At 49.7% G+C, this 72,089-nt stretch overlaps 3 protein-coding genes across 3 annotated transcripts in view; all 3 read right to left on the reverse strand.

Annotated features, from left to right (window-relative positions):
- The window catches only part of FBLIM1 (filamin binding LIM protein 1), a 22,477-nt gene extending 21,075 nt beyond the window's left edge, over positions 1-1,402 (reverse strand). The window contains 1 exon segment of the mRNA XM_073601491.1: positions 1,027-1,402. Coding sequence (XP_073457592.1) covers positions 1,027-1,080 — 54 coding nt within the window. The 5' untranslated portion in view covers positions 1,081-1,402.
- A 32,576-nt stretch (positions 1,403-33,978) lies between these two features.
- Positions 33,979-52,582, reverse strand: TMEM82 (transmembrane protein 82). The gene is made up of 6 exons (XM_073601492.1): positions 52,452-52,582; positions 46,978-47,050; positions 43,091-43,265; positions 38,090-38,498; positions 36,902-37,089; positions 33,979-35,095 (listed from the first exon to the last, which is right to left on the reverse strand). Exons 1-6 carry the CDS (start codon positions 52,522-52,524, stop codon positions 34,997-34,999), a joined length of 1,017 nt encoding a protein of 338 aa, XP_073457593.1. The 5' UTR covers positions 52,525-52,582; the 3' UTR covers positions 33,979-34,996.
- Positions 52,583-68,003: 15,421 nt separating this feature from the next.
- SLC25A34 (solute carrier family 25 member 34) overlaps positions 68,004-72,089 on the reverse strand; it is a 15,026-nt gene continuing 10,940 nt past the window's right edge. The window contains exons 3-5 of the mRNA XM_073601493.1: positions 72,074-72,089; positions 69,547-69,681; positions 68,004-68,762 (exon numbers count right to left, since the gene is read on the reverse strand). The exon at positions 72,074-72,089 is cut by the window's right edge and continues 137 nt beyond it. Coding sequence (XP_073457594.1) covers positions 68,586-68,762; positions 69,547-69,681; positions 72,074-72,089 — 328 coding nt within the window. The 3' untranslated portion in view covers positions 68,004-68,585. The remainder of the gene's footprint in view (positions 68,763-69,546; positions 69,682-72,073) is intronic.

Raw genomic sequence — 72,089 nt, forward strand, 5'->3', positions numbered from 1 at the left:
CTAGGCCATCTTTATGTAGAGCAACAATTCTTTTTTTCAGATCCTCAGAGAGTTCTTTGCCATGAGGTGCCATGTTGTACTTCCAGTGACCAGTATGAGAGAGTGAGAGCGATAACACCAAATTTAACACACCTGCTCCCCATTCACACCTGAGACCTTGTAACACTAACGAGTCACATGACACCGGGGAGGGAAAATGGCTGATTGGGCCCAATTTGGAGATTTTCACTTAGGGGTGTACTGACTTTTGTTGCCAGCGGTTTAGACATTAATGGCTGTGTGTTGAGTTATTTTGAGGGGACAGTAAATTTACACTGTTATACAAGCTGTACACTCACTACTTTACATTGTAGACAAGTGTCATTTCTTCAGTGTTGTCACATGAAAAGATAGAAGAAAAGATTTACACAACTGTCACTGAGGGGTGTACTTACTTTTGTCAGATGATATAACAATTGTTACAAATATCGATACATTTTATTCATACAAATAAAAAAACACGTCATTCCTTCACACATGAATGTAACGCCAGCCCTATGATAGATCGTGTAATCATTACAATGATGGGTGGAACATGGGAGGAGTCACCATCCAATCAGGTTGGGGGAGATTGTACAATCAGATTGTATAGTGTATGGTCAGTTATATGGTAACAATATAATATGTAAATCTCCTTCTGGATTTGTCATTGTGTGGAGGGGGGTTGTGTGCCATTTGGGGCTCCTCGGGGTGGTGGTGGGGAAATGTCACATGGTGGGGGGGGGGGGGAGGGCATACAATGTAGAACAGTAAAGTGCAGTCACTATACTCTCCTCAGTGACCTCATTGTCGAGGGTGTCGGGACAAGTTCCTGCAGGACCCCAAAAGTCCAAATTGCACCCCCTTCCCCCATAAGCTGGGAGCTACCTCTGCAGTATAGATCGCAGGTCCCGCCCTTTCTCCAAGTGCCCAAGGCAGCCGCCTGTGCTGCCAACCCCTGAGTGCCGCCCTGGTGGTGAGTAACCCCCACCCCCGCCATGATTCTACCTGTGTCTGCCCTCGGACGGAAGCCTCCTCGGTGACCTCACTCCTGATCTCCATCTCCCTTCAGCTCGCTGTTACCGGTGTCTCCAGGACCGGCTGCGGGGCACTGGGTGTGCCGGGGCGTGTGCGTGTTTGCTGTAGGTGTGCGCCGTCTCTGCCTGTCACCATGTGTGTACTTTACCTGGACACACAATACCTAGGACCCCAGGGGGGGGGGCTCTGTGCTGGGAGAAGGGGCAAAAAGGCCAAAGTGCCCCCTCCCCCCCTGAATAGGTTTCAGGTCCTGCACTTCCCCCCACCCCCTGATGCTGAAGTGCCCAAGGCAGATGCCTCTGCTGCCTCCCCCCAGTCCTGTAATGATCATGAAAGGGGAAGTGTCTCCTTTAAGAAGAAGGGAAGTTCCTTGTGGCTGATTTAGAGTCCAAAGTGCCTTCTCTATTATATTCCCTTTAATGTTAACCCTCAGAGTGCCGGGTCCAATGAGGAGCGCCCCCTATCAGTACAATCCCTCAGAGTGCCGAGTCCAATGAGGAGCGCCCCCTATCAGTACAACCCCTCAGAGTGCCGGGTCCAATGAGGAGCGCCCCCTATCAGTACAACCCCTCAGAGTGCCGAGTCCAATGAGGAGCGCCCCCTATCAGTACAATCCCTCAGAGTGCCGAGTCCAATGAGGAGCGCCCCCTATCAGTACAATCCCTCAGAGTGCCGGGTCCAATGAGGAGCGCCCCCTATCAGTACAACCCCTCAGAGTGCCGGGTCCAATGAGGAGCGCCCCCTATCAGTACAACCCCTCAGAGTGCCGGGTCCAATGACAGAGGAGCGCCCCCTATCAGTACAACCCCTCAGAGTGCCGGGTCCAATGACAGAGGAGCGCCCCCTATCAGTACAATCCCTGAGAGTGCCGAGTCCAATGACAGAGGAGCGCCCCCTATCAGTACAATCCCTCAGAGTGCCGGGTCCAATGACAGAGGAGCGCCCCCTATCAGTACAATCCCTCAGAGTGCCGAGTCCAATGACAGAGGAGCGCCCCCTATCAGTACAATCCCTCAGAGTGCCGAGTCCAATGAGGAGCGCCCCCTATCAGTACAACCCCTCAGAGTGCCGAGTCCAATGACAGAGGAGCGCCCCCTATCAGTACAACCCCTCAGAGTGCCGGGTCCAATGACAGAGGAGCGCCCCTATCAGTACAATCCCTCAGAGTGCCGAGTCCAATGACAGAGGAGCGCCCCCTATCAGTACAATCCCTCAGAGTGCCGGGTCCAATGACAGAGGAGCGCCCCCTATCGGTACAACCTGCTCTACAATCCCTCAGAGTGCCAAGTCCAATGACAGAGGAGCGCCCCCTATCAGTACAATCCCTCAGAGTGCCGAGTCCAATGACAGAGGAGCGCCCCCTATCAGTACAATCCCTCAGAGTGCCGGGTCCAATGACAGAGGAGCGCCCCCTATCAGTACAACCCCTCAGAGTGCCGGGTCCAATGACAGAGGAGCGCCCCCTATCAGTACAATCCCTCAGAGTGCCGGGTCCAATGACAGAGGAGCGCCCCCTATCAGTACAATCCCTCAGAGTGCCGGGTCCAATGACAGAGGAGCGCCCCCTATCAGTACAATCCCTCAGAGTGCCGGGTCCAATGACAGAGGAGCGCCCCCTATCAGTACAATCCCTCAGAGTGCCGGGTCCAATGACAGAGGAGCGCCCCCTATCGGTACAACCTGCTCTACAATCCCTCAGAGTGCCGAGTCCAATGAGGAGCGCCCCCTATCGGTACAATCTGCTCTATATCTACCTTTGTGACCCATCATCCGGCTTATCGCCCATCGTCCCGGCTTATCACCCATCATCCGGCTTATCACCCATCATCCGGCTTATCGCCCATCGTCCCGGCTTATCGCCCATCGTCCCGGCTTATCGCCCATCATCCGGCTTATCGCCCATCGTCCCGGCTTATCGCCCATCGTCCCGGCTTATCGCCCATCATCCGGCTTATCGCCCATCGTCCCGGCTTATCGCCCATCGTCCCGGCTTATCGCCCATCATCCGGCTTATCGCCCATCGTCCCGGCTTATCGCCCATCGTCCCGGCTTATCGCCCATCGTCCCGGCTTATCGCCCATCGTCCCGGCTTATTGCCCATCGTCCCGGCTTATCGCCCATCGTCCCGGCTTATCGCCCATCATCCGGCTTATCGCCCATCGTCCCGGCTTATCGCCCATCGTCCCGGCTTATCACCCATCGTCCCGGCTTATCGCCCATCGTCCCGGCTTATCACCCATCATCCGGCTTATCGCCCATCGTCCCGGCTTATCACCCATCATCCGGCTTATCACCCATCGTCCCGGCTTATCGCCCATCGTCCCGGCTTATCACCCATCGTCCCGGCTTATCGCCCATCATCCCGGCTTATGGCCCATCGTCCCAGCTTGTCGCCCATCGTCCCGGCTCATTGGCCATTGTTGGCTATGGGAGTCCCAACCCCCAGCTGTCTGCATTGATCCTCAATGCGATGACTGGATGGGAAGTCGTTGTGCGCCGGGAAACAGCTTCCCTCCAGCAACACAACTTTATGTCAGATATCTTCCATTCTGAGCTGAAACATCAGAACATCTTTATACTTCTATACTCACAATGATGGGGTCAGTAAAGGGTGGGCAGGAGGGGCGTCTGTCCTGGGTACTGTGGTGTCATGTGAGGTGGGGGGGTGCTGTGTTGAGATTGGGGGGGGAAATTTGGTGGTTGTCGAGGGGTAAAAATTGTTCTAAGAGGTGAAATTTGGGGGTATGCGCTAGGAGTGGTGATCGCAGGTGGCAACCGACTACCCCAGATGGGTCTCCCGACCAATAAGCATTGTTCCTGCAGCCCTGTGGCACTCTCAGGGTATAAACCCGTATGCCTGGCTGATGGAATTCTGCTGCTCAGATCTTCTCTGACATCTCTGCTCCACCCACAGCAAGGCGCCGCACATTTCTGCAAACGCGTTGCGGCCAACACTGTCTGCTTCCTCAGGGTGTTCTCCTTGTATCCTATGAAGTGATACATTGTATACTTTTTATTTCCTCCAGTCTGTCCTGCTGTGTGGTGTGTGGAGGAGGGGAGCAGCTCAGAGGTCGCCATCCAATGGAGTGCGAGATAATAATATCCCCACATAAAATACAGAACGCTCCACCGGCCTTGAAGATAGGGCAGAGGGCAATATTAAGACCCTTGATGCCTACATGTGGCCCCTTGGTACTGGTTATATGGCCCTGGACCCCCAACAGTCAGCAGTGAGAGCAATGACTAGTAAAGAGGCCACTGACACTAATCATGGGCATTATTCCTCCCACTGACACCAATGATGGGACACTATTCCTCCCACTGACACCAATGATGGGACACTATTCCTCCCACTGACACCAATGATGGGGCACTATTCCTCCCACTGACACCAATGATGGGGCACTATTCCTCCCACTGACACCAATGATGGGGCACTATTCCTCCCACTGACACCAATGATGGGGCACTATTCCTCCCACTGACACCAATGATGGGACACTATTCCTCCCACTGACACCAATCATGAGGCACAATTCCTCCCACTGACACCAAGGATGGGGCATTATTCCTCCCACTGACACCAATGATGGGGCGTTATTCCTCCCACTGACACCAATGATGGGACACTATTCCTCCCACTGATACCAATGATGGGGCACTATTCCTCCCACTGACACCAATGATGGGGCATTATTCCTCCCACTGACACCAATGATGGGACACTATTCCTCCCACTGACACCAATGATGGAGCACTATTCCTCCCACCGACACCAATGATGGGGCGCTATTCCTCCCACTGACACCAATGATGGGGCACTATTCCTCCCACTGATACCAATGATGGGACACTATTCCTCCCACTGATACCAATGATGGGACACTATTCCTCCCACTGATACCAATGATGGGACACTATTCCTCCCACTGACACCAATGATGGGGCACTATTCCTCCCACTGACACCAATGACGGGGCACTATTCCTCCCACTGATACCAATGATGGGGCACTATTCCTCCCACTGACACCAATGATGGGACACTATTCCTCCCACTGACACCAATGATGGGGCACTATTCCTCCCACTGATACCAATGATGGGGCACTATTCCTCCCACTGACACCAATGATGGGACACTATTCCTCCCACTGACACCAATGATGGGACACTATTCCTCCCACTGACACCAATGATGGGGCACTATTCCTCCCACTGATACCAATGATGGGACACTATTCCTCCCACTGATACCAATGATGGGACACTATTCCTCCCACTGACACCAATGATGGGGCACTATTCCTCCCACTGATACCAATGATGGGGCACTATTCCTCCCACTGACACCAATGATGGGACACTATTCCCCCCACTGACACCAATGATGGGGCACTATTCCTCCCACTGACACCAATGATGGGACACTATTCCCCCCACTGACACCAATGATGGGACACTATTCCTCCCACTGACACCAATGATGGGGCACTATTCCTCCCTCTGACACCAATGATGGGGCACTATTCCTCCCTCTGACACCAATGATGGGGCACTATTCCTCCCACTGACACCAATGATGGGGCACTATTCCTCCCACTGACACCAATGATGGGACACTATTCCTCCCACTGACACCAATGATGGGGCACTATTCCTCCCTCTGACACCAATGATGGGGCACTATTCCTCCCTCTGACACCAATGATGGGGCACTATTCCTCCCACTGACACCAATGATGGGGCACTATTCCTCCCTCTGACACCAATGATGGGACACTATTCCTCCCACTGACATCAATGATGGGACACTATTCCTCCCACTGACACCAATGATGGGGCACTATTCCTCCCTCTGACACCAATGATGGGGCACTATTCCTCCCTCTGACACCAATGATGGGGCACTATTCCTCCCACTGATACCAATGATGGGGCACTATTCCTCCCTCTGACATCAATGATGGGGCACTATTCCTCCCACTGACACCAATGATGGGGCACCATTCCTCCCACTGACACCAATGATGGGACACTATTCCTCCCACTGATACCAATGATGGGACACTATTCCTCCCACTGACACCAATGATGGGACACTATTCCTCCCACTGATACCAATGATGGGACACTATTCCTCCCACTGACACCAATGATGGGGCACTATTCCTCCCACTGATACCAATGATGGGACACTATTCCTCCCACTGATACCAATGATGGGACACTATTCCTTCCACTATTACCAATGATGGGGCACTATTCCCCCCACTGACACCAATGATGGGGCTGGTTATTCTCTAGCAGTCGCATGTATTGGGTGCCCCGTCTCTGACCCTCCCCTGTGACATGTTTCCTCCCCCGTCACACTCCTCCTGTTATGTGCATGTGGCCCCTTACAGAAGTTACATGTACTGAATATTATGTGTGGCCCCTCGGTGACATCAGGGGCCCCCATACCCTGTACTGGGACAAGTTCATCGAACCCCCAGGGTAAGGATGGGGAACTGTGCCCCCTCCCCCACTGTTAATGGGTTTACTGTCCTGTGTCCATTATCTGCCCCCTCTTCTCCTGCTGCGCCCGGGGCCGCTGTTCCTCCTGCCCACTCTTTGTCCCGGCCCTGCCCACTCCTCCACCCGGCCCTGCCCACTCCTCCACCCAGCCCTGCCCACGTTTCACTTATTGAGACTGAAGGAGTAGTAGATACATGAAGCCACCTTTCAGCAGATGGCAGAACTCTGAACAGATACAAAAGACACAAATAGATGCGGCTCAGTAATTATAAATACATCAATAAATGTGTAAGTCCCTGAATGGGACCAATCCCTGTACAGCAGAGCTCCGACCCAAAGAGGGACCAGCAACACAAGGAGCTAGTCATGTGAGCTGCATGTGCTAACAAGGAGCATCCTGATAGGAGGAGAGAGCAGAGTGACAGAGGAAGGAGCTGCTTGTCCAATCACAGGCTGGGGGGGGGGACAAGACCCGTAAGTGTCGGTCTCATGTCCTGCCATGCGGGTCTGTGCTGTGCGGCGGAGCTGTGTTAATTTCGGGACTGGATGGACAGGAATACAAATCCTTTGGCAGGATCGGATTTATTGACTTCACAATTATATATTGAAGTTTAATAAACATGAAAAGCTCAAAAGTCAATCAGATCTCAAAGTGGACCTGTCACCGTCCTGCCGCCATAGGCTGCTCAATTCCATTGGTCCCCCCCCCAGACCAGGGGAGGCGGTCACCCCCCCCCCTCCATCATCGATCGGCTTCATATAAACAGCCATTAACCCGTCAGGAAGGAAACTCGTTAGTGAGCCGCTTCCTCCCACCCAAAGACGTGTAATTATCACAATCAGCGTCCCCGCCCCCCCCGGATACCGGGGGGACTACAAGTCCCAGCAGGTTGTGGCTCTTCAGTCATTGGCTCGGAGCTTGGAGGTCGAACCTGTTGGACATTCGTCCTTTTTACCTTATTAATCCCCCTCCCCCCCTTTCAGGTGTAGCGGCTCCTCCCCCTGGACTGAAATGTCTTCCTCTGATTTCACCGCACACTGTGAGCTTCTCACCATGTGCAATAGAAGCTGCAGCAAGTCAGATACAGCCCCGCCCCCCTTTCCCCAGCCTGACCGTCCCTGGCCCCCGCCCCATTTCAGTCACTGGAGTTCATGTCTTTCAATCATGGAGGCTCAGCGTCACATGTGGGCGTTATCTATGCAAATACAGCCCGCCTAGGAACGCCCCCTCCTCCAAGAGTGACACCCACCCTTCAAGGTATTTTGAGATTTGCATAACTCCTCCCACTGCTTGGATCAGGACTGGGGCTGTTGAGAGGTTGTACTGAGGCCGGGGGCTGGGATATTTTCAGGAAGCCCCTCCCACCAACCATGATCTGCCTCCATTGCATAGAGAAGCACAGAGACCCGGTGATGATGTCACTGGGTTTGCAATGAGGTGTGTAAAGAAAACAGGTTTTATCTAATGATGTCATTATAATGTTGATGAGGGGGGAGGGCAATATATAAGCAGATTACACTTCGATGTTTATCTAAAGCCATTTGGGCCTCATTCACACCCCCCCACCCTGCCGGAGCGCCCCCCGGTGTCAGACACTGATAGGTGCTAACAAGTCATTTCACCACCATGGGTGGTCAGGTCAGCTGGGTCCATCCTGGCTGTAGTGGAGGGTTGGTGTCCCATCTGCCATCAGGAGTGTCGCATGAAACCAGCATGTGATGTACATGGAGAGCTGTGTACTGGGATTGGACTGGAATTATACTGGGATTGTACTGGAATTGTACTGGGATTATACTGGGATTGTACTGGAATTGTACTGGAATTGTACTGGGATTGTACTGGAATTATACTGGGAATATACTGGGATTGTACTGGAATTGTACTGGGATTATACTGGATTGTACTGGAATTATACTGGGATTGTACTGGAATTGTACTGGGATTGTACTGGAATTATACTGGGATTGTACTGGGATTATACTGGATTGTACTGGAATTGTACTGGGATTATACTGGGATTGTACTGGGATTGTACTGGGATTGTACTGGGATTGTACTGGGATTGTACTGGAATTGTACTGGAATTATACTGGGATTGTACTGGGATTGTACTGGGATTGTACTGGAATTGTACTGGAATTGTACTGGAATTATACTGGGAATATACTGGGATTGTACTGGAATTGTACTGGGATTATACTGGGATTGTACTGGAATTATACTGGGATTGTACTGGGATTATACTGGGATTGTACTGGAATTATACTGGGATTGTACTGGGATTATACTGGGATTGTACTGGAATTGTACTGGGATTGTACTGGGATTATACTGGGATTGTACTGGGATTGTACTGGGATTGTACTGGAATTATACTGGGATTGTACTGGAATTATACTGGGATTGTACTGGGATTATACTGGGATTGTACTGGAATTGTACTGGAATTATACTGGGATTGTACTGGGATTGTACTGGGATTGTACTGGAATTATACTGGGATTGTACTGGGATTGTACTGGGATTGTACTGGAATTGTACTGGAATTGTACTGGGATTGTACTGGGATTATACTGGGATTGTACTGGGATTGTACTGGAATTATACTGGAATTGTACTGGGAATATACTGGGATTGTACTGGAATTGTACTGGAATTATACTGGGATTGTACTGGGATTATACTGGGATTGTACTGGGATTGTACTGGAATTATACTGGAATTGTACTGGGAATATACTGGGATTGTACTGGAATTGTACTGGGATTGTACTGGAATTGTACTGGAATTATACTGGGATTGTACTGGGATTATACTGGGATTGTACTGGGATTGTACTGGAATTATACTGGAATTGTACTGGGAATATACTGGGATTGTACTGGAATTGTACTGGGATTGTACTGGAATTGTACTGGAATTATACTGGGATTGTACTGGGATTATACTGGGATTGTACTGGGATTGTACTGGAATTATACTGGAATTGTACTGGGAATATACTGGGATTGTACTGGAATTGTACTGGAATTATACTGGGATTGTACTGGGATTGTACTGGGATTATACTGGGATTGTACTGGGATTGTACTGGAATTATACTGGGAATATACTGGGATTGTACTGGAATTGTACTGGGATTGTACTGGAATTGTACTGGAATTATACTGGGATTGTACTGGGATTATACTGGGATTGTACTGGAATTATACTGGAATTGTACTGGGATTGTACTGGAATTGTACTGGAATTATACTGGGATTGTACTGGGATTATACTGGGATTGTACAGGGATTGTACTGGAATTATACTGGAATTGTACTGGGAATATACTGGAATTGTACTGGGATTGTACTGGAATTGTACTGGAATTATACTGGGATTGTACTGGGATTATACTGGGATTGTACTGGGATTGTACTGGAATTATACTGGAATTGTACTGGGAATATACTGGGATTGTACTGGAATTGTACTGGAATTGTACTGGAATTATACTGGGATTGTACTGGGATTATACTGGGATTGTACTGGAATTATACTGGGAATATACTGGATTGTACTGGAATTGTACTGGGATTGTACTGGAATTGTACTGGAATTATACTGGGATTGTACTGGAATTATACTGGAATTGTACTGGGAATATACTGGGATTGTACTGGGATTGTACTGGAATTATACTGGGATTGTACTGGGATTGTACTGGAATTATACTGGAATTGTACTGGGAATATACTGGGATTGTACTGGAATTGTACTGGGATTGTACTGGAATTGTACTGGAATTATACTGGGATTGTACTGGGATTATACTGGGATTGTACTGGGATTGTACTGGAATTATACTGGAATTGTACTGGGAATATACTGGGATTGTACTGGAATTGTACTGGGATTGTACTGGAATTGTACTGGAATTATACTGGGATTGTACTGGGATTATACTGGGATTGTACTGGAATTATACTGGAATTGTACTGGGAATATACTGGGATTGTACTGGGATTGTACTGGGATTATACTGGGATTGTACTGGGATTGTACTGGAATTATACTGGGAATATACTGGGATTGTACTGGAATTGTACTGGGATTGTACTGGAATTGTACTGGAATTATACTGGGATTGTACTGGGATTGTACTGGAATTATACTGGAATTGTACTGGGATTGTACTGGAATTGTACTGGAATTATACTGGGATTGTACTGGGATTATACTGGGATTGTACTGGGATTGTACTGGAATTATACTGGAATTGTACTGGGAATATACTGGAATTGTACTGGGATTGTACTGGAATTGTACTGGAATTATACTGGGATTGTACTGGGATTATACTGGGATTGTACTGGGATTGTACTGGAATTATACTGGAATTGTACTGGGAATATACTGGGATTGTACTGGAATTGTACTGGAATTGTACTGGAATTATACTGGGATTGTACTGGGATTATACTGGGATTGTACTGGAATTATACTGGGAATATACTGGGATTGTACTGGAATTGTACTGGGATTGTACTGGAATTGTACTGGAATTATACTGGGATTGTACTGGAATTATACTGGAATTGTACTGGGAATATACTGGGATTGTACTGGGATTGTACTGGAATTATACTGGGATTGTACTGGGATTGTACTGGAATTATACTGGAATTGTACTGGGAATATACTGGGATTGTACTGGAATTGTACTGGAATTATACTGGGATTGTACTGGGATTATACTGGGATTGTACTGGGATTGTACTGGAATTATACTGGGAATATACTGGGATTGTACTGGAATTGTACTGGAATTATACTGGGATTGTACTGGAATTATACTGGAATTGTACTGGGAATATACTGGGATTGTACTGGGATTGTACTGGAATTATACTGGGATTGTACTGGGATTATACTGGAATTGTACTGGGAATATACTGGGATTGTACTGGAATTGTACTGGAATTGTACTGGGATTATACTGGGATTGTACTGGGATTGTACTGGAATTATACTGGGAATATACTGGGATTGTACTGGAATTGTACTGGGATTGTACTGGAATTTTACTGGAATTATACTGGGATTGTACTGGAATTATACTGGGATTGTACTGGAATTGTACTGGGAATATACTGGGATTGTACTGGGATTGTACTGGAATTATACTGGGATTGTACTGGGATTGTACTGGAATTGTACTGGGAATATACTGGGATTGTACTGGAATTGTACTGGGATTGTACTGGAATTGTACTGGAATTATACTGGGATTGTACTGGGATTATACTGGGATTGTACTGGGATTGTACTGGAATTATACTGGGATTGTACTGGGATTATACTGGAATTGTACTGGGAATATACTGGGATTGTACTGGAATTGTACTGGAATTGTACTGGGATTATACTGGGATTGTACTGGGATTGTACTGGAATTATACTGGGAATATACTGGGATTGTACTGGAATTGTACTGGGATTGTACTGGAATTGTACTGGAATTATACTGGGATTGTACTGGAATTATACTGGGATTGTACTGGAATTGTACTGGGAATATACTGGGATTGTACTGGGATTGTACTGGGAATATACTGGGATTGTACTGGAATTGTACTGGGATTGTACTGGAATTGTACTGGAATTATACTGGGATTGTACTGGGATTATACTGGGATTGTACTGGGATTGTACTGGAATTATACTGGAATTGTACTGGGAATATACTGGGATTGTACTGGAATTGTACTGGGATTGTACTGGAATTGTACTGGAATTATACTGGGATTGTACTGGGATTATACTGGGATTGTACCGGAATTTATTTATTTTATTATTTATTTCAGGTACTTATATAGCGCCATCAATTTACGCAGCGCTTTTACATATACATTGTACATTCACATCAGTCCCTACCCTCAAGGAGCTTACAATCTAAGGTCTCTAACTCACATTTATATACTGGGGACAATTTAGACAGGATCCGATTAACCTACCAGCATGTCTTTGTAGTGTGGGAGGAAACCGGAGTACCTGGAGGAAACCCAACACAGGGAGAACATGCAAACTCCAGGCAGGTAGTGTCGTGGTCGGGATTTGAACCAGTGACCCTTCTTACTGCTAGGCGAGAGTGCTACCCACTACACCACTGTGCCCCCCACTACACCACTGTGCCGCCCAATTGTACTGGGATTATACTGGGATTGTACCAAGATTGTACTGGGATTATACTGTGATTGTACCGGAATTGTACTGGGATTGTACAGGAGTGTACTGGGATTATACTGGTATTGCTACGGAATTGTACTGCGATTATACTGGGTTTGTACCAGGATTGTACTGGGAGTGTACCAGGATTATACTGGGATTTTACCGGGACTGTACCAGGAGCGTACCTGGATTGTACTGGGATTTTACCAGGATTGTGCTGGGATTGTAGTGGGATTGTACCGGAATTGTACTGAGATTATACTGGGATTATACTGAGATTATACTGGGATTGTACTGGGATTGTACCGGAATTGTACTGAGATTATACTGGGATTATACTGGGATTGTGCTGGGATTATACTGGGATTGTACTGGGATTGTAGTGGGATTGTACAGGAATTGTACTGAGATTATACTGGGATTATACTGAGATTATACTGGGATTGTACTGGGATTGTAGTGGGATTGTACAGGAATTGTACTGAGATTATACTGGGATTATACTGAGATTATACTGGGATTGTACTGGGATTGTACCGGAATTGTATTGAGATTATACTGGGATTGTACCGGAATTGTACTGAGATTATACTGGGATTGTGCAGGGATTGTACCGGAATTGTACTGGGATTATACTGGGATTGTACTGGAATTGTACTGGGATTGTACCAGAATTGTACTGGGATTATACTGGGTTTGTACCAGGATTGTACTGGGAGTGTACCAGGATTGTACTGGGATTATACTGTGATTGTACCGGAATTGTATTGCGATTATACTGGGTTTGTACCAGGATTGTACTGGGAGTGTACCAGGATTTTACTGGGAGTATACTGGGATTGTACCGGGATTGTACTGGGAGTGTACTGGGATTGTACCAGGATTATACTGGGATTTTACTGGGACTGTACCAGGAGCGTACCTGGATTGTACTGGGATTGTACCAGGAGCGTACCTGGATTGTACTGGGATTGTACCAGGATTGTACCGGGGAGTATACTGGGATTATACTGGCATTGTACCGGGATTAAACTAGTATTTTACCGGGATTGCACCAGGAATATACCGGGATTGTACTAGGATTATACTGGGATTTTACCATGATTGTACCAGGAGTGTATCAAGATTGTACCAGGATTGTACTGGGACTATACTGGGACCTTGGTGCTGTGCTGCTTGTAGGTTAAACATTACAGGAGCCGTCATGCCTGATTATCCATGTTATTCCTCACCTGATAGGAAAGTGGAGAAGTGATTTGTCTATTGGAGGAGAAGATCAAAGTTCAGGTCATTCCACTAACTGTCACCCCTCCTTGTTTGACTGTATGGCACAGTCACCCCCCCCTCATTTTATTGGTTGTATGGCACAGTCACCCCCCCCCCTCATTTTATTGGTTGTATGGCATAGTCACCCCCCCCCCTCATTTTATTGGTTGTATGGCACAGTCACCCTCCCCCCTCATTTTATTGGTTGTATGGCATAGTCACCCTCCCCCCTCATTTTATTGGTTGTATGGCACAGTCACCACCCCCCCTTTCTTGGTTGTATGGCACAGTCATTATTTGTTGTATGGCATAGTCACCCTCCCCCCTCATTTTATTGGTTGTATGGCACAGTCACCACCCCCCCTTTCTTGGTTGTATGGCACAGTCACCCCCCCCCCCCCTTTATTAGTATGGCCAGTAATCCCCCCTCCTTTTATTGGTTGTATGGCACAGTCACCCACCCTCCTTTTATTGGTTGTATGGCGCACAATCACCCCCCCCTTTTTATTGGTTGTATGGCACAGTCACCCCCCCCTTTTTATTGGTTGTATGGCACAGTCACCCCCCTCCTTTTATTGGTTGCATGGCACAGTCACCCCCCCCCTCCTTTTATTGGTTGTACGGCACAGTCACCCCCCCTTTATTGGTTGTATGGAACAGTCCCCCCCTTTCTTGGTTGTATGGCACAGTCACCACCCCCTCCCATTCTTGGTTGTATGGCACAATCACCCCCCCCCTTTATTGGTTGTATGGCACAGTCACCCCCTCCTTTTATTGGTTGTATGGCACAATCCCCCCCTTTTATTGGTCGTATGGCACAGTCACCCCCTTTATTGGTTGTATGGCACAGTCACCCCCCCTCATTTTATTGGTTGTATGGCACAGTCACCCCCTCCACTTTTATAGGTTGTATGGAACAGTCACCTCCCCTTCCTTTTATTGGTTGTATGGCACAGTCATCTCCCCTCTTCATTGGTTGTATGGCACAGTCACCCCCCTCCCTTTCTTGGTTGTATGGCACAGTCACCACCACCCCCTTTCTTGGTTGTATGGCACAATCACCCCCCCCTTTTATTGGTTGTATGGCACATTCACCCCCCTCCTTTTATTGGTTGTATGGCACAATCACCCCCCCTTTTATTGGTTGTATGGCACAGTAACCCCCCACTTTCTTGGTTGTATGGCACAGTCACCACCACCCCCTTTCTTGGTTGTATGGCACAATCACCCCCCCCCCTTTTATTGGTTGTATGGCACAATCACCCCCCTCCTTTTATTGGTTGTATGGCACAATCACCTCCCTTTTATTGGTTGTATGGCACAGTAACCCCCTCTCCCCATTTATTGGTTGTATGGCACAGTCACCCCCCCCCCACACTTTCTTGGTTGTATGGCACAGTCACCACCACCCCCTTTCTTGGTTGTATGGCACAATCACCCCCCCACCTTTTATTGGTTGTATGGAACAGTCACCCCCTCCTTTTATTGGTTGTATGGCACAATCACCCCCCTTTTATTGGTTGTATGGCACAGTAACACCCCCCCCTCCCCCTTTATTGGTTGTATGGCAGTCACCCCCCTTTATTGGTTGTATGGCACAGTCACCACCACCCCCCTTTCTTGGTTGTATGGCACAGCCACCCCCCCTTTATTGTTTGTATGGCACAGTTACCCCTCCCCCTTCTTGGTTGTATGGCACAGTCACCACCACTCTCCTTTATTTGATGTATTGCACAGTCACCCCCCCTTTCTTGGTTGTATGGCACAATCACCACCCCCCTTTCTTGGTTGTATGGCACAATCACCCCCCCCCCCTTCATTGGTTGTATGACACAGTCACCACCCCCCTTTCTTGGTTGTATGGCACACTCACCCCCTCCTTTTATTGGTTGTATGGCACAATCCCCCCCTTTTATTGGTCGTATGGCACAGTCCCCCCCCCTTTTATTGGTCGTATGGCACAGTCACCCCCCCTTTATTGGATGTATGGCACAGTTGTACGGCAGAGTCCAGAGTCACACCCCTTCATTGGTTGTATGGCAAGTCACCCTCCCCCTTCATTGGTTGTATGGCACAGTCACCCCCCCCCCCTTTTTGGTTGCATGGCACAGTCACCCCCGTGTATTGGGATGGGTGGGCAGTGTAGGTTTCTCCTGCTATATTGAATAGATAGAGCATACTGACACTCATTCATACACACATAGCACATGCACAGCTGCCCTAAAGAGCTGACACTCTATATCCCATTTACTTCCCCAAGGTCACAGTACAGAGCCCCGGATGAGCAGTGAGGTACCTGGTGGTGTATGGCACAGTCACCCCCCCCCCTTATATTGGTTGTATGGCACAGTCACCCCCACCTCCCTTTATTGGTTGTATGGAACAGTCACCTCCCCTTCCTTTTATTGGTTGTATGGCACAGTCATCCCCCCTCTTTATTGGTTGTATGGAGCAGTCACCCCCCCCCCCCCTCTTTATTGGTTGTATGGAGCAGTCACCCCCCCCCCCTTTCTTGGTTGTATGGCACAGTCACCCCCCTCTTTTTATTGGTTGTATGGCACAGTCATCCCCCCTCTTTATTGGTTGTATGGAGCAGTCACCCCCCCCCCTTTCTTGGTTATATGGCACAATCACCCCCCCCCCCCCCCAATTTTATTGGTTGTATGGCACAGTCACCCCCCTCCTTTTATTGGTTGTATGGCACAGTCACCACCACCCCCTTTCTTGGTTATATGGCACAATCACCCCCCCCCCCACTTTTATTGGTTGTATGGCACAGTCACCCCCCTCCTTTTATTGGTTGTATGACACAATCACCCCCCCCCCCCTTTATTGGTTGTATGGCACAGTCACCCCCTTCTTTTATTGGTTGTATGGCACAATCCCCCCTTTTTATTGGTCGTATGGCACAGTCACCCCCCCCTTTATTGGTCGTATGGCACAGTCACCCCCCCTTTATTGGTTGTATGGCACAGTCACCCCCCCCCCACCCCCTTCATTGGTTGTACGGCAGAGTCCAGAGTCACACCCCTTCACTGGATGTATGGCACAGTCACCCCCCCCTTCTTTGGTTGTGTGGCACAGTCACCCCCCCTTCTTTGGTTGTATGGCACAGTCACCCCCTTGTATTGGGATGGGTGGGCAGTGTAGGTTTCTCCTGCTATATTGAATAGATAGAGCATACTGACACTCATTCATACACACATAGCACATGCACAGCTGCCCTAAAGAGCTGACACTCTATATCCCATTTACTTCCCCAAGGTCACAGTACAGAGCCCCGGATGAGCAGTGAGGTACCTGGTGGTGCGGCTCCTGTTATCCCCGGTGTGTATGGGACTGTTTGGGTGGGAGTTCCAGTCTGTCCCCCTCTCCTCTCTCTTTCTTCTCAGAACAATAGGCGGCCTGTCTCTGCTTTCACTCTTTGATTCAGTCCTGCTGTGCATTCTACAGGGGTCAGTGAGTGAGGCTGAGCTTCATTCCTGACACCACTCCCAATCCCTGCCTCCTGCCCTGCCCTATTCCTGCCCCATTCCTGCCTCCTGCCCTGCCCTATTCCTGCCCCATCCCTGCCTCCTGCCCTGCCCCATCCCTGCCTCCTGCCCTGTCCCATTTCTGCCTCCTGCCCTTCCCTACTCCTGCCCCCTGCCTCCTGCCTCCTGCCCTGCCCTGTTTCTGCCTCCTGCCCTGCCCCATTCCCTATTGCTGCCCCAATCACTATTCCTGCCCTGCCCTATTCCTGCCCCATTCCTGCCCCCTGCTTCCTGCCCTGCCCCATTCCCAACCTCCCTCCTGCCCCTTTCCTTCCTTACCTTCCTCCTGCCCTTTCCCCTTTTCTGCCTTCCTCCTGCCCTTTCCCTGCCCCCTCATGCCCCGTCCCTCTCTCACCTTGCTCCCAGTTCTGCCCTCAGTCATCCTCTTATCACAGATTGTCTCAGTTCTAGTATTGTGATAGGAAGTCATTTATCAGCCGGGATCCGATCTTCAGTCATATAGAGATATACCTGATCAGTTATACGCCAATTACACTGATATCAATTATTAATCAAGTATTACTCTCCTCTATATAACTCTCATCTCCTCTGTATTACTCTCCAGTATTACTCTCCTCTATATTATACTCCAGTATTACTCTCCTCTGTATTATACTCCAGTATTACTCTGATATGTATTACACGCCAGTATTACTCTCCTCATTATTACACTCCAGTATTACTCTCCTCTGTATTATACTCCAGTATTACTCTCCTCTGTATTACACTCCAGTATTACTCTCCTCTGTATTATACTCCAGTATTACTCTCCTCTGTATTATACTCCAGTATTACTCTCCTCTGTATTATACTCCAGTATTACTCTCCTCTGTATTATACTCCAGTATTACTATCCTCTGTATTACACTCTAGTATTACTCTCCTCTGTATTACACTCCAGTATTACTCTCCTCTGTATTACACTCCAGTATTACTATCCTCTGTATTACACTCTAGTATTACTCTCCTCTGTATTACACTCCAGTATTACTCTCCTCTGTATTACACTCCAGTATTACTATCCTCTGTATTACACTCTAGTATTACTCTCCTCTGTATTATACTCCAGTATTACTCTCATATGTATTACACTCCAGTATTACTCTCCTCATTATTACACTCAGATTACTCTCCTCTGTATTACTCTCCAGTATTACTCTCCTCTGTATTACACTCCAGTGTTACTCTCCTCTGTATTACACTCCATTGTTACTCTCCAGTATTACTCTCCTCTGTATTACACTCCAGTGTTACTCTCCTCTGTATTACACTCCAGTATTACACTCCAGTATTACTCTCCTCTTCATTACACTCCAGTATTACTCTCCTCTTCATTACACTCCAGTATTGCTCTCCAGTATTACTCTCCTCTGTATTACACTCCAGTATTACTCTCCTCTGTATTACACTCCAGTATTACTCTCCTCTGTATTACACTCCAGTATTACTCTCCTCTGTATTACACTCCAGTGTTACTCTCCTCTGTATTACACTCCAGTGTTACTCTCCTCTGTATTACACTCCAGTATTACTTTCCTCTGTATTACACTCCAGTATTACTCTCCTCTGTATTACACTCCAGTGTTACTCTCCTCTGTATTACACTCCAGTATTACTCTCCTCTGTATTACACTCCAGTGTTACTCTCCTCTGTATTACTCTCCAGTATTACTCTCCTCTTTATTACATTCCAGTGTTACTCTCCTCTGTATTACACTCCAGTATTACTCTCATATGTATTACACTCCAGTGTTACTCTCCTCTGTATTACACTCCAGTATTACTCTCCTCTGTATTACACTCCAGTATTACTCTCCAGTATTACTCTCCTCTGTATTACTCTCCAGTATTACTCTCCTCTGTATTACTCTCCAGTATTACTCTCCTCTGTATTACACTCCAGTGTTACTCTCCTCTGTATTACACTCCAGTGTTACTCTCCTCTGTATTACACTCCAGTGTTACTCTCCTCTTTATTACACTCCAGTATTACTCTCCTCATTATTACACTCCAGTATTACTCTCCTCTGTATTACACTCCAGTGTTACTCTCCTCTGTATTACACTCCAGTACTCTCCTCTGTATTACACTCCAGTATTGCTCTCCAGTATTACTCTCCTCTGTATTACACTCCAGTATTACTCTCCTCTGTATTACACTCCAGTATTACTCTCCTCTGTATTACACTCCAGTATTACTCTCCTCTGTATTACACTCCAGTGTTACTCTCCTCTGTATTACACTCCAGTGTTACTCTCCTCTGTATTACTCTCCAGTATTACTCTCCTCTTTATTACATTCCAGTGTTACTCTCCTCTGTATTACACTCCAGTATTACTCTCCTCTGTATTACACTCCAGTGTTACTCTCCTCTGTATTACACTCCAGTATTACTCTCATATGTATTACACTCCAGTGTTACTCTCCTCTGTATTACACTCCAGTATTACTCTCCTCTGTATTACACTCCAGTATTACTCTCCTCTGTATTACACTCCAGTGTTACTCTCCTCTGTATTACTCTCCAGTATTACTCTCCTCTGTATTACTCTCCAGTATTACTCTCCTCTGTATTACACTCCAGTGTTACTCTCCTCTGTATTACACTCCAGTGTTACTCTCCTCTTTATTACACTCCAGTATTACTCTCCTCATTATTACACTCCAGTATTACTCTCCTCTGTATTACACTCCAGTGTTACTCTCCTCTGTATTACACTCCAGTACTCTCCTCTGTATTACACTCCAGTATTGCTCTCCAGTATTACTCTCCTCTGTATTACACTCCAGTATTACTCTCCTCTGTATTACACTCCAGTATTACTCTCCTCTGTATTACACTCCAGTATTACTCTCCTCTGTATTACACTCCAGTGTTACTCTCCTCTGTATTACACTCCAGTGTTACTCTCCTCTGTATTACACTCCAGTATTACTTTCCTCTGTATTACACTCCAGTATTACTCTCCTCTGTATTACACTCCAGTGTTACTCTCCTCTGTATTACACTCCAGTATTACTCTCCTCTGTATTACACTCCAGTACTCTCCTCTGTATTACACTCCAGTATTACTATCCTCTGTATTACACTCTAGTATTACTCTCCTCTGTATTACACTCCAGTATTACTCTCCTCTGTATTACACTCCAGTATTACTCTCATATGTATTACACTCCAGTATTACTCTCCTCATTATTACACTCAGATTACTCTCCTCTGTATTACACTCCAGTGTTACTCTCCTCTGTATTACTCTCCAGTATTACTCTCCTCTGTATTACACTCCAGTATTACTCTCCAGTATTACTCTCCTCTGTATTACTTTCCAGTATTACTCTCCTCTGTATTACACTCCAGTGTTACTCTCCTCTGTATTACACTCCAGTGTTACTCTCCTCTTTATTACACTCCAGTATTACTCTCCTCATTATTACACTCCAGTATTACTCTCCTCTGTATTACACTCCAGTGTTACTCTCCTCTGTATTACACTCCAGTACTCTCCTCTGTATTACACTCCAGTATTGCTCTCCAGTATTACTCTCCTCTGTATTACACTCCAGTATTACTCTCCAGTATTACTCTCCTCTGTATTACACTCCAGTATTACTCTCCAGTGTTACTCTCCTCTGTATTACACTCCAGTATTACTCTCCAGTATTACTCTCCTCTGTATTACACTCCAGTATTACACTCCAGTGTTACTCTCCTCTTTATTACACTCCAGTATTACTCTACTCATTATTACACTCCAGTATTACTCTCCTCTGTATTACACTCCAGTACTCTCCTCTGTATTACACTCCAGTATTGCTCTCCAGTATTACTCTCCTCTGTATTACACTCCAGTATTACTCTCCAGTATTACTCTCCTCTGTATTACACTCCAGTATTACTCTCCAGTATTGCTCTCCTCTGTATTACACTCCAGTACTCTCCTCTGTATTACACTCCAGTATTACTCTCCAGTATTACTCTCCTCTGTATTACACTCCACTATTACTATCCAGTATTACTCTCCTCTGTATTACACTCCAGTATTACTCTCCAGTATTACTCTCCTCTGTATTACACTCCACTATTACTCTCCAGTATTACTCTCCTCTGTATTACACTCCAGTATTACTCTCCTCTGTATTACACTCCAGTACTCTTCTCTGTATTACACTCCAGTATTACTCTCCAGTATTACCCTCCTCTGTATTACACTCCAGTATTACTCTCCAGTATTACTCTCCTCTGTATTACACTCCAGTATTACTCTCCAGTATTACTCTCCTCTGTATTACTCTCCAGTGTTACTCTCCTCTGTATTACACTCCAGTGTTACTCTCCTCTGTATTACACTCCAGTATTACTCTCCAGTATTACTCTCCTCTGTATTACACTCCAGTATTACTCTCCAGTATTACTCTCCTCTGTATTACTCTCCAGTGTTACTCTCCTCTGTATTACACTCCAGTATTACTCTCCTCTGTATTACTCTCCTCATTATTACACTCCAGTATTACTCACCTCTGTATTACACTCCAGTATTACTCTCCAGTATTACTCTCTTCTGTATTACACTCCAGTATTACTCTCCTCTGTATTACACTCCAGTATTACTCTCCTCTGTATTACACTCCAGTATTACTCTCCAGTATTACTCTCCTCTGTATTACACTCCAGTATTACTCTCCTCTGTATTACACTCCAGTATTACTCTCCTCTGTATTACACTCCAGTATTACTCTCCTCTGTATTACACTCCAGTATTACTCTCCTCTGTATTACACTCCAGTATTTCTCTCCTCTGTATTACTCCCCCTCTATCCCTGTGTAAGGTGCGCAGGACTCAGGACTCGCTGTGATTGGTCGGAGTCTCAGGTGAGTCGGCAGGATGTGACTCACCTTTATCTCTATCATCAGACAACAGCCTGCCGGTCCCCCCACTATTACCCCCATCCTCCTCCTCCATCTGTCCGGGGCAGGCTGAGGCGGGATTGGCTGCAGGGAGGTGATTCAGTGCTGAGATTTCCCAGTGAAAGTTCTGGAATGTCGGTGCAGCTGCAGGAAGTGGTGGTCTCTCTCTCTGTAAACAAACAGCTGATCCTGATATCCGGAGGACAGGAATAAATGTATGAGTATTAATGGGCCGCCATCGCTGTACAGAGAGTATTAATGGTCCACCATGGCTGTACAGAGAGTATTAATGGGCCGCCATCGCTGTACAGAGAGTATTAATGGTCCACCATGGCTGTACAGAGAGTATTAATGGGCCGCCATCGCTGTACAGAGAGTATTAATGGTCCACCATGGCTGTACAGAGAGTATTAATGGGCCGCCATCGCTGTACAGAGAGTATTAATGGACAGCCATCGCTGTACAGAGAGTATTAATGGTCCACCATGGCTGTACAGAGAGTATTAATGGACCGCCATCGCTGTACAGAGAGTATTAATGGGCCGCCATCGCTGTACAGAGAGTATTAATGGTCCACCATGGCTGTACAGAGAGTATTAATGGGCCGCCATTGTTGTACAGAGAGTATTAATGGGCTGCCATCACTGTACAGAGAGTATTAATGGGCCGCCATCGCTGTAGAGAGAGTATTAATGGGCCGCCATGGCTGTACAGAGAGTATTAATGGGCCGTCATCGCTGTACAGAGAGTATTAATGGGCCGCCATCGCTGTACAGAGAGTATTAATGGGCCGCCATCGCTGTACAGAGAGTATTAATGGGCCGCCATCGCTGTACAGAGAGTATTAATGGGCCGCCATGGCTGTACAGAGAGTATTAATGGGCCGCCATCGCTGTACAGAGAGTATTAATGGTCCACCATGGCTGTACAGAGAGTATTAATGGGCCGCCATCGCTGTACAGAGAGTATTAATGGTCCACCATGGCTGTACAGAGAGTATTAATGGACCGCCATCGCTGTACAGAGAGTATTAATGGGCCGCCATCGCTGTACAGAGAGTATTAATGGACCGCCATTGCTGTACAGAGAGTATTAATGGTCCACCATGGCTGTACAGAGAGTATTAATGGGCCGCCATTGTTGTACAGAGAGTATTAATGGGCTGCCATCACTGTACAGAGAGTATTAATGGGCCGCCATCGCTGTAGAGAGAGTATTAATGGGCCGCCATGGCTGTACAGAGAGTATTAATGGGCCGCCATTGTTGTACAGAGAGTATTAATGGGCCGCCATCGCTGTACAGAGAGTATTAATGGGCCGCCATCGCTGTACAGAGAGTATTAATGGGTCGCCGTCGCTGTACAGAGAGTATTAATGGGCCGCCATCGCTGTACAGAGAGTATTAATGGGCCGCCATCGCTGTACAGAGAGTATTAATGGGCCGTCATCGCTGTACAGAGAGTATTAATGGGCCGCCATCGCTGTACAGAGAGTATTAATGGGTCGCCGTCGCTGTACAGAGAGTATTAATGGGCCGCCATCCCTGTACAGAGAGTATTAATGGGCTGCTGTCACAGTACAGAGAGTATTAATGGGCCGCCATCGCTGTACAGAGAGTATTAATGGGCCGCCATCGTTGGGACAGGAAGTGTGTTGTATATGAAGGAATACAATGTATCCGTAGAATGCAGACATCTGATATTCGGGGGGATTTGTGTTTTCGGTCACTATGCGCCCTGACCGCGTTCTTACTAATCAGACGCTGCCGCTGGCTGTGGGGTCTCTGATATAACTCCACCCCCTAGCTCCGCCTTCTCCTTCATTTCATGTATTGGGGACATTTTGTGTGACTCCGCCCTCTGCGTATCGAATATCCTCCCCGCCTCTCAGAACTCCCCGCGGCGTGAGCTCAGCGTCCTTGTAGGTTGATAATTTGCGCCAGATGTTACAGACGTCACCGCTAATGAGGGGGCGGAGCCTGAGGACCCTCTTTACCAGATTGCTGTAACACAAGGAACGTTCCACCATGGAGGAATTATTGTATTTTCAGGGCTAGAGAAGTGGGGGGGACTCACCTGTCACCCCAATTATATTACTGACTCCTAAATACTGTGACCTGACCCCATAGACTTTAACTGGCTGGAAAACATCCAGCATCATCTAGCGCTTTCCACCCCAGCCTGAGCGCCCCTGGCCCCACCCCTTTCATTCATTGGATTCCATTTCTTTCAGTCATGGAGGCTCAGCATCATATGTGGGCGTTTTCTATGCAAATACAGCCTGCCTAGGAACACCCACTCCCTTAGACCCACCTATCAAGTCATTTTAATATTTGCTTAACTCCTCCCACTGCTTGCATCAGGACTGAGGCTGGGATGTTTTTCAGGAAGCCCCTCCCACCAGCCATAATCTGTCTGCATTGCATAGAGAAGCACAGAGACCCGGTGATGACATCACAGGGACTAACATAAGGTATATAATGAAAATGGAAAGATTGTATCTGTATTATCCCGTTGATGAAGGGGGAGGGGGAACCAGGGAAAGTAAGATATAAGTAGACAATGAACTTCTCAAATTTGGTGTAATAAATATCTCATTCAAAGTGTCATTAAGAAAAAAATAAGTTCCTGTTGATCCTGCCAGAAATCCTGTGAACTGATAACTTCCTGTGCTGCAATGATCCCAAGTCTCTGTGCGGATGTCCTGGGGTGACCCCCCTGCTCCTCCATACATACAGTGCAGTGAGCGTAGTCACCCGGGACAGGAAGTGTGTTACTGGCGGGATCACCAGGTGAAAATAAAGCCTCAAAAAAAGAAAAGGAATGCAGGCGCCACACCTGAGGACCAGTAAGTGGCCATGGAGGACAGTTTGAAGGAGAACCCCGCTGGGCACCTCTGACATTCAATCCTGTATAATAAAAAAATATTTGGGGGGAAAAAAAAATTTTTTTGGAGGGTCCCTCGGCTTTAAAAAGTTCTACAACCAAAACTGGGAATGAAAATGAGGAGGGGCCATGTGTGGCCACACCTCCTGTCAGCGGCGAAGGCAGGCACAGACTCAGCGCCCCTCCCACAGACATCAAATTATGATGTGGGCGTGGCTTAGGAGATCAGCTAATTTGCATATATTTACTGACTTTATATAAGTTACATTGAGAGAGGGAGGCCAGGAATGGTGTATAGAGTACGTCACGCGGTTTAATTATTACTTCGGTTCGCAGAGCCTGGCCGCGGTCCAGCCGTGATGTCACTCCGGATTCCTGTGCGGACATGTGTTGTACCCACTAGAGACACATCCAGTTTCCACCGGAGCTGACTTAACCCCTTGGGGTGAGAGCCGGAGCTGGCAGGTCACAGCAGAGCCAGGGGGGGTCAGCGTCAGGTGGTGGAGGGGTTAATGTCGGGGGGTGTCAGGCGTTGGAGGGGTTAAAGTCGGAGGGTGTCAGGTGGTGGAGGGGTTAGTTTTGGGAGGGGGGTGTCAGGCGGGGGAGGGGGTTAATGTGAGGGGTGTTAGGAGGCAGAGGGGTTAATGTCGGGGGGAGTCAGGTGGTGGAGTGGTTAATGTTGGGAGGGGGGTGTCAGGCGGCAGAGGGGTTGATGTGGGGGGGTGTCAGGAGGTGGAGGGGTTAATGTGGGGGGTGTCAGGAGGTGGAGGGGTTAATGTGGGAGGTGTCAGGCGGTGGAGGGGTTAATGTGGGGGGTGTCAGGCAGTGGAGGGGTTAATGTGGGGGAGGGGGTGTCAGGAGGTGGCGGGGTTAATGTGGGAGGTGTCAGGCGGTGGAGGGGTTAATGTGGGGGGTGTCAGGCAGTGGAGGGGTTAATGTGGGGGGTGTCAGGCGGCGGAGGGGTTAATGTGGGGAGGTGTCAGGTGGCGGAAGGGTTAATGTGGGGGGGTGTCAGGTGGCGGAGGGGTTAATGTGGGGGGTTGTCAGGTGGCGGAAGGGTTAATGTGGGGGGGTGTCAGGTGGCGGAGGGGTTAATGTGGGGGGTGTCAGGTGGCGGAGGGGTTCATGTGGGGGGTTGTCAGGTGGCGGAGGGGTTAATGTGGGAGGTGTCAGGTGGTGGAGGGGTTAATGTGGGGGGTGTCAGGCGGCGGAGGGGTTAATGTGGGGGGGTGTCAGGTGGCGGAGGGGTTAATATGGGAGGGAGGTGTCAGGTGGCGGAAGGGTTAATGTGGGGGGGTGTCAGGTGGCGGAGGGGTTAATGTGGGGGGTTGTCAGGTGGCGGAAGGGTTAATGTGAGGGGATGTCAGGTGGCGGAGGGGTTAATGTGGGGGGTGTCAGGTGGCGGAAGGGTTAATGTGGGGGGGTGTCAGGTGGCGGAGGGGTTAATGTGGGGGGTGTCAGGTGGCGGAGGGGTTCATGTGGGGGGTTGTCAGGTGGCGGAAGGGTTAATGTGGGGGGGTGTCAGGTGGCGGAGTGGTTAATGTGGGGGGTGTCAGGTGGCGGAGGGGTTCATGTGGGGGGTTGTCAGGTGGCGGAGGGGTTAATGTGGGGGGGGGAGGTGTGGCGGAAGGGTTAATGTGGGGGAGGTTGCAGGCTGATGTCAATGGTGATTCCCGGCTGATTGGTCGATGTGTGGGGAGGGGGGGGGGGATGTATGCACACCGCGCTGCACTCACCCATCACTCTGGAGGAACCAATCACAGGGAAGAGATAGAAAACTGAACGCCCCTCTCCCATCATCCATACATTGTTACATTTTATAAAATACAAACAGTGTAAGTCCCTGAATGTGACCCATGATTAAGCCTCCTCTAGTCCCTGTACAGCAGAGCTCAGGCTGGGGGAAGGGAAAAGCAGCACAAGAAGCCAGTCCGGGGTGCTACATGGCAAGGAGCATGCTGATAGGAGGACAGAGCAGAGAGATGAGCTCATCACTGTGCTGCTCTACCTTTTACTGTCCAATCACAGTCTAGGGGCGGATCTGGGGCAGCATGTGGGTTGAATGGTTTGTCTGTTCATTCAACTGGGAAGACTGGGGATATCTAGTGGAGGAAAAGTGGTACTGCAGGGGCAGCTCTGGACTATTTTTTGTTTTGTTTTGTTTGTTGTTTTAAATGCTTAATATTTTACATTTTAAATGTTTATAAACACACACACACACACATATATATGTATTACATAAAAATGTACAATATTAAGCATTAAAAGGTAACATAAAAAATTTGTATTCTATTTTGTACATTTTTTTTTAATTGAGAAGTAACATGGATAATTTTATATATATATTTATTTATATATTTTTTAATACTACAAATGTTCTATGTATATCTATTGATATATTTATGTGCTATAACTGTTACCTCTCATGTTGTTATTTAAACTTTTTTCAATTTAAAAAAAAAAAATGTATATAGAAAAAAAAGGTGGGAGGTCAGATAACGGCCATTCAAAAATAACACAATGAATTGTGTAAAAAAGGTTTCAATCCAATATAAATAAATATTAACATGATTACTATTCATGATATAATTCTAATGTGTCAATATAATTATTATTTATTAATTCTAAGATTATTATAAAAAAAATCTTGAAAATTAACAAATAATGCTAACACATTATTATTTTTTTTTTTATTATTATTTCTATGAATATATATATATATATATATATATATATATATATATATATATATATATATATATATCAAGCGCTTATGGACATTCATTGAACTATATATTATAAATAAATAGTGAAGGAAAAATATGTTGTAAATAAATAACCGTTTGGTTAAAAGCTGCTGCCGAATATCACCCACAATTGGAAGTCATTTTCAATACCTTTAATATTGTTTAAAATTGCTTTATATATATATATATTCTTCATGGAAATAATAAAATAATGTGTTAGTATACTTTACTTATTATTTGTTAATTTTTATATTATTATTATATATTATATATATATTTATATTTATTTATATTAATCCCATAATTAATAAATAATAATTATATAATGAATAATAATTCATGTCATTTTTATTTTATTGGATTTAAACCTTTTTTACACAATTCATGGTGTTATTTTTGGGTGGCGCTCCGCTTTGTTATCTGACCTCCTATAAAACGACTGTTCTTTTTTATGACCTTAGATTGTAAGCTCCTCGAGGGCGGGGACTGATGTGAATGTACGACGTATAGGTAAAGCGCTGTGTAAAATTGACGGCGCTATATAAGTACCTGAAATAAATCAAATAAATAAATGACCAGCCGTATTTTTTCATTCCCTTTTCCAGCGCGGCCACATTCTCCGCCCACTGCCGGGGAGATTAGCGGTGTAAAAAATTTCCCATCAGAGTCACTCGGCAGCACCCGATTGGTCGGAAGCGGCGTGTGGGTGTGTCTAGATTTTGGGGGGACGCGCACGGCGCATGCATCTGGTGGGGGAGTGACTCCTGACCCCCCGGCGCTGCAGACATTGTTCTAGAAGAGGCGGAGTTAGGAGATATGGGCGTCGCCTTTGCAGATTTTTTGTGAAGAAGCCGGCTGGAGGGTGTCGTCCTTGTCCTGACATCCCTGCATCTACAGGAGTCCAGAATCTTCAGACTTCACTGGCTGCATGCTTGTTCCAGGTTCACTTATTACAGCCATTTATATAGCGCCAATCATTTGCGCAGCACTTTGCATGCTGTACATTCCCATCAGTCCCTGGGCCCAAGGAGCTTACAATCTAATGTCCCTATCCCACATATATACACATACTGGAGCCAACTCTCCTCCCAGCTTGGAGCGTGGGAGGAAACCGGAGTATCCGGAGGAAACCCCGCACAGGGAGACCATGCAAACTCCATGCAGATCGTGAACAGAGGGCCCCGGCGCTGCAGAAAAGATACAAAACCGTTTCTCTGCCACCACTTTATTCACCGCTGTGAGAAAAGACGTCACACATTCCACATCTCATGTGTGTTACAACACCAGCAACAAATATACAATGTATCCACCGGGTCTACTCTAATACTTTCCAATATTATCTAGTTGATACCCAAAAATTACATAAAGAGGAAACAAAAACTATTAACACCCCGCCAAAGGGAAAAAAATAAATAAAATAAAAATGAATAAACACCCGCCAGATTGGGGAAAATTTATGAACACCCACCAGAGGGGAAAAAAAAATAATAATAAACACCCGCCAGAGGGAAAAATAGTTTAATAAACACTCGCCAGAGGGAGAAAAAAAAATAATAAACATCCCCCAGAGGGAAAAGAATAATTAATAAACACCCACCAGAGAGGGAAAAATTAATAAACACCCGCTAGAGGGGAAAAAATGACTAAACACCCGCCAGAGGGAAAAATTAATAAACACCTGCCAGAAGGGGAAAAATTCATTAATAAACACCGGCCAGAGAGGGGAAAAAATTAATCAACACCTGCCAGAAGGGGAAAAATTTACAAACACCCACCAGAGGGGGATTTTTTTTTTTTTTAAACACCCGCCAGAGAGGGGAAAAAATTTATAAACACCCGCCATAGGGGGGGAAAATTTACAAACACCCACCAGAGGGAAAAAATGAATAAACACCCGCCAGGGAGAAAATAATTAATAAGCACCCGCCAGAGGGGAAAAAAAAAGCACCCGCCAGAGGGGAAAAAAAGAGAAAAAAAAATGCGGATCAGTTATGAAAACTAGAAAGAATAAAAACCTGACTGAGCCTCAATCGGGTTTTTTATTCGTTCTATTTTTCGTGTCGAGGGAGTCGAAGGTTGCGGGTGTTGGAGGTCGCGGCTTTAGAGGTCGTAAATGTTGGGAGTTGTGGGTGTCGGGTATCGAGGGTGTCAGGGGTGTCAGGGGTTTCAGATGTTGGGAGTTCTGGGTGTCAGGGATCGCGGGTGTTGGGGGTTGCGGGGGTCGCAGGTCACAAGGGTCGCAGATATTGGGAGTTCTGGGGGTCGCGGGTGTCGGGGGGTCGAATGTGTCGGGGTTGCGGGTGTCGGGGGTCGAAGGTGTTGGGGGTGTCAGAGGTTGCAGATGTTGGGAGTTGTGGGTGTCGGGGGTTGCGGGTGTCGGGGGTCGAATGTGTCGGGGTTGCGGGTGTCGGGGGGTCAAAGGTGTTGGGGGTGTCAGAGGTTGCAGATGTTGGGAGTTGCGGGTGTTGAATGTGTCGAGGGTTGCGGGTGTCGGGGGTCGCAGATGTTGGGAGGTTGTGGGTGTCGAAAGTGTCGGGGGTTGCGGGGTGTCGGGGGTTTGAAGGTGTCGGGGGTCGCGGGTGTCGGGGGTCAAAGGTGTCGGGGGTGTTGGGGGTGTCAGAGGTTGCAGATGTTGGGAGTTGCGGCTGTCGAAGGTGTCGGGGGTCGCGGGTTGAAGGTGTTGGGGGTGTCAGGGGTCGCAGATGTTGGGAGTTGCGGCTGTCGAAGGTGTCGGGGGTCGCGGGTCGAAGGTGTCGGGGGGTCGCGGGTGTCGGGGTCGAAGGTGTCGGGGGTCGCGGGTGTCGGGGGTCGAAGGTGTCGGGGGTCGAAGGTGTCGAAGGTGTCGGGGGGTCGCAGGTGTCGGGGGTCGAAGGTGTCGGGGGTCGCGGGTGTCGGGGGTCGAAGGTGTCGGGGGTCGAAGGTGTCGGGGGTGTTGGGGTGTCAGAGGTTGCAGATGTTGGGAGTTGCGGCTGTCGAAGGTGTCGGGGGTCGCGGGTTGAAGGTGTTGGGGTGTCAGGGGTCGCAGATGTTGGGAGTTGCGGCTGTCGAAGGTGTCGGGGGTCGCGGGTCGAAGGTGTCGGGGGGTCACGGGTGTCGGGGGTCGAAGGTGTCGGGGGTCGAAGGTGTCGAAGGTGTTGGGGGTCGCGGGTGTCGGGGGTCGAAGGTGTCGGGGGTCGAAGGTGTCGGGGGTGTTGGGGGTGTCAGAGGTTGCAGATGTTGGGAGTTGCGGCTGTCGAAGGTGTCGGGGTCGCGGGTTGAAGGTGTTGGGGGTGTCAGGGGTCGCAGATGTTGGGAGTTGCGGCTGTCGAAGGTGTCGGGGGTCGCGGGTCGAAGGTGTCAGGGGTCGCGGGTGTCGGGGGTTCGAAGGTGTCGGGGTCGAAGGTGTCGGGGGTCGTGGGTGTCGGGGGTCGAAGGTGTCGGGGTGTTGGGGGTGTCAGAGGTCGCAGATGTTGGGAGTTGCGGCTGTCCAAGGTGTCGGGGGTCGCGGGTCGAAGGTGTCGGGGGGTCGCGGGTGTCGGGGGTCGAATGTGTCGGGGGTCGCGGGTGTCGGGGGTCGAAGGTGTCGGGGGTCGAAGGTGTCGGGGGGTCGCGGGTGTCGGGGGTCGAAGGTGTCGGGGGTCGCGGGTGTCGGGGGTCGAAGGTGTCGGGGGTCGAAGGTGTCGGGGGTGTTGGGGGTGTCAGAGGTTGCAGATGTTGGGAGTTGCGGCTGTCGAAGGTGTCGGGGGTCGCGGGTTGAAGGTGTTGGGGGTGTCAGGGGTCGCAGATGTTGGGAGTTGCGGCTGTCGAAGGTGTCGCGGGTCGCGGGTCGAAGGTGTCGGGGGGTCGCGGGTGTCGGGGGTCGAAGGTGTCGGGGGTCGCGGGTGTCGGGGGTCGAAGGTGTCGGGGTCGAAGGGTGTCGAAGGTGTCGGGGGGTCGCGGGTGTCGGGGGGTCGAAGGTGTCGGGGGTCGCGGGTGTCGGGGGTCGAAGGTGTCGGGGGTGTTGGGGGTGTCAGAGGTTGCAGATGTTGGGAGTTGCGGCTGTCGAAGGTGTCGGGGGTCGCGGTTGAAGGTGTTGGGGGTGTCAGGGGTCGCAGATGTTGGGAGTTGCGGCTGTCGAAGGTGTCGGGGGTCGCGGGGTGTCGGGGGTCGAAGGTGTCGGGGGTCGCGGGTGTCGGGGGTCGAAGGTGTCGGGGGTCGAAGGTGTCGAAGGTGTCGGGGGGGTCGTGGGTGTCGGGGGTCGAAGGTGTCGGGGGTGTTGGGGGTGTCAGAGGTCGCAGATGTTGGGAGTTGCGGCGTTGCGGCTGTCCAAGGTGTCGGGGGTCGCGGGTCGAAGGTGTCGGGGGGTGTCGGGGGTCGAAGGTGTCGGGGGTCGCGGGTGTCGGGGGGTCGAAGGTGTCGGGGGTCGAAGGTGTCGGGGGGTCGCGGGTGTCGGGGGTCGAAGGTGTCGGGGGTCGCGGGTGTCGGGGGTCGAAGGTGTCGGGGGTGTTGGGGGTGTCAGAGGTCGCAGATGTTGGGAGTTGCGGCTGTCGAAGGTGTCGGGGGTCGTGGGTTGAAGGTGTCGGGGGGTCGCGGGTGTCGGGGGTCGAAGGTGTCGGGGGTCGCGGGTGTCGGGGGTCGAAGGTGTCGGGGGTCAGAGGTGTCGAAGGTGTCGGGGGGTCGTGGGTGTCGGGGGTCGAAGGTGTCGGGGGTGTTGGGGGTGTCAGAGGTCGCAGATGTTGGGAGTTGCGGCTGTCCAAGGTGTCGGGGGGTCGCGGGTGTCGGGGGTCGAAGGTGTCGGGGGTCGCGGGTGTCGGGGGTCGAAGGTGTCGGGGGTCGAAGGTGTCGGGGGTCGAAGGTGTCGGGGGTCGCGGGTGTCGGGGGTCGAAGGTGTCGGGGGTCGAAGGTGTCGGGGGTGTTGGGGGTGTCAGAGGTTGCAGATGTTGGGAGTTGCGGCTGTAGAAGGTGTCGGGGGTCGCGGGTCGAAGGTGTCGGGGGGTCGCGGGTGTCGGGGGTCGAAGGTGTCGGGGGGTCGCGGGTGTCGGGGGTCGAAGGTGTCGGGGATCGAAGGTGTCGGGGGGTCGCGGGTGTCGGGGGTCGAAGGTGTCGGGGGTCGCGGGTGTCGGGGGTCGAAGGTGTCGGGGGTCGAAGGTGTCGGGGGGTCGCGGGTGTCGGGGGTCGAAGGTGTCGGGGGTCGCGGGTGTCGGGGGTCGAAGGTGTCGGGGGTCGAAGGTGTCGGGGGGTCGCGGGTGTCGGGGGTCGAAGGTGTCGGGGGTCGCGGGTGCCGGGGGTCGAAGGTGTCGGGGGTCGCGGGTGTCGGGGGTTGAAGGTGTCGGGGGTCGCGGGTCGAAGGTGTCGGGGGGTCGCGGGTGTCGGGGGTCGAAGGTGTCGGGGGGTCGCGGGTGTCGGGGGTCGAAGGTGTCGGGGGTCGCGGGTGTCGGGGGTGTCAGGGGTCGTAGATGTTGGGAGTTGCGGCTGTAGAAGGTGTCGGGGGTCGCGGGTCGAAGGTGTCGGGGGGTCGCGGGTGTCGGGGGTCGAAGGTGTCGGGGGTCGCGGGTGTCGGGGGTCGAAGGTGTCGGGGGTCGAAGGTGTCGAAGGTGTCGGGGGGTCGCGGGTGTCGGGGGTCGAAGGTGTCGGGGGTCGCGGGTGTCGGGGGTCGAAGGTGTCGGGGGTCGAAGGTGTCGGGGGGTCGCGGGTGTCGGGGGTCGAAGGTGTCGGGGGTCGCGGGTGTCGGGGGTCGAAGGTGTCGGGGGTCGAAGGTGTCGGGGGGTCGCGGGTGTCGGGGGTCGAAGGTGTCGGGGGTCGCGGGTGTCGGGGGTCGAAGGTGTCGGGGGTCGCGGGTGTCGGGGGTTGAAGGTGTCGGGGGTCGCGGGTCGAAGGTGTCGGGGGGTCGCGGGTGTCGGGGGTCGAAGGTGTCGGGGGGTCGCGGGTGTCGGGGGACGAAGGTGTCGGGGGTCGAAGGTGTCGGGGGTCGCGGGTGTCGGGGGTCGAAGGTGTCGGGGGTCGCGGGTGTCGGGGGTGTCAGAGGTTGCAGATGTTGGGAGTTGTGGGTTTCGGCAGATTGCGCTGAAAATGAAAAGTAATGTCGCTTTTATCCTGAAGGAGTTAAATTGAGTTAAGTGCAGGTGAAGGGCGACATCTAGTGTTCATACAGCTAACTGCAGCATTGAGCCCAGGCAGAGATTTTCCTTTGGCTGATTCCCTGTGTATCAGGAGAAATCTCCCTGTGAGGGAAAAGCTCCCTGCCAGAGCAAAGAAAGCAACAGCCTGACAGGGGTTCTAACCCTTCAACACATCTTACATACTTGGAGTTGGTCTTTTATAGCTGGAAATCCTTGAAAACTTTCTGCAACAGATAAATCAGCAAATACATTGAGAGTGATGAGTATTCTGATAGGATGATGAGAGTGATGAGTATTCTGATAGGATGATGAGAGTGATGAGTATTCTGATAGGATGATGAGAGTGATGAGTATTCTGATAGGATGATGAGAGTGATGAGTACTCTGATAGGATGATGAGAGTGATGAGTATTCTGATAGGATGATGAGAGTGATGAGTATTCTGATAGGATGATGAGAGTGATGAGTATTCTGATAGGATGATGAGAGTAGATCCGCAGTGTGTAGCAGTAGGGAGCGCTCCACATTTATAACACACACAATGCAGATCTCTTTTATTAAGATATCAGAAATGGGTTGAGGTGAGATTCTGGGGTGAATGTTCCGGAATCTGCGGATGTAGAAGGAGAGGACGATCCTCCATGACCAGGTCAGGAAAGATTCCGCCATACAAATGTATCTCACTTATCACAGGTTCTCTTCCCCTCATACTGCACCACAGTATATGTGAGCGATCCTCACTATAGGAGGAACATCCGCCATGTCTATGTAACAGTCGCCCCTTAGCACATGGGGTCAGTCTCTCTCCTCCTGGTGGGCTTCTCTCTTCAGGGGTCTCCTGTGGTCTCTGGGGCCCGGAGCTCTACTAGAATTGGTTACTTTGATCCCATAATCCTGAAAGAGAAAATATGGAGGATCAATATAAATACATACAGCGGGGCTGATATGTGACGAGCTCTGGTTAATCTGGATGGGCGAGTGCCACAGGTCAGCCGGAACCCCAATATTCAGCAAAATATATTTCATTCATTCTGTGGGTTCAGCTGAAAATTTCCACCTAGTCACTCCTGACCTCTGCACTCTATGTGTTTAACCCTTCTAAGCCCCTCCCACTGTTTGCACTATTTTTCCACATCCACCAGTCACTACATCAACACATTATTACTTTCTTTGGGGACCCCTCAAATCCTATGTATACCCCCACAATCCTATGTACCCCCCAAATACTACATACACCCCCCCCCAAATGCTATGTACACCCCCACAATCCTATGTACCCCCAAATACTACGTACACCCCCCCAAATGCTATGTACACCCCCACAATCCTATGTACACCCCCACAATCCTATGTACACCCCCCAAATCCTATGTACACCCCCCAAATCCTGTGTACCCCCCACATCTTATGTACACCCCCCTCAAATCCTATGTACACCCCCACAATCCTATGTACCCACAAATCCTATGTACACCCCCTCAAATCCTATGTACACCCACCAAATTCTATGCACACCCCGCAATCCTATGTACACCCCCCCCCAAATCCTATGTACACCCCCACAATCCTATGTACACCCCCCAAATCCTATGTACACCCCCCTCAAATCCTATGTACACCCCCACAATCCTATGTACCCCCCCAAATCCTATGTACACCCCCCAAATCCTATGTACACCCCCCAAATCTTATGTACACCCCCCTCAAATCCTATGTACACCCCCACAATCCTATGTACACCCCCACAATCCTATGTACACCCCCCAAATCCTATATACACCCCCACAATCCTATGTACATCCCCCAAATCCTATGTACATCCCCCAAATCCTATGTACACCCCCCAAATCCTATATACACCCCACAATCCTATGTACACCCCCCAAATCCTATGTACACTCACCAAATCCTATGTACACCCCCCAAATCCTATGTACACCCACCAAATCCTATGCACACCCCAAAATCCTATGTACACCCCCCCAAATCCTATGTACACCCCCCAAATCCTATATACACCCCACAATCCTATGTACACCCCCCAAATCCTATGTACACTCACCAAATCCTATGTACACCCCCAAATCATATAAACACCCCCACAATCCTATGTACACCCACCAAATCCTATGTACACCCCCCAAATCCTATGTACACCCACCAAATCCTATGCACACCCCAAAATCCTATGTACACCCCCCCAAATCCTATGTACACCCCCCAAATCCTATGTACACCCCACAATCCTATGTACAACCCCCAAATCCTATGTACAACCCCCAAATCTTATGTACACCCCCACAATCCTATGTACACCCCCCCAAATCCTATGTACACCCCCCAAATCCTGTGTACCCCCCACATCTTATGTACACCCCCCTCAAATCCTATGTACACCCCCACAATCCTATGTACACCCCCCCAAATCCTATGTACACCCCCACAATCCTATGTACAACCCCCAAATCCTATGTACACCCCCACAATCCTATGTACACCCCCCCAAATCCTATGCACACCCCTACAATCCTATGTACACCCCCCCAAATCATATATACACCCCCCAAATCCTATGTACAACACCCAAAATCCTATGTACCCCCAAATCTTATGTACACCCCCCAAATCCTATGTACACCCCCCTACTCTGATCACATGACATATTGCACAGCTATCATTGGGGTGTAATGATCATCTCACCTCCTCTCTGCAAATTTCCAGCATCATCCCGGCGTACATCAGACACCAGATCTCTCCAATCAGAGACAAGAAAATGTGCAGAATGTCCGCCCATCGCCCCACCGTCATCATCAGGATCAGGAGACCCCCCATCCGGACACAGACCGTCTGGAACGCCATCTGCTCTGTGGGGTGCTGGTGCTGCTCCTCTGCAAAATACAAAGTCTGAGTCTATACTCTTCTACAGAGCAGAGGTATATACTCACATACTGATATAACGATGTAGGACAGGTATATATCCTCACATACAATACAGGTCCTCACAGTCCAACTGCTAGGGTTGCCACCTGTCCAGGATTCACCCGGACAGTTCGGGTTTTGAATCATGTGTCCGGGTTCCAGTCCACCTGAAACCCGGACACATTATTCAGACCAGGCTGTGGCTCCCCAAGTAACCGAGATAGTCACACACAAATCTGTTGCCGTCCGGGAGCTGCGGGCAGCTGCTTAGGGGCCGGTTTAACTGAAGGCCACACTTACTGTGTGCCAAAGCGCGCTCTGTGCGCTACATTACTACTCTCCTTGGGGCACCCAAATGTATCCCAGGTCTTTTATAATCCTATAGTGTTTACAGCAAAAAAAAAAATTAAAATTGCCCTGTGCTGCAAAAGTGTTCGGGTTTGGCTTAAAGAAAAGGTGGCAACCCTACCAGCTGCATATGCTCACATACAGGGTAGGGTGAGTAGGGGGGGTATCTGGGTTGTTGGTGGGCACACAGGTGTCTACAAATCAGGATCTGTGGTTCAGGTTGTAGTTTTTGTTGGAATACAGAATTATATTTTGTGCAACAACTACTGAACATCAGTATTTAGCAGAGATACATTTTCCAACCAGTAGATGGCAGTGTTTATAAATGAGTAGCTGTATCTATGGTATGCTCTATGTCTTTTCCTTGAATAAAGTTTCCTGTCTGCAGTTAAGCAGCGGACTGTCTGTTCTGTAAGGCTACTGTATATACAGTTTTCCAGCATGCTGGCAGATTTCACGTGTCCTGAGTTGGTGGATAAAGCTGTGGCCCCCGATCTGCTCATCTGTGGCCCCTGATCTGCACACCTGTGGCCCCCATGTCCTCTGAATTCTCGGTGTAGCTCATTATATCTGCACCCCTTCCCCCTGTGGCGGTCTTCACCTGCCCACATTGGGGCTCACCTTGCATATAGATGACCAGCAGGGTGTAGCAGATGGTCAGCGGGGTCCAGAACCGGACGGCCTCCGACGTCGTCAGGAAATCTCGGTTGATCACGGCGACCGCCGCCAAATCCGACACCAGGAAGGCCACCTTCAGCGCCCGGCACAGGAACACTGGCATGTCATGCCAGCATGCCAGGAGACTCAGGCACACCCCGCAGTAACGCTCGCTGCTGTGCAGCTGGTACATCTCCCCAACGTGGCGGCACATCCGCCGCGACTGCCACACGATCAGGGCGGAGAGACCGGCGGCCAGCACCAGGTTCCAGGTCCGGTGCGGAGCCCCTTCGTGCAGGTAGTCCAGACTGCAGGCGATGCCACAACCCAGCGAGAACTGGCAGAGGAGGAAGAGCTGCGAACCTTGGGAGCCCTGAGGAGGGAGGGACACAGGTAAGTCACATGTCATCACCTACATACACAGTATCTGACAAAAGTAAGTACACCCCTCAGTTACATGTTTGTAAATCTCAGTTTCAGGGTCTTGGCAATCTTCTTATAGCCTAGGCCATCTTTATGTAGAGCAACAATTCTTTTTTTTCAGATCCTCAGAGAGTTCTTTGCCATGAGGTGCCATGTTGTACTTCCAGTGACCAGTATGAGAGAGTGAGAGCGATAACACCAAATTTAACACACCTGCTCCCCATTCACACCTGAGACCTTGTAACACTAAAGAGTCACATGACACCGAGGAGGGAAAATGGCTAATTGGGCCCAATTTGGACATTTTCACTTAGGGGTGTACTGACTTTTGTTGCCAGCGGTTTAGACATTAATGGCTGTGTGTTGAGTTATTTTGAGGGGACAGCAAATTTACACTGTTATACAAGCTGTACACTCACTACTTTACATTGTAGACAAAGTGTCATTTCTTCAGTGTTGTCACATGAAAAGATAGAAGAAAAGATTTACACAAATGTGACTGAGGGGTGTACTTACTTATGTGAGATACTGTGTAAAAATATTCACCCCCTACACATATATACCCCGTCCACATATAAAAATAGTAGCAGACACCTCATGGTATATTAGAGCACTGATGCTGCCACCTGATCACCGGGGAGAACGCCGCTTCTGTTGACTTCACTGAGCTACCGAAGTAGTACAGAGGGAAGCCAGCTGTCACCCCAGGAGTTGGTGAGAGGCCACTGGACAAACCCTACTGCACCCCATTAAAGAGGAACAATATTATTTGCTTGGGACACAGTGCAGACACCTATATCTGGTTGGGAGGAACTTCAATGCTGGGACTGGGCCTGTGACGGGAGGGCCCATGGAACTCAGAATACATCTTATGTCTAAGTCACCCTGTGCTATCCTGGCACAGGGTGAGTGAGAAAATATATCTTGGACTACTTAAAATGGGACAGTAATATTTGTCCACAATATCTCCCAGGATGTATGTAGAGACTATTCTTGGTTTGGTTGATTCTGAACTCAACCTGTTAATTGAGTGAGCTGATCACATTGGCCTCCAGGACTGGCTAGGAGACGAACTGTTGATGAATAGGCTGAGGAGGGGGGAGATTGTTGTTTGTATTGTTAATTGTAATTAGCTCCAGCTATTGTGTTTATACTACTGTGTGAAGCTCAGTGCCCACAAGTCTGTGTCCTACAGGTCATGTCTCTGAGTCATCTGGTCTGGGTAAATTTAATAGTAAATTAGCTCATGTTAATTAGGTTAGCTTTGAGTCATCCTGTTGTATAAATTTGTTGGAGATCTCAAATAAAGAGTTAGTCCTGATGTACTCCAAGACTGGTGTTGTCTAGTTCTTGGGGTTTCTATAGCCAGATCCATTGGACTCGTGTTCCAGAACTTAGGAAGCGGTATATGACGGAAGCACTCAAGCGGAGTGAGGGACGTTCCGTGACATTGGTGGCAAGCTGCGGGAAAGCTTCCTGCAGTCTGGGACATCCAAACCTCCAACTGGATCCAAGATCAGCATAGCAGATGTCAGTCACCCCAGCGGAGATATGGACCTGGCATCAGAGTTCCCGGGGCTGCTGTGGATCATCCTTTCAACATAAACCAGAACGGTGTCTGAGGATGAATACCTGGAGCTCAGGCAGCTGATTCGGGTGGAGCTCTGGATTGGAGCCCTTCAGCTCGCTGGTATAAAACAGGGCAAGTGCTTTCCAACCCAAGAGCAACGGGCCAGTGACCAACGGGCATTGCGGATGGCATTCCTGGGAGAGCGGCCCCAGGAGCAATGGGTGACTGAGTTGGACAGGCTGGTCCAGCAGGAGATAGAGCTGGACAATCATAATCGGGCTCTGCAATGGCACGTAGAGGAGGGATATTTAGGGGAGACAACAGAATGCTCTCCGGAGGGATATGACTTTGGAGGCCCTGGATTGCTGTGGGAGAGCCTTACAGATCATTTTATGTTTGGTGATGAAGGGGAACCTGACCTTGAGGACCTGAGAGAATATAGAGAGGCTATGCTCGGTCTTGCAGGGGTCTCAGAGCTCAAACCTGATCTGGACCATTTGCTAAGGAAGGAACAGCATCTGGAAAGGGCATACAGGAAACTGCTAGAACACGTTCAGCACCATGCCAGAGAATCGGCAGTGGAAAATCTGAAGATTGCCGTCCCCAAACCTGAAGTGCTGACAACAGGGCAGAGCTCTGCTAACCTCTGCCCAGAAATGATAGCATCTTCTGGGTTCCATGGACAGGAGATGGTGAACCTCTATCCCCAGACATCAGTTGCAGAGACATGGGATTTAATAGACTTTTCTGCTGAGGAAGAACAACCTGATGAGCCTCCAGCAGAAGAGCTGGTATTAGGGCTAAACTTCACTGTGCTCTGCCCAGCACCAACAGCAGTATCTGTGGAGTTACAACAAACTTCTCCAGCTGAAGATCTGGCAACTGGACAGAGGGTCCAAGACTTCTGCCCCACACCTGTGGCAGTTTCGGAGGCCCAGGGTGAGAAGGCAATCACTTCCCAGCAGCAGATACAGGGGGAGAAGGGAGAGGAGGTGTGTGTTGTCCCTCCCCAACAGTTGGCCAGGGTGGAGGAAGCGGCCTTCCCTCCCTCCCCAGCAAAGATCAGTGCACCTGGGAGACAGTACCATAGACATGTCGTCCAAGCAACCAGATGAGGGAATGGAAAAGGAAGCAGCCGGCTCACCTCCCCAATGGCAGCTACACAGTTTGGGAGTGGAGGAAGCCAGCCTCCTGCCCCAACTGTTAGCTGGAACAGATGGTGTGGGGTCTCCAGCAGAAGGGCTGGCAACAGGGCCGAGGACTGCTGGACTCTGCCCTCAACTAACAGAGGATGGATTTCCTGTGAAGGTGGATGGGACTTCAGTCTCCACCTGTATACCCCAGGGATGCTGGGCAGTGGGCCCCGATCCCCAACAGCATGACAGAGTGAGCCCAGACACCCTGTCTTCTCTCCAGCGGCAGAAAGGACTCCAGGGAGAAGGGTCAGTCCAGGCCTCTCCCCAGCGGCAGATATGTTCTCTGAGAGAGGCAGAGGTTGGCTGGGTGAGTAATGCTTTGTTTGGAACAATTTATTTGGGGTACTGTGTGGGTACAGGCATTAGAGGACTGGAACTACTTACTAACTTCGGAGTCAACCCGTCTGGAGTCTCCTCCTGTGTTAGACTTCTGCCGAAAGGGGAGAGATGTGACGGGACGGCCCGTGGAACTCAGAATACATCTAATGTCTAAGTCACCCTGTGCCATCCTGGCACAGGGTGAGTGAGAAAATATATTTTGGACTACTTAAAATGGGACAGTAATATTTGTCCACAATATCTCCCAGGATGTATGTAGAGACTATTATTGGTTTGGTTGATTCTGAACTCAACCTGTTAATTGAGTGAGCTGATCACATTGGCTTCCAGGACTGGCTAGGAGACGAACTGTTGATGACTAGGCTGAGGAGGGGGGAGATTGTTGTTTGTATTGTTAATTGTAATTAGCTCCAGCTATTGTGTTTATACTACTGTGTGAAGCTCGGTGCCCACAAGTCTGTCCTACAGGTCATGTCTCTGAGTCCTCTGGTCTGGGTAAATTTAATAGTAAATTAGCTCATGTTAATTAGGTTAGCTTTGAGTCATCCTGGTGTATAAATTTGTGTGAGATGTCAAATAAAGCGTTAGTTCTGATGTACTCCAAGACTGGTGTTGTCTAGTTCTTGGGGGTTCCTATAGCTAGATCCATTGGACTCGTGTTCCAGAACTTAGGAAGCGGTATACTGACGGAAGCACTCAAGCGGAGTGTGGGACGTTCTGTGACAGGGCCCCAATGTGCTGGCCAGCAGACTATTATTGTAACTTTGTCCCTTAGGCAGGATCAACCCTAGTATAGAGTTTAGGGTTCATTCTCTGGACCATTGGCTTGTTCTCAGCTGTATACCCTAATTGGCACTGTTTATATATTTGCTTGCCAACTGTATATCCTGTTGGCCACTGTTTTATATATTTGTTTGAGGGGTTGTTGGCATTTCCTTTTCTCTGGTTGCTGCATATATATATATATATATATATATATATATATATATATATATATACTATTACTATTACAATAAATATCCTCTGATCAGCCTGGGTGTGTCAGGGAGAGTGGCGCTGCTTGTAGAGTCGCAGGATCTGGAAACAGGGGACCTGAATAAAGCGGTTCCTTCGGGGGGGTAAGCACTACTTATATATATATATTTTCACCACTATGTAAACCCCACCCACATTGACCCCCCTAAATATGTATAACCCACCCATATTCACATAAATATCCACCCACCTACTTATGTAAACCCCGCCCACATACACATTGACCCCCCTAAATATGTATACCCCACCCATATTAACATACATATTCACTCGCCAAATATGTATACCCCACCCACCTAAATATTCACCCCCTACATATATCTACCCCGTCCACATACACACACACACATATATATATATACACTCCACCCACAAACATGGCCCCTCTATACCAATATGGACCTTCTGCATGGACAGGATCATGGAGACGGCGCGCAGAGAGAATTCCAGGACCACCAGAGCTCCCACCCGGGGCCCCAGCAGGGCGTAGATGACGCTGAGCAGCACCAGGTGGAGCAGACCACGAAGGCGGGACTGAGATCCGAGCCGCGGCGCTTTCTTCTCTCTCTCTGGATCACTGTGGGAGAGAAACCATCATTATTTATCACAGCAGCCAATCAGATTGCAGCTCTAAATGTTTCATAAACGATGGACTCTATCTGCTCCCATGGGGCTCATCCTTCATGTACGGGGGGGGGGGGCACCATCTGCAGGGGGGCCTAGTCTACTTCCATACAATTGAAAGGCCTGTTTCACATAGGGTGACCACGTGTCCCGGGTTGCCCGGGACAGTCCCGCATTGCCTGGGACAGTCCCTCATTTGCCAGGTCTTTCCTGGGTCCCAGGCACCTTCATTCTGGAACAATAGTGTCCCGGAATGAAACTGATGCAGCCGTTTGTGATGCTGCATTGATTGCAGATGACGTCATGCCAAGTTTTCCCGCCACCCACCGCTGACGTCACCCCCCCAGCCACCGGTGTTCGGCCCGCCCAAGGAGCCCTGAGCATCCCGACTCCTGGAAAGGGTTTGCCACCTTTTCTTCAAGCCAAACCCGAACACTTTAGCGGTCTGTGACACCTTTGGTTGGCCCAAGGAGAGTAGTAATGCGGTGCGCATAACTTGCCACAGCGAACTGTGGGTGTGGCCAAATTTCTCTTGCTACCATAATCTCCCTGCCCCCCCCCCCCAGTGATGCCAAACCTGCCCCCAGACCGCTGCCTGCAGCTCCCAGAATGCAATAAATGTGTGTGTGACTGTCTCTTGGTTACTTGGGGAGTCACAGCCCAGTCTGAAAAATGTGTCCGGGTTTCAGTCTGCCTGAATCCCGGACACATGATTCAAAACTCAGACTGTCCGGGTGAATCCTGGATAGGTGACAACCCTACTCCTGGATGGAATACCGGACGCTGCAGTGCTCAGTCCTCCTCGGGGTGATGGACATCAGGTACAGTAGGGACTTCCCTATGGCTGAGTTTAGTTTTGTGCATTTGTCGCGTTGTGCATGGATTTGTACATCTAGTGGGGGGAACCATCGTTTTACATTCGTCCTGACGCTTCATTTTTTCCAATTTTTACGCCAAATCCCTCAGGTCTTTGTATTCCTTTTGTAGTGTAAAGTATGGGGGGAGGGGTTGTAGGTATCAGTCCCCGGGTTGTAGTATCAGTCCCCGGGTTGTAGGTATCAGTCCTCGGTTTGTAGTACCAGTCCCCGGGTTGTAGGTATCAGTCCCCGGGTTGTAGGTACCAGTCCCCGGGTTGTAGGTACCAGTCCCCGGGTTGTAGGTACCAGTCCCCAGGTTGTAGGTATCAGTCCTCGGTTTGTAGTACCAGTCCCCGAGTTGTAGGTACCAATCCCCGGGTTGTAGTACCAGTCCCCGGGTTGTAGTACCAGTCCCCAGGTTGTAGGTACCAGTCCCCGGGTTGAAGTACCAGTCCCCGGGTTGTAGTATCAGTCCCCGGGTTGTAGGTACCAGTCCCCGGGTTGTAGGTATCAGTCCCCAGGTTGTAGGTATCAGCCCTCGGTTTGTAGTACCAGTCCCCAGGTTGTAGTATCAGTCCCCGGGTTGTAGGTACCAGTCCTCGGTTTGCAGTACCAGTCCCCGGGTTGTAGGTATCAGCCCTCGGTTTGTAGTACCAGTCCCCAGGTTGTAGTATCAGTCCCCGGGTTGTAGGTATCAGTCCCCGGGTTGTAGGTATCAGCCCTCGGTTTGTAGTACCAGTCCCCAGGTTGTAGGTATCAGTCCCCGGGTTGTAGGTAGTGGTACCAGTCCCCGGGTTGTAGGTATCAGTCCCCGGGTTGTAGGTACCTGTCTCCGGGTTGTAGTACCAGTCCCCGGGTTGTAGTACCAGTCCCCGGGTTGTAGTACCAGTCCCCGGGTTGTAGTACCAGTCCCCAGGTAGTAGGTACCAGTCCCCGGGTTGTAGTACTAGTCCCCGGGTTGTAGTATCAGTCCCCGGGTTGTAGGTACCAATCCCTGGGTTGTAGTACCAGTCCCCGGGTTGTAGTACCAGTCCCCGGGTTGTAGTACCAGTCCCCAGGTTGTAGGTACCAGTCCCCGGGTTGTAGTATCAGTCCCCGGGTTGTAGGTATCAGTCCTCGGTTTGTAGTACCAGTCCCCGGGTTGTAGTATCAGTCCCCGGGTTGTAGTACCAGTCCCCGGGTTGTAGTATCAGTCCCCGGGTTGTAGTACCAGTCCCCGGGTTGTAGGTATCAGTCCTCGGTTTGTAGTACCAGTCCCCGGGTTGTAGGTATCAGTCCCCGGGTTGTAGGTACCAGTCCCCGGGTTGTAGTACCAGTCCCCAGATTGTAGGTACCAGTCCCCGGGTTGTAGTAGCAGTCCCCGGGTTGTAGTACCAGTCCCCGGGTTGTAGTACCAGTCCCCAGATTGTAGGTACCAGTCCCCGGGTTGTAGTAGCAGTCCCCGGGTTGTAGTACCAGTCCCCGGGTTGTAGTATCAGTCCCCTGGTTGTAGTGCCAGTCCCCAGGTTGTAGTACCAGTCCCCGGGTTGTAGGTATCAGTCCCCTGGTTGTAGTACCAGTCCCCAGGTTGTAGTATCAGTCCCCGGGTTGTAGGTATCAGTCCCCAGGTTGTAGTACCAGTCCCCAGGTTGTAGTACCAGTCCCCGGGTTGTAGTACCAGTCCCCAGGTTGTAGTATCAGTCCCCAGGTTGTAGTACCAGTCCCCGGGTTGTAGGTATCAGTCCCCGGGTTGTGGTTATCAGTCCCCGGGTTGTAGTACCAGTCCCCAGGTTGTAGTAGCAGTCCCCAGGTTGTAGTATCAGTCCCCGGGTTGTAGTACCAGTCCCCGGGTTGTAGTATCAGTCCCTGGGTTGTAGTACCAGTCCCCGGGTTGTAGGTATCAGTCCCCGGGTTGTGGTTATCAGTCCCCGGGTTGTAGTAGCTGTCCCCAGGTTGTAGTATCAGTCCCCGGGTTGTAGTATCAGTCCCTGGGTTGTAGTAGCAGTCCCTGGGTTGTAGTACCAGTCCCCGGGTTGTAGGTACCAGTCCCTGGGTTGTAGTAGCATTCCCCGGGTTGTAGTACCAGTCCCCGGGTTGTAGTACCAGTCCCTGGGTTGTAGTACCAGTCCCCAGGTTGTAGTACCAGTCCCCGGGTTGTAGGTACCAGTCCCCGGGTTGTAGGTACCAGTCCCCGGGTTGTAGTATCAGTCCTCGGGTCCCCGGGTTGTAGTACCAGTCCCCGGGTTGTAGTATCAGTCCTCGGGTCCCCGGGTTGTAGTATCAGTCCCCAGGTTGTAGTACCAGTCCCCGGGTTGTAGGTACCAGTCCCCGGGTTGTAGTACCAGTCCCTGGGTTGTAGTACCAGTCCCCGGTTGTAGGTACCAGTCCCCAGGTTGTAGTACCAGTCCCCGGTTGTAGGTACCAGTCCCCGGTTGTAGGTACCAGTCCCCGGGTTGTAGGTACCAGTCCCCGGGTTGTAGTACCAGTCCCCGGGTTGTAGTACCTCCCCGGGTTGTAGTAGCAGTCCCCGGGTTGTAGGTACCAGTCCCCGGGTTGTAGTACCAGTCCCTGGGTTGTAGTACCAGTCCCCGGGTTGTAGTACCTCCCCGGGTTGTAGTAGCAGTCCCCGGGTTGTAGGTACCAGTCCCCAGGTTGTAGTACCAGTCCCCGGGTTGTAGGTACCAGTCCCTGGGTTGTAGTACCAGTCCCCGGTTGTAGGTACCAGTCCCCGGGTTGTAGTACCAGTCCCCGGGTTGTAGTACCAGTCCCCGGGCAGTGGTTATGAATGGCAGTTACTGATATAGGACACAGCAGATGAAAAGGACTTACTTGAGACATTTGATGTAGAGATAAACCCGCATGAGATTGTAGAGGACGGAGACGGCACACGCCCCGACCACACCTGGAAGACAGAAGACCATCTCAGAGTGCGAGGACAATCACTACAGAACAAGGTGACTTCCTCAGGATCAGTCCTGGTCTGCAGTCACAGCGCAGACTGCAGACAGGCTGAATGTACACAAAGCAACTTTTACACTTGCCTGGGTATACAGTGCCTGGAAAAAGTATTCATACCCCTTGAGATTCTCCACATTTTGTTACAACCAAAAACATAAATGTATTTTATTGGTATTTTATGTGATAGACCAACACAAAGTGTCACATAATTGTGAAGTGGAAGGAAAATGATAAATGATACAAATAAATATATGAAAAGTGTGGGGGGGGGATTTGTATGGCGCCCCCCGGAGTCAATACTTTGTAGAACCCCCTTTCTCTACAAGTCTTTTTGGGGGTGTCTCTACCAGCTTTGCACATCTAGAGAGGACATTTCTGCTCATTCTTCTTTGTAAAATATCTCAAGCTCTGTCAGATTGGAAGGAGAGCGTCTGTGAACAGCAATTTTCAGGTCTTGCCACAGATTCTCAATGTGATTTAGGTCTGGACTGTGACTGGGCCATTCTAACACATGAATATGCTTTGATCTAAACCATTCCATTGTAGCTCTGGCTGGATGTTTCGGGTCGTTGTCCTGCTGGAAGGTGAACCTCCGCCCCGGTCTCAAGTCTTTTGTAGACTCTAACAGGTTTTCTTCTAAGATTGTCCTGTATTTGTCTCCATCCATCTTCCCATCAACTCTGACCAGCTTCCCTGTCCCTGCTGAAGAAAACCATCTTTTTGCCGCCATTTTTGTGCGTTTCGTTGCACTACAATTGCAGCAAAATCACACTGCTCTTGGGGTGCTATTAAGAAATAATGTTATCACAAACGTGCCTTGTGTTTTGCTGCAATTCTGATAAGCGATTACAAACTACTCGGGTATGAATGGAGCCTTATCCTGGATGAGACCCCCCCATAGGTTTAATGGGGGGACTGCAAAGAAAGTGCGGGGTACCCCTAAAAATACATAGCAGACCTTTTCCTTGATGGGAGCCTGGTATGGGCCCTAAAAATTCCATACCAGACCCCCATCCCAGCATGAACCCCCATCCATACCATACCCACATCCCAGCATGACCCCCCTCATCTATACCAGACCCCCATCCCAGCATGACCCCCCATCCATACCATACCCACATCCCAGCATGACCCCCCATCCATACCACACCCCCATCCCAGCATGACCACCCTCATCCATACCAGACCCCCATCCCAGCATGAACCCCTCCATCCATACCAGACCCCCATCCCAGCATGACCCCCCTCATCCATACCAGACCCCCATCCCAGCATGAACCCCCATCCATACCATACCCACATCCCAGCATGACCCCCCTCATCTATACCAGACCCCCATCCCAGCATGACCCCCCATCCATACCATACCCACATCCCAGCATGACCCCCCATCCATACCACACCCCCATCCCAGCATGACCACCCTCATCCATACCAGACCCCCATCCCAGCATGAACCCCTCCATCCATACCAGACCCCCATCCCAGCATGACCCCCCTCATCCATACCAGACCCCCATCCCAGCATGAACCCCTCCATCCATACCAGACCCCATCCCAGCATGACTCCCCCACATCCATACCATACCCACATCCCAGCATGACCCCCCCCCACATTCATACCAGACCCCCATCCCAGCATGACCCCCCATCCATACCAGACCCCCATCCCAGCATGACCACCCTCATCCATACCAGACCCCCATCCCAGCATGAACCCCTCCATCCATACCAGACCCCCATCCCAGCATGACCCCCCTCATCCATACCAGACCCCCATCCCAGCATGAACCCCTCCATCCATACCAGACCCCATCCCAGCATGACCCCCCCATCCATACCAGACCCCCATCCCAGCATGACCCCCCTCATCCATACCAGATCCCCATCCCAGCATGACCCCCCTCATCCATACCAGACCCCCATCCCAGCATGACCCCCCTCATCTATACCAGACCCCCATCCCAGCATGACCCCCCTCATCCATACCAGACCCCCATCCCAGCATGACCCCCCCATCCATACCAGACCCCCATCCCAGCATGACCCCCCCCATCCATACCACACCCCCATCCCAGCATGACCCCCCCATCCATACCAGACCCCCATCCCAGCATGACCCCCCCATCCATACCAGACCCCCATCCCAGCAGGACCCCCCCATCCATACCACACCCCCATCCCAGCATGAACCCCCCCATCCATACCACACCCCCATCCCAGCATGACCCCCCATCCATACCAGACCCCCATCCCAGCATGACCCCCCATCCATACCAGACCCCCATCCCAGCATGACCACCCTCATCCATACCAGACCCCCATCCCAGCATGACCCCCCATCCATACCAGACCCCCATCCCAGCATGACCCCCCTCATCTATACCAGACCCCCATCCCAGCATGACCCCCCCTCATCCATACCAGACCCCCATCCCAGCATGACCCCCCTCATCCATACCAGACCCCCATCCCAGCATGACCCCCCTCATCCATACCAGACCCCCATCCCAGCATGAACCCCTCCATCCATACCAGACCCCATCCCAGCATGACCCCCCCATCTATACCAGACCCCCATCCCAGCATGACCCCCCATCCATACCAGACCCCCATCCCAGCATGACCCCCCATCCATACCAGACCCCCATCCCAGCATGACCCCCCATCCATACCAGACCCCCATCCTAGCATGACCCCCCATTCATACCAGACCCCCATCCCAGCATGAACCCCCCCATCCATACCATACCCACATCCCAGCATGACCCCCCCCACATCCATACCACACCCCCATCCCAGCATAAACCCCCCCATTCATACCAGACCCCCATCCCAGCATGAACCCCCCACCCATCCATACCAGACCCCCATCCCAGCATGAACCCCCCCATCCATACCAGACCCCCATCCTAGCATGACCCCCCATCCATACCAGACCCCCATCCCAGCATGACCCCCCATCCATACCAGACCCCCATCCCAGCATGACCCCCCATCCATACCAGACCCCCATCCCAGCATGACCCCCCCTCATCCATACCAGACCCCCATCCCAGCATGACCCCCCTCATCCATACCAGACCCCCATCCCAGCATGACCCCCCTCATCTATACCAGACCCCCATCCCAGCATGACCCCCCCTCATCCATACCAGACCCCCATCCCAGCATGACCCCCCTCATCCATACCAGACCCCCATCCCAGCATGACCCCCCTCATCCATACCAGACCCCCATCCCAGCATGAACCCCTCCATCCATACCAGACCCCATCCCAGCATGACCCCCCCATCTATACCAGACCCCCATCCCAGCATGACCCCCCATCCATACCAGACCCCCATCCCAGCATGACCCCCCATCCATACCAGACCCCCATCCCAGCATGACCCCCCATCCATACCAGACCCCCATCCTAGCATGACCCCCCATTCATACCAGACCCCCATCCCAGCATGAACCCCCCCATCCATACCATACCCACATCCCAGCATGACCCCCCCCCCACATCCATACCACACCCCCATCCCAGCATAAACCCCCCCATTCATACCAGACCCCCATCCCAGCATGAACCCCCCACCCATCCATACCAGACCCCCATCCCAGCATGAACCCCCCCATCCATACCAGACCCCCATCCTAGCATGACCCCCCATCCATACCAGACCCCCATCCCAGCATGACCCCCCATCCATACCAGACCCCCATCCTAGCATGACCCCCCATCCATACCAGACCCCCATCCCAGCATGACCCCCCATCCATACCAGACCCCCATCCCAGCATAAACCCCCCATCCATACCAGACCCCCATCCTAGCATGACCCCCCCACATCCATACCAGACCCCCATCCCACCATGTCCCAGCCATATACAGGGACTACAGCTATATACAGGGACTACAGTCATATACAGGGACTACAGCTATATACAGGGACTACAGTCATATACAGGGACTACAGCTATATACAGGGACTACAGTCATATACAGGGACTACAGCTATATACAGGGACTACAGCTATATACATGGATTACAGTCCTATACAGGGACTAAAAACATATACAGGGACTACAGTGATATACAGGGACTACAAACATATACAGGGATTACAGTCATATACAGGGACTACAAACATATACAGGGACTACAGCTATATAAAGGGATTACAGTCATATACAGGGACTACAGATATATACAGGGACTACAAACATATACAGGGATTACAGCTATATACAGGGACTAAAGCTATATAAAGGGATTACAGTCATATACAGGGACTAGATAGGAAGTAGTTCTGGACAGCCGCAGTCCGAAAAAAAATTATGCCTTTTATTCAAAAACTACAAACAAAAATACATGCCACAGCAGAACAAAATCTGACACGTTTCACACTATATATAGTGCTTAGTCATAGCTATGATTAAGCACTATATATAATGTGAAACGCATCAGTTTTTGTTGCATGTATTTTTGTTTGTAGTTTTAGAATAAAAGACATATATTTTTTTCGGAGTGCGGCTGTCCAGAACTACTTCCTGTCTATTTGCTATATGCATTGCCAGCACCTGTGGCTTCTTAACTGGTGAAGAGATTTACTTTTGGTTGATCCTCCTGGAGCGGTGATACTCCCCATCTCTATCCTGATTTCTGGACTTTGCACATATACAGGGACAACAGTCATATGCAGGGTAGTAAGGACTAGTTTTGGGTTAGTTAGGAGTAGGACTAGTTCAGGTAGTATGGACTAGTTCTGAGTCTGTGACGACTAGTTCTGGGTAGTGAGGACTAGTTATGGATAGTAAAGACTAGTTCTGGGTCGGTGAGGACTAATTTTGGGTAGTAAGGATTAGTTCTGGGTTGGTGAGGACTAGTTCTGGGTTAGTGAGGACTAGTTTTGGGTAGTAAGGACTAGTTCTGGGTTGGTGAGGACTAGTTCTGGGTTAGTGAGGACTAGTTTTGGGTAGTAAGGACTAGTTCTGGGTTGGTGAGGACTAGTTCTGGGTAGTAAGGACTAGTTCTAGGTTGGTGAGGACTAGTTCTGGGTTAGTGAGGACTAGTTTTGGGTAGTAAGGACTAGTTCTAGGTTGGTGAGGACTAGTTCTGGGTTAGTGAGGACTAGTTTTGGGTAGTAAGGACTAGTTCTGGGTTGGTGAGGACTAGTTCTGGGTAGTAAGGACTAGTTCTAGGTTGGTGAGGACTAGTTCTGGGAAGTAAGGACTAGTTCTGGGTTGGTGATGACTAGTTCTGGGTCCGTGATGACTAGTTCTGTGTCGGTGAAGACTAGTTCTGGGTTGGTGAGGACTATTTGTGGGCGGGTTAGTTAACGGGTCATCTCACCTTGTAGAAGAGAGTCCACACTGCCCCAGGGCAGCCCGGGGAGGAAGGAGGCCGAGTAGGAGAAGAGCCCCATGGCCTGGCTCTGTATGGAGACTCTGCCTCCTCTGGCTGCACTCAGATCCCTCCAGTCTATTATTACAGATTAAAGGTCATTGTGATGTCACTGAGCACACTCAGACATTAACCCCTCGCCGCCTCTCCGGGGCCCTGACTACACCCTGTGTGACCCTTATAAAGGGGCCCCAACATCTGCACAATAAAGTGATCCCCAATATTACAGGGATGGGCTTTGTGCATGTGGTCACATCTACTCTCTATGCAGATGACAGTTGTGGGCGGAGTCCCTCCATAGGATACGCAGCGCACCGCTCCCTAGAACGCGTAAAACACGGGGAGCGAGAAAAGGGACCCCAAATATCATCCCGAATTTGTGTGTTTATTCCCACTATTAAGTGCCACTCAGCTACAATATATACAGTATAGTATAGTATACAATATATAAAGTATAGTATAAGATACAATATATACAGTATAGTGCACAATATATACAGTACAGTATAGTATACAATGTATACAGTATATAGAAGAACAAAACTCACTCAACACACGTTTCTAGAAAATAACCGGCATGCTGGAAATTGTTTATTACAATATTACAATATGGCATGTAAACAATATAAACAATAACTGCAAACAGATACAACAAATCAGAGATCCTACAATAGAATTCCAACATGTTCCTCCATCATCTGTGCCAAATCTTCAAAGACTGACCCGTGTGCTGGAAATTTTATACATTATTATAACTGAATAAAAATAATAAGTGGAGGAAATCAACAGAAAAGAAGAAAATGAAGTCCCAGGGTCCATACTGTGTGCAGGAGCAGAGCAAGGATTGGGGGAAGGGGCGCCCCCTGTAGAGGGACTGACATTATTAACGATATCAACAGTGGGGGATGGGCTGAAAGTTTCCTTATTCCCATGATTTCAGATCCCAAGAGAGAGAAGGGGACTCCGCCCACATCAACGAATGTAGGTCACACCCAGGAAAACGATCGATTCGTCCACCAATATTTATTGATCACCAAATTCTGTTATATGAAGGACGGCGGATCAATGAAACACCCATAGGAAGGACAATCACATCACAGCATCAATATTTACCCAGATCACAGGTCAGGGACGGGGGATTGTCTGATCACACCCATTGTGTACCCCCCTCCCCCCCCATTGTGTACCCCCCTCCCCCCCTGTGTACCCCCCCCAGAATGTCAGAGCACAACACAGACCTTATCTCAGTATGGACTCTGCACAGTACTACTTCTCTTGTCCTGAATGCTGGCTGATATATTCTGCAGATTATCTCATCACTGACCTCTCTACAGATCTGCAGAACATCGCTCCCTCCCCTCCCCCTCCTGACAGATCCATATTGATATATTCTGCAGAACATCGCTCCCTCCCCTCCCCCTCCTGACAGATCCATATATGATATATTCTGCAGATTATCTCATCACTGACCCCGCTAGAGATCTACAGAACATCGCCCCCTTCCTTCAGTATGGGAGAAGGCAATCAGAAAGCTGGGAGTGGTGACGTGTAGCCCCGCCCCTGTAGCTGTGCTCTCAGGTGTACAGGTGAGTGCTGTCATTGGATGGAGGTCAGGTGATCAGTGTGAGGTTTCTGTGCTTCTGTAATAAGAACAAATTTGTATGGGGGCCCCTGTCCACCCCCCCCCTCCTGCTATAGGGGCTCCTGTCCACACCCCCCCCTCCTGCTATAGGGGCTCCTGTCCACACCCCCCCCTCCTGCTATAGGGGCCCCTGTCCACCCCCCCCTCCTGCTATAGGGGCTCCTGTCCACACCCCCCCCTCCTGCTATAGGGGCTCCTGTCTGTCCCCCCCCCCTTTTCCTGCTATGGGGGCTCCTGTCTGTCCCCCCTTCCATTGCTAAGGGGGCTTCCCCCTTTTCTCCTGCTCCTGTCTATCATCCCCCCTACTCCTGCTATGGGGGCTCCAGTCTACCCCCCTCACCTGCTATGGGGGCTCTTGTTTAGCTCCCCCTTCTCCTGATATGGGGGCTCCTGTCTACCCCCCTCACCTGCTATGGGGGCTCTTGTTTAGCTCCCCCTTCTCCTGCTATGGGGGCTCCAGTCTATCCCCCCCTTCTCCTGCAATGGGGGCTCCTGCCACTCCCCCCCCCTTCTCCTGCTATGGGGGCCCCTGTCTACCCCCCTCACCTGCTATGAGGGCTCCTGTCCATCCCCCTTCTCCTGCTGTGGGGGCTCCTTTCTGCCCCCTTCTGTTGGTTCTGTTCAGAGAACCAACAGACTCCTCACCTGTACTACATCACCTGTGAAGAGAACCTGTCTCCTCTTTCTATATCTTGTGTCCTGGGGAGGTGATGAGGTGTGGAGATCGGTTGTAGTGACTCCTCTTGTTCTGGTGATTTAATATTAAAGTCAGAGGATCGGTCTGGCGGCCAGGCAGAGAGCATTTTCAGCCAGCAGTCTGTGAGCCCCTTTATTCCTGTTGGCCTCGGTCTCTATACAGCAATGAAGTGTATTCACCATCCAGGGAGAGGACCCCACATTGGATGCTCCAGGTGAGGACGTCACTGACCAGTAGCAGGGGGCCCAGCCTCAGGTGGTGAGTATTGTTTTGAATGGGTATATTATAACTCCTGACACCAACAATGGAGTATAACTCCTGACACTGACACCAACAATGGAGCATAATTCCTGACAATGACACCAACAATGGTAGTTGTTAGCCTAACATCAATAGTATGTAAACTCTTGGAGGGGATGATAAGGGACTATATACAATATTTTAGTAATAAGAATGATATCATTAGCAGTAATCAGCATGGATTCATGAAGAATCGTTCTTGCCAAACCAATCTATTAACCTTCTATGAGGAGGTGAGTTGCCATCTAGATAAAGGAAGGCCCGTAGACGTGGTGTATCTGGATTTTGCAAAAGCATTTGACACAGTTCCCCATAAACGTTTACTGTACAAAATAAGGTGCGTTGGCATGGACCATAGGGTGAGTACATGGATTGAAAACTGGCTACAAGGGCGAGTTCAGAGGGTGGTGATAAATGGGGAGTACTCAGAATGGTCAGGGGTGGGTAGTGGGGTTCTCCAGGGTTCTGTGCTGGGACCAATCCTATTTAATTTGTTTATAAACGACCTGGAGGATGGGATAAACAGTTCAATGTCTGTATTTGCAGACGATACTAAGCTAAGCAGGGCAATAACTTCTCCGCAGGATGTGGAAACCTTGCAAAAAGACCTGAACAAATTAATGGGGGAGGGGCGACTACATGGCAAATGAGGTTCAATGTAGAAAAATGTAAAATAATGTATTTGGGTGGCAAAAATATGAATGCAATCTATAGACTGGGGGGAGAACCTCTGGGGGGATCTAGGATGGAAAAGGACCTGGGGGTCCTAGTAGATGATAGGCTCAGCAATGACATGCAATGCCAAGCTGCTGCTAACAAAGCAAACAGAATATTGGCATTAAAAAGGGATCAACTCCAGAGATAAAACGATAATTCTCCCGCTCTACAAGACTCTGGTCCGGCCGCACCTGGAGTATGCGGTCCAGTTCTGGGCACCAGTCCTCAGGAAGGATGTACTGGAAATGGAGCGAGTACAAAGAAGGGCAACAAAGCTAATAAAGGGTCTGGAGGATCTTAGTTATGAGGAAAGGTTGTGAGCTCTGAACTTAGAGGACGCTTGAGAGGAGATATGATTTCAATGTATAAATACCGGACTGGTAACCCCACAACAGGGATAAAACTTTTTTGCAGAAGAGAGTTTAATAAGACTCGTGGCCACTCATTAAAATTAGAAGAAAAGAGGTTTAACCTTAAATTATGTAGAGGGTTCTTTACTGTAAGAGCGGCAAGGATGTGGAATTCCCTTCCACAGGCGGTGGTCTCAGCAGGGAGCATTGATAGCTTCAAGAAACTATTAGATAATCACCTGAATGACCGCAACATACAGGGATATACAATGTAATACTGACATATAATCACACACATAGGTTGGACTTGATGGACTTGTGTTTTTTTTCAACCTCACCTACTATGTAATGGAGTATAATTCCTGACACCAACAATGGAGCACTATTTTTCCCCCTAATACCAAATATGGGACACTGTTTATTCCCACTGATGTCTAAAATAAATTCCTGCTGGCCACCACAGTCCGGTCCCCCAAAAGTCTGAAGGACAGTAAACTGGCTCTTTATTCAGAAAGTTTGGGGACCTCTGGTCGGGAGTGGACAACAGTGACCGACAGTAACCAGCTCTCTACTCAGGGAGCTCCGAGAACCGAGCGACTGGCGGTGTTTGATCTCTCGGTTCTTAGCCTTTGAGCCGGTGAGGACAGATGCAGCATCCACCTGGGTAAATATGATTTAAAAAATGCCTAAAAAATACTCTTTTAAGGTCAGTCTGGAACTCTTTGAAGACCAGGGCTCTATCTCCTCCCATTGGCTCTGGAGGTCCATGGAAAGTTATGGAAACTGGTGGGCGGAGGAACAGAGGCAAGGATCTGAATATTTATTGAAGTCTGGCCAATCCCCAGGCAGGAGGCCTGGCAGGGTGGTAAGACGGACCCATAAATATGGAGGAGCCTGGCCAGCAGGGGATGTTGGGTGGAAGATGGAGTGCTGAGGTTGATGTCGTGAGGCCTGGGAGGGGACCCCAGGACTTGGGGGGTGTCTCTGCCTCCAGGCTAGATCTGAGAAAGGAAGGAGAGGAAGCTGAAGAGAGGGGCCTTCACCACCCTTCTTCAGTCTCATCCAAGAGACACCCTGTCTAGCATGGTAGGACCTGTCCAGCAGGGGGCCTGAACAGCCAGTCTTACCCAAAGCGGCAGGGTTCAAGGGACAGTGTGACTACCTCTCGCCCCCGGGGCCTACAAGGGGGAAGGCTGCCAGATGCAATATCCAGCAACCTTTCACAGGGACAGTCACCGTTAACCTAAATCCCTTGCTCTGGGACACTCTTCAAGGCAGCCGGGAGGGCTGGTATTTTCTGCAAGTTTGGGACTTTGCTACTGATCCATTAGACACTAATCTCACTCCGGAGGGAGTACAGTCCAGGATCTGCATTTCTGTGTACATAGAGTAGGAAGTGTGTCCTCAAGTCAAGTTGGGTATTCCATAATTCTTCATCCCTAACCAAGCTGTTTTCCCTCAATAGGACAACAAAGACAAGCCCATGGACTGGTTACTGTTTAAAAATTGGAAAATGTGTGTTGCTTACACGTTATACCACCTACTGGTATTTGTACATCGCTCCAGCCTATGGTGGACACACAGTGCTGTTGCCCATAGACAGACAGAGGAGATGAGACTGACGCTTCCTTTAAGACCAATAAAGTGTGAAGATTGAACTGTCTGTGTTCCCCACACTCAGCCCATTGTGTTCTCCATTCTCCTTCGCAGGTTCATAGTGAGACATCCTCATTCCTGGGCTCTGCGGACAATGATTGGCTGGGTTTAGTCTCCATGTTGGGTTCTGTATGGGATACTTTTCTCTTCTGGATGGATCTCGGCAGTCTTCCCCTTCTCCTGGTCCGGGCAGCAGGGATACCCAGGATCAGGAATATGGAAGACCTCTGGAAGCTTGACCTGAAAAATAAATTTCTTTTTATTGCAGTGTGTGCCGGGATTGGATGGAGTCTTCCAATGTGGGGACCGTCACCATGAACCTGACTGAAATTTCCATTGTGTGATGAGTCCATCCTGTACAATCTTCTGTCTTCTCTCAGCAGAATGGAAGACCAGATTTATGACATGTGTTGTGCAGAATGCAATAACAACCCAAGAGTGCTCTGCTCCACTACTCTTCCTGTGCTGGCTGAGCCTGGACCAAGAATAAGTTGTCTGCCCTTCCAAGGAGGGGGGGGTGGTAAGTTGTGTGCCCTTCTGGGAGGGGGGGGCGGTAAGTTGTTTGCCCTTCTGGGAGGGGGGGCGGTAAGTTGTTTGCCCTTCTGGGAGGGGGGCGGTAACTTATCTGCCCTTCTGAGAGGGGGGAAGGTAAGTTGTGTGCCCTTCCGAGAGGGGGGGGGTCAGTAAGTTGTCTGCCCTTCCGAGAGGGGGGGGCAGTAAGTTGTGTGCCCTTCCGAGGAGGGGGGGGGGTAAGTTGTCTGCCCTTCCGAGAGGGGGGGGGACAGTAAGTCATCTGCCCTTCCGAGGGGGGGGGGGTCAGTAAGTCGTCTGCCCTTCCGAGAGGGGGGGGCAGTAAGTTGTGTGCCCTTCCGAGGAGGGGGGGGACAGTAAGTCATCTGCCCTTCGGGGGGGGGGGGGGGGCAGTAAGTTGTCTGCCCTTCCGAGAGGCGCCACATCATTGGTATCAGTGGGATGAATGGTGCCCCATCATTGGTGTCAGTGGGAGGAATGGCGCCCCATCATTGGTATCATGGGCAGGAAATATGCCCCATTGTTGGTGTCAGTGGGCAGAATAGTGTGGCTTACCAGTGGGATGAATAGTGCCCCAAGGGCTGAATAAAACTTAGCAAAGGGCTGCGGTTTGGAGACCCCTCTAGATAATAAAGTCCACAATTCCATAAAACGCACCAAAGATAGTTAACTGACTGAGCTGAGAGTCTTTAACGCTTCACATTGTACATCTCTTCACTCTAAATACCCAGCCAGGTGCTAATCTTCTAAATTATTAGAAACTTGTTGAACATGTGATTGGATAATTGAAGTAAGTATTTTTAAGTTCTTTAGCAAATCCACCTCAACATATTAGGTTTTTTTTTTTAAGTGTCCTCTCTTCCAAGTGTTCCAAGGTGGATTTTCCTGAACTCATGTGCAAAACCTGGAGCTCTACAGACCATCTACCACCAGCACAGAGCCAACACTCACAATAAGAAAGAAGACCACTGCATTGAAAGTCATCATACACTCTACTGATCATAGGAGTCACAAGCTAGGTCTGGCATTGGGATTCGAATCCAGGTCCCCAAAGCCACAGCAATACACTGCCCTGACATATAACTCCAATGAGTCTGAGAACGATGAGTCTCATTCATTCCCCTCAATCCTGGTATCCGCTATAATGGCCTTCTATGGAACCAAGGCCACTCCATGAGTTAGCACACCATGAATTACTATCAACATTGACCATGAGGAATCAGCGATGAATTGAGTCTGAGAACAATGAGTCTCATCCCTTCCCCTCAATCCTGGTATGATGGCCTACCATGAATCCAAGGCCACTATTAAAAGCCACTCCATGAGTGAGCACACCATTAGCATTGACTATAAGGAATCAACGATCAATTGATGTAAAGCTGGCTGGTGACCTCAGAACTAGAACCTACTCTAGAAGAAAAAAATATTCTAAGTCCCACTTTTTGTTCACTTGGGTTAGATGGCTGGTAAAATGATTGGCATGTATAGCGCAGACCATTTTATACTCAAGAATTTAGGGATCACATTTTTTTTCCTAAGTCTTCATTTACTGAGCCTTGATGTTAAGGGGCCGGCTGCTAAATGCTCAAGTCCAAGCTTTGCTCTGGTGTAGGGGTTTAGCGGCCAGCTGGTGACTCACCAATAATCTTGGTGTTTTCCGGTTCGAATCTCGGCTCTAGCTTTTTGAAAATGTTGTTTCTCCTTTGTGACTCTTTTTATTCTTGAAATAGTAGAACGAGCACCCAAGTCATTGAGCGGAGGTGAGTAGCTCAGTGGATAAGAGCAGCAACCAGGGCGCCATGGACTCAAGTTCAAATCCCGTAGTCCCCAGGTCAAGTCTCTGAGTGAATTGTGCGGAAAGGAATCACTCTCTGGAGGTGGCGTTGACTTGAGTTCAGATCTCTGAGTGAATTGGGCGGATGTGAATCACTCAGTGATGGAAGGACCGTAGACCCATGTTCAAATCCTGCAGACCCCATGCTCAAGTCACTGAGTGAAAGCTTGGAGGCCATGGACAACCCACCAGTCTGCTCCAGTCCCAGGTCCCCACAGGCCTGTAATGAGTGTGGGCATCACATTAGGTTGTGGACACCCTGCCTCTTCGGTCCATGGTCTGTGACATCACTGCAACATATATAATTACAATGGGTGGTCTTACTGGGGCAGCCCATTCCAAAAGCAGGGACTTAGGTTTTATACAGCCTCACCCTATATATACACACACAACTCCCAGGTACTGGGAGCCTCAAACATTTCTCACCAGCTTGTTCCATTAGGAATGGATTCAGGTAAAGCACCCAGGGGGACCACACAGCAGGCTTGCTCAGGGATTCGAACTCAGGTCTCCAGCAGACCAATCACAGCTCTTATCCAGTGAGCTATCACTGCTTCACGTCAACTGACCTCCTCAATGTCCTACTTCAGGACTAAGTAGATGCTCAGGTATTAAAAAAAAAAGGAACCAAAGTTTCACATTTGTGATGGCGCCCCTGCTGGCTGCTCAGGCCTCACACTCAACAACAGAAATATCAACTCTACGCGATGGTCATTATTGGAGCCACCCCCCCGATTGTCCAGGACCGACAACCCCCCCTCCCGAGACATACATATTTGGCTCCAAGTGAGAATTGGTTTAGAGGATGGGTTAAGCAAATCTCTGTGTCTCTTTGATGTTCCATATTCCAAGTGATAACTATATAATGAATGTCCCCAGAATGGAAGAGTGATACATTGTATCTAAAGAAAAGCTGATTTTTCAGATTTTCAACCAATCAGAATTCTACTTCTCTAGTACATTAATGCCATATATATTCCAATAGGAAGAGAATAAAACAAAAATAATAATAGAAAAATCAGAAAACGCAGACAAAGGTTCAGGTCTAGGCTCCGCCCTTTATTGGATTTAATGATTCACTTCATTATTATTGTACAGTTATCACTCATCATATAGAGTCACATCAAATTATTTATGGTTTCCGTCTCTTGGGGGGGGGATGGGATACTTCTTGTAGGTATACAGCGCCACTACCGGAGAGGCGCAATTCTGACAGAACGTCTCCCGAATTCATTGTCACCGCCAGACCGTCTCCAATGCGAAATATCTGGAAGAAACACCAACACTGAGAACACAATCCCCCACCCCTCCCCCCTCCGAAAAAGATCTGACCACTGACAGCTTCCACCGGAGCTGACCGAGAGTTGGTAGCGGGCGGCTGTGTGGTCCAGTAGGTGGCGCTCCAGAGCAGTTCCTTGTCCTTCATGTCATACATAGAGAGATTGTATACTCTGAGATACAAGATATAATAATTCATATCTGGGGGGAGAGAAGGGCGACCAAACCGATAAGAGGCACGGAGGAGCTCCGCTATGAGGAGAGATTAGAGGAACTGAACCTATTCCCTCTAGAGGGGGATATGATCTCCATGTATAAATACATAAGGGGGGATATGATCTCCATGTATAAATACATAAGGGGGGGATATGATCTCCATGTATAAATACATAAGGGGGGGATATGATCTCCATGTATAAATACATAAGGGGGATATGATCTCCATGTATAAATACATAAGGGGGGATATGATCTCCATGTATAAATACATAAGGGGGGGATATGATCTCCATGTATAAATACATAAGGGGGGATATGATCTCCATGTATAAATACATAAGGGGGGGATATGATCACCATGTATAAATATATAAGGGGGGATATGATCTCCATGTATAAATACATAAGGGGGGATATGATCTCCATGTATAAATACATAAGGGGGGATATGATCTCCATGTATAAATACATAAGGGGGATATGATCTCCATGTATAAATATATAAGGGGGGATATGATCTCCATGTATAAATATATAAGGGGGGGATATGATCTCCATGTATAAATATATAAGGGGGGGATATGATCTCCATGTATAATACATAAGGGGGATATGATCTCCATGTATAAATACATAAGGGGTCCATATAGTGAACTTTGTGTTGAGTTATTCACTTTACGGTCCTCACAGAGGACAAGGGGGGCTCTTTACATCTAGAGGAAAAGAGATTTCATCTCCAAATACGGAAAGGTTTCTTCACAGTAAGAGGTGTGATAATGTGGAATATTCTCCCTCCAGAGGTGGATCTGGTCAGATCAGTAGATTTCTATAAGAAAGGTCTGGATACTTTCCTGAATGTACAGAATATAACTGGGTGACATTTATAGGTAAAGTTGATCGGGGGAATATCTGATTGGCTCTCGGGGGATCAGGAAGGATTTTTTTCCCTGCTCTGTTGGGGATTTTCCCCCTTCCTCTGGATCAGCTGTGGGTACAGGATTGTGTATATGGGATTGTATGATATTTTTTTTTATTGAACTAGATGGACTTGTGTCTTTTTTTTCCACTCTGAATAACTATGTAATTCTGACACTCAGCAGTAGATGGCAGCAGATCCCTGGTAATAGATGGTCAGCTCCTGTGTACAGTGAGGGGTCACATGACATTGTTTGTGTGGTGTGGATGGTAAGGGGGCGGAGTTTTATCCAGACAGGACAGCTCTGGTCTCACCGGCCTCTATAGCTCTCTGTGTGTATGGAGGAATCTGTCGGTTTGTTACATTGTTGCACTTTATAAATCCGATGTGTCGTTCGATGGATTGTCTGTGGACGGTTTGTGACATGAATGTCCCCTGGTGTCATGTATTGTGCTCAGGGTGGTGATGGGTTTTACAGGTTTGGATGTAATATTCTACCTATAGAGGCAGCTATACTTGTTCATTACAGATGCAGACTGCGCTGCCTGATGGGAAGCTCTGCCCAGTGATTGCACTTTACTCTGCAGAGTCAGACTGTGCGGATGATTGATCTTTTCTCATCATTTATTAGCCCAGCGTCTCTTTGCTTGACATACCATTGTCCACTAGAGGGAGTATTTCCACCTTTGTATGGGAAGCCCCAATGTGCAAATATGAGACAGCAAATGTGAACTGCTGAACATACTTAGAATACCTTTCAGGTAGCATTCTAATAACGCACATTCTGGGGGGAGGGGTCATTCCTGGCTCCACCTTCATTGGATTGGAGACTCTGGACCCCCCCCCCCCGGGGTGATGTGGAGTATAAATAGCCGGCAGATACATTACGTTTCCCTGAGTCAGGGCGGAGGATTTATTTATAATCTGTGTTTACCGGTGATGATCCCCTCGTGGAGCGGCGCCTGCACAGCGCGTGGCATCAGCGTGGCGATTAATGGTCAGATAATAAATGCGGTTTGATATCCCGCTCTGAGCTCACCCAGCGATCGAATTATCTCCATTCTGGACACCGTCTTCTTTCCAGACAAGAAAAAAACGTCAAACGACTTCAACCAAAAGACACAAAAATAATTAAAAATAATAATTGGACACAATAAGGAACAGCACATCTCGGGGCCCCGCCTTCCTCCCTGTACTGAGGATCGATTTGATTGGTTGTTCTTAGGAATAGAATTGGGTACACGCTATTATATAATAATAAGATGACATGCACTGCATTCAATGGCAGAAGGAGTCACTGGGGGCCCCTGTGCAGGACCAATTGTTGGGCCCCCAATTCACCTACTGGCCCAGGTAATACATTTACACTGATTGAAAAACACAGGTCACCTGACAGTGGGAGGTCCCAACACCAAAACTGATCAAAATTAAATCTGGGGACACCCTATGCCCACTTTTATTAGGGGTAGGAATGTGGTGGACCAGGGACAGAGCTAATTGCAGAAAGTGCAGGAGGTCAGGAGTGTGCAATGTACAGAGTACAGGGGTCAGGAGTGTGCAATGTACAGAGTGCAGGGGTCAGGAGTGTGCTATGTACAGAGAGCAGGGGTCAGGAGTGTGCAATGTACAGAGAGCAGGGGTCAGGAGTGTGCAATGTACAGAGTACAGGGGTCAGGAGTGTGCAATGTACAGAGAGCAGGGGTCAGGAGTGTGCAATGTACAGAGTACAGGGGTCAGGAGTGTGCAATGTACAGAGAGCAGGGGTCAGGAGTGTGCTATGTACAGAGAGCAGGGGTCAGGAGTGTGCAATGTACAGAGTGCAGGGGTCAGGAGTGTGTAATGTACAGAGTACAGGGGTCAGAAGTGTGCAATGTACAGAGTGCAGGGGTCAGGAGTGTGCTATGTACAGAGAGCAGGGGTCAGGAGTGTGCAATGTACAGAGAGCAGGGGTCAGGAGTGTGCAATGTACAGAGTACAGGGGTCAGGAGTGTGCAATGTACAGAGTACAGAGGTCAGGAGTGTGCAATGTACAGAGAGCAGGGGTCAGGAGTGTGCAATGTACAGAGTACAGGGGTCAGGAGTGTGCAATGTACAGAGTACAGGGGTCAGGAGTGTGCAATGTACAGAGTGCAGGGGTCAGGAGTGTGCAATGTACAGAGTGCAGGGGTCAGGAGTGTGCAATGTACAGAGTGCAGGGGTCAGGAGTGTGCAATGTACAGAGTGCAGGGGTCAGGAGTGTGCAATGTACAGAGTGCAGGGGTCAGGAGTGTGTAATGTACAGAGTGCAGGGGTCAGGAGTGTGCAATGTACAGAGTGCAGGGGTCAGGAGTGTGCTATGTACAGAGTGCAGGGGTCAGGAGTGTGCTATGTACAGAGAGCAGGGGTCAGGAGTGTGCAATGTACAGAGAGCAGGGGTCAGGAGTGTGCAATGTACAGAGTACAGGGGTCAGGAGTGTGCAATGTACAGAGAGCAGGGGTCAGGAGTGTGCAATGTACAGAGAGCAGGGGTCAGGAGTGTGCAATGTACAGAGTACAGGGGTCAGGAGTGTGCAATGTACAGAGTACAGGGGTCAGGAGTGTGCAATGTACAGAGTACAGGGGTCAGGAGTGTGCAATGTACAGAGAGCAGGGGTCAGGAGTGTGCAATGTACAGAGTGCAGGGGTCAGGAGTGTGCAATGTACAGAGTGCAGGGGTCAGGAGTGTGCAATGTACAGAGAGCAGGGGTCAGGAGTGTGCAATGTACAGAGTGCAGGGGTCAGGAGTGTGCAATGTACAGAGTGCAGGGGTCAGGAGTGTGCAATGTACAGAGAGCAGGGGGTCAGGAGTGTGCAATGTACAGAGTGCAGGGGTCAGGAGTGTGCAATGTACAGAGTGCAGGGGTCAGGAGTGTGCAATGTACAGAGAGCAGGGGTCAGGAGTGTGCAATGTACAGAGTACAGGGGTCAGGAGTGTGCAATGTACAGAGAGCAGGGGTCAGGAGTGTGCAATGTACAGAGTACAGGGGTCAGGAGTGTGCAATGTACAGAGAGCAGGGGTCAGGAGTGTGCAATGTACAGAGCGCAGGGGTCAGGGCTGTGTAATGTACAGAGTGCAGGAAATAGAGGGTCTCTGGGTAAGCTGAATAATTAAGAGTTAAATGTCCATAAAACAGAGGAACTAATAATGGATTTTATGAGAAATCGGGGAAGTAGTTTTGCGAAAGTTGTGATTGGTGGGATAGAGGTAAAGCGTGTGCCGGAGCTGTGGGCGGGGCTCGCCAAAGGATGTTGCGGAGGGTCGTTTTTGTGGAGCAGATGCTCCTCAGCTTTCACAAGGCTGCCATAGAGAGTGTGTTGACTTATTCCATTCCTCTGTGTAAAAGTTGTGCGAGGCCAGTGATAAACACCTTACAGAGGGTGACAAAATCAGCTCAGAAAATGATTAGGGGAATAGATTTACCTCATATTGAGCAACTGGGGGAGAGAAGAGGTCTCAGAGAGAGCCCAGAACATTGTGAAGCCCCCACCAGGGTAAGCTTCAGGACCACCAGGCTGCTTCCTCCCTTCTTCCCCGGCTCCGTACGACTCCTGAGGCGCTGGTGGGACCTCAGAATAAATTTACATGGCAAAGTTCTATTTATTGTGCAAAGTTTATGTGGGAATTGTGTTCTTATGTGCAAATATGTTTGTGTGTCGGGTTCCATCTGGATTTCATTTCATGATTTTTAATTGTAGAATGATCAATTCTTATTCTTGATCACTTCTGGCACATAACACAACCTCCCGGCCCCCCTCTCCTCGCCCATAATATAGCCTTCCTGCCCCCTCTCCTCGAGCATAATCCAGCCCTCCTGCCCCCTCCCCTCGACCATAATCCAGGCTCACTGCCCCCTCTCCTTGCCCACAATCCAGCCTTTGACAACGTCTGCTGATGACGAAACGCGTCTGGAGGAAGGCACGTAGTGACGTCACCGCGCGAGCGGAGTAGGAGGGACGGGTTCCATTTTTATGTATGCCAGCCAGCTCTTTTACATGCGATATTATAGCCTCCTATTTGTAAGTGCATTGCTTAATTTTTATTAAAAAGCTTGGAATTTATTACACTATGGCCAGTTCTTTTCTTTTCTGGGCAATGTGCTAATTATGTGGATGCCGGACGTGAGTCCCGGGGAGCGATCTCCACCATCTGAACACGGTTCCCATTGTGGTCATCAGCAAGCTTAAAGGCCTAGGCTGGGTTTAAAGCCACCTGCCCTTTGAAGCTTGACGTCCAGTAAGCCTAATCTACAGCTACGGTGGTTGGGCACTTTATTTTGTAGATGCACACTATGGTTTTATATGATCCTTCTTGTCTTCAAAGAACACTCATTTGTCTTGATGTCAACTGTTTTGGACTATATGTTTAGCGCAGCTTTTCCCATTCCAATCCAGCCTTCCTGCCCCCTCTCCTCGCTACAAATTACAGCTTCCCTGCCCCCCTCTCCCATAATCCAGCCTCCCCGCCCCCCTCTCCCATAATCCAGCCTCCCAGCCCCCCTCTCCCATAATCCAGCTCCCAGCCCCCCTCTCCCATAATCCAGCCTCCCCGCCCCCCTCTCCCATAATCCAGCCTCCCCGCCCCCCCTCTCCCATAATCCAGCCTCCCCGCCCCCCCTCTCCCATAATCCAGCCTCCCCGCCCCCCTCTCCCATAATCCAGCCTCCCCGCCCCCCTCTCCCATATTCCAGCTTCCCTGCCCCCCTCTCCTATAATCCAGCCTCCCTGCCCCCCCTCTCCTCGCCCATTAACCAGCCTTCCTGCCCCTTCTCCTCGCCCATAATACAGCCTCCCTGCCCCCCCTATCCTCGCACAAATTACAGATTCCCTGCCCCCCTTTCCCTACACACAGTACAGCCTCCCTGCCCCCCTCTCCCATAATCCGGCCTTCCCTGCCCCCCCTCTCCCATAATCCGGCCTCCCTGCCCCCCTCTCCTTGCACACATTACAGCCTCTCTCGTTACAGACGAGTATTTCACAGACACAGCCACTGATGGGTGTGGTCAGGCATGGAACAGGAAGTGTCCTTTCATAGGCCTCCTGTTCCTGCAAGTGGGGAATACATGGCTGGGGGCGGGACTACTTTGACAGGTGGGATGGGATTGTAGGTGGCGCCACTTTCCTAGTCTCAGAAGCTCACTATGACATCTCAGGTGGTGGGTGTGGCCTGCTTCTAAGATGAACCCGCCCCCCCATTCCTGATCATAGGACTATTGATAAAATAGTGGGACTGGCAAGAGTAGCCCCCCCTACTCCCGGCTAGTCTCTCTCTGTAATAATAGAATAGTGAATGATAACATTGTATTGCCCGGTGCCCCTCCACAGACACACAATCCGATCTCTGGAGATGTTCACAAATATTTTGTATTGTTGGGAAAAAAAAATAAAAAAAATCAATCATCAGATTTTCATACATCGGAATTCCGGCTTCACATATCAAATATCGGAGAAATCACAGAAAATATTTATCAGAAAAATATATTCATCAGCAGGTCCAAAAATCATTAGAAACGTTCGTCTCCAATTTATAACAAAGTATCAGCAGGAGAATCACCCCATTGGTTGGATATCACAGCAGGGGGCGGATTTAATGATTGTCAGCAGAAATCTGGAGAGGGGGTGCAGCAGTTCTGAAGTCTGGGTGCAGTGTCCGCCAATGGGGTCCAACGATCCCCCTCCCCCCCAGACTTAGTGATATTTTAAGCTCCAAAGCCCCACCCCCACGGAGCAACAAATAGTCCCCTCCCCTGCTGTAAACGTGTCCATCCTATCACCAGCTTGCACAGTTCCCAGGACGGCGCTCTTCCTCCTCCTCCCTCCAGCCTCAGTAATCAGACCAATCCAACATGGCGGCGGCGGCGGCAGGGTGCAGCGTTCCCAGGCACCACACAACCCTCACCGCTCTGCGCGGCGGCACAGCCCCGGCGCTCAGTGATGTTGGTAGTAGTAGGTAAGTTTTCGGAGCTCCTCCCAGAACAGCAGGCTGAGGATGGTGTGCGGTCCCAGGCGGACATAGGCCGGTACAATCCCCTTGTAGAGAGCGAGGACCCCTTCTGTGCGCGTCACCTTCACAAAGCAGTCCAGGAATCCGCGGTACAGCCGACCCTGCGCACACACAACCGGCACCGAGTCAGCACACCAATCATGGCTACAAAATTATTATCTACACCTGTATAGGATTACTACCCCCCCAATTATTGGATGGGGGTTACTAGTGCCTGAAATCTCCCCTCCCCCCACGCCAGCAGCTTTATTACAAAGAAACAAAAATATTCTTAAAGTCATTGTAAAGTCTCATTTTCCATAAAAATAACAAACATGTTCTACTTCCCTCCTCTGTAATGGATTTGCACAGAGCAGCCCCGATCCTCCTCTTCTGGGGTCCCTCTTCCCTGCTCCTGGCCCCTCCCTCCTGACAAGTGTCCCCATAGGAAGCAGCTTGCTAAGGGGGGCACCCGAGCCGCAGCTGCCTGTGTACATTTAGACACAGAGCCCAGGTTCAGCCCCGCCCCCCCCCTCTCTCCTGATTGGCTAACTGACTTTGATTGACAGCAGCGGGAGCCAATGGTTGTGTTGTCTCAGCCAATTTAGGAAGGAGAGTCCCAGATGGTTGAGGCACTCGTGGAGATCGCTGGATAGAAATGGGGCTCAGGTAAGTATTAGGGGGGGCTGAGGGGGGGCTGCACACAGAAGGCTTTTTATCTTAATGTATAGAATGCACCTTCTGCCCTCTGGTATAAATCCGTTCTTCTCCCAAAACTTAAAAGAGAACCTGTCACCAAGATCCGTTCATTACTACCCTGCAATGGTGCCCCGGGACAGGCGCCCTTTACTGCTGCCCATTCAGGATTGTCACTACCATCCCCCGAACAATGAAAAGTTCACTTACCCGTCCCTCAGTGTCCACCGGCTGGTTATACAAACGAGTGCTGACCACATCAAAGGGCATCATCGCCGCCGCCACCCCAACACTGCTGATCATACCGGCAGCCAGGGGCACCAGCCAACTGTCATCCGGGAACCACTGCAAGATGAGGAAAGAGGAGGGAGGGAAGTGAAGGGAAGGGAAGGGAAGGGAAGGAAGGAGAGGAAGAAGGGAGAAGGAAGGATGGAGAAGGAAGGACGGAAGGAAGGAGGAAGGAGAGAAGGAAGGAAGGAAGGAAGGAAGGAAGGAAGGAAGGAAGGAAGGAAGGAAGGAAGGAAGGAAGGAAGGAGAGAAGGAAGGAAGGAGAGAAGGAAGGAAGGAGAGAAGGAAGGAAGGAGAGAAGGAAGGAAGGAAGGAAGGAAGGAGAGAAGGAAGGAAGGAGAGAAGGAAGGAAGGAAGGAAGGAAGGAGAGAAGGAAGGAAGAAGGGAGAAGGAAGGAGAGGAAGGAAGGAGGGAGAAGGAAGGATGGAGAAGGAAGGACGGAAGGAAGGACGGACGGACAGGAAGAAGGACGGGAGGAAGGAGAAAGGAGGGGGAAGGGAGGAGGGAGAAGGAAGGAGGGAGGAGGAAAGAGGGAGGAGGAAAGAGGGAGGAGGAAAGAAGGAAAGGTGGAAGAAGGAAAGGAGAGAGGGAGAGGGGAGGAGGAAGAAGGGAGAAGGAATGAGGGAGAAGAGGAAGGAGGGAGGAGGGAGGAGGAGGAAGAAGAGAGGAGGAAAGAGAGGGAGGGAGAAGGAAGGAGAGAGGAGGATAGGGAGGGGGAAGGAGGAGGGGGAAGGAGGGAGAAGGAAAGGAGGGAGAAGGAAACGAGGGAGGAGAGAGAAGGAAGGAAAGAGGGAGGGAGGAAGAAGGGAGGAAGGAAGGAGAGGAAGGAAGGAAGGAAGAAGGAAGGAAGGAAGGAAGGAAGGAAGGAAGGAAGGAAGGAAGGAAGGAAGGAAGGAAGGAAGAAGAAAGAAAGAAAGAAAGAAGAGAAAGAAAGAAAGAAAGAAAGAAAGAAAGGAAGGAAGGAAGGAAGGAAGGAAGGAAGGAAGGAAGGAAAGAAAGAAAGAAAGAAAGAAAGAAAGAAAGAAAGAAAGAAAGAAAGAAAGAGGTGGAGGAGGAGGAGGAGGAGGAAGGGAAGGAGGGAGAAGGAAAGGAGGGAGGGGAGAGGAGGAAAGATAGGGAGGGGGAAGGAAGAAGAAGGGAGAAGGAAGGAAGGAAGGAAGGAAGGAAGGAAGGAAGGAAGGAGGAATGAGGGAGAAGGAAGGAAGGAAGGAAGGAAGGAAGGAAGGAAGGAAGGAAGGAAGGAAGGAAGGAAGAAAGAAAGAAAGAAAGAAAGAAAGAAAAAGAAAGAAAGAAAGAAAGAGGAAGAGGGGGAGGGGGAGGGGGAGGAGGAAGGAAGGAAAGGAAGGAAGGAAGGAAGGAAGGAAGGAAGGAAGGAAGGAAGGGCGAAGGAAAGAGAGGGAGAGGGAGGAGGAGAAGGAGAAGGAGGAAGGAGGAAGAAGGAGGAAGAAGGGAGAAGGAATGAGGGGGGAGGGGGGAGGGAGAAGAGGAAGGAGGGAGAAGGAAGGAGGAGGAAGAAGAGAGGAGGAAAGAGAGGGAGGGAGAAGGAAGGAGAGAGGAGGAAAGAGAGGGAAGTAGGGAGGAGGAAAGAGAGGGAGAGGGAAAGAGGGAGGAGGAAAGATAGGGAGAGGGAAGGGAGGAGGAGAAGGAGGAGGAAGGAGGGAGAAGGAAGGAAGGAAGGAAGGAAGGAAGGAAGGAAGGAAGGAAGGAAGGAAGGAAGGAAGGAAGGAAGGAAGGAAGGAAGGAAGGAAGGAAAAGGAAGGAAAAGGAAGAAGGAGGAAAGATAGGGAGGGGGAAGGAGGGAGAAGGAAGGAAAAGGAAGAAGGAGGAAGGAGAAAGGAGGAAAGATAGGGAGGGAGAAGGAAGCAGGAAGCAGAAGGGAGAAGGAATGAGGGAGGAGGAAGAAGGAATGAGGGAGGAGGAAGAAGGAATGAGGGAGGAGGAAGAAGGGAGAAGGAATGAGGGAGGAGGAAGGAAAGGAGAAGGAATGAGGGAGGAGAAGAAGGGAGAAGGAATGAGGGAGGAGGAAGGAGGGAGAAGGAAGGAAGGAAGGGAGGGAGGAAGGAAGAAAGAAAAGAGAAGGAGAAGGAGGAGGAAGAAGGAAGGAAGGAAGGAAGGAAGGAAGGAAGGAAGGAAGGAAGGAAGGAGGAAGGAAGGAAGGAAGGAAGGAAGGAAGGAAGGAAAGAAGGAAGGAAGGAAGGAAGGAAGGAAAGAAGGAAGGAAGGGAGGGAGGGGAGGGAGGGAGGGAGGGAGGGAGGAAGAAGAAAGATGGAGAAGAAAACAGAAAAGTGAGAAGGAATAGGAAGAAAGAGGATGAGGAGGAAAGAGGAGGATGCGAGGAACAAAAGAAAAAGAGGTCCCCGGTATTTCAAAGCAGCCGCAGATTTCCTCCATTGACAGTAATATACAGATTTTGTAGAAGATTTCTGACATTTGGGTCATAAATTCTCACCTTCCTCTTCTTCACC

This window comes from Aquarana catesbeiana, linkage group LG10, assembly GCF_042186555.1.
Source record: "Aquarana catesbeiana isolate 2022-GZ linkage group LG10, ASM4218655v1, whole genome shotgun sequence".
Lineage (NCBI taxonomy): Eukaryota > Metazoa > Chordata > Amphibia > Anura > Ranidae > Aquarana > Aquarana catesbeiana.

What these genes read in the sequence shown, in the direction of transcription:
- TMEM82 (XM_073601492.1), bottom strand. Translation starts at nt 52,524, where the DNA reads ATGGGGCTCTTCTCCTACTCGGCCTCCTTCCTCCCCGGGCTGCCCTGG. An exon ending in CTCTACATCAAATGTCTCAA is followed by an intron (nt 43,266 to 46,977) that starts GTAAGTCCTTTT and finishes TCTCTCCCACAG; the next exon opens with TGATCCAGAGAGAGAGAAGA. An exon ending in TGGAAATTTGCAGAGAGGAG is followed by an intron (nt 35,096 to 36,901) that starts GTGAGATGATCA and finishes TTTCTCTTTCAG; the next exon opens with GATTATGGGATCAAAGTAAC.